Source organism: Sprattus sprattus (assembly GCF_963457725.1).
Source record: "Sprattus sprattus genome assembly, chromosome: 16".
Lineage (NCBI taxonomy): Eukaryota > Metazoa > Chordata > Actinopteri > Clupeiformes > Clupeidae > Sprattus > Sprattus sprattus.
Window position 1 is genome coordinate 31,161,535 of NC_137914.1, and position 72,089 is coordinate 31,233,623.

Below are 72,089 nucleotides of genomic sequence, written 5' to 3' on the forward strand. Positions count from 1 at the left end.
CGTATGATTGGCACCAAATGTATTCTGCAGCAGGAACATAACCCCAAACATACAGCCAATGTCATTAACAACTATCTTCAGCTTAAAGAAGAACAGAAAGTCCTGCAAGTGATGGTATGACCCCCACAGAGCCCTGATCTCTACATCATCGAGTCTGTCTGGGTTTACATGAAGAGACAGAAGAATTTTAGGAAGCCTACATCCACAGAAGATCTGTGGTTAGTTCTCCAAGATGTTTGGAACAATTTACCAGCCTAGTTCCTTCAAAAACTGTGCGCAAGTGTATCTGGAAGAATTGATGCTATTTTGAAGGCAAAGGGTGGTCACACCAAATATTGATTTAATTCAGAATTTTCTTCTGTTCCTTCACTGCATTTTGTTAATTTATGAAGAATTGATGAAAATAAACTGTTAACACTTCCATTTTTGAAAGCATTCTTAGTTTACAGCATTTTTTCACACCTGCCTAAAACTTTTGCACAGTACTGTATATATACAATATTTATATATACTATATATATAAACTCAGTGCCACTTGAAAGTATGTGAACCCCTTGAGCACTTAAGAGTTTTCTGTTGTTAAACGATGATTTTTCCTTTTTTTTTCATCACCAATTTTCCATAGATGAAATGTCAGGTTTATGTTTATCATTTGCATGTACTTGTTTAGAGGAAATTGTTTGAGTAGCCCAAAAACTTCATGAAACATGGAATTAGTGTATTTTCAAAAGTAAGTGAACCCCCAGGTGCATTGGTAAAGTCAAGCAGGTAACAGATTCGGTGAAACATATTTGAGTGCTTAATTAGTCAATTAAGCAAACCAATCAACTGAGACATCCTTAGGAAAAGGGTTGGGCAACACAGATTAAAAGAAAGAGGAAACCAACCAAACTACTGTAGTGCCCAGGTGTACCCACACAGATCAACAATGCCAAAGGAAACTAGATATCCGAGAACATCAGGAAGAAGGTACTGACAGCCCATCAGTCTTGGGAAAGCTACAAGACCATCTCCAAAAGATTCCAGCTCCATCCATCCATCCAAGACAAATAATTTAGAAATGGAGGGCATTCAACATGACCGCATCTCTGCCTAGAAGTGGACGCCCATCAAGACTGATGAAGCACCAGAAGAAGAATAAATCAGGTTAAAGTCAACCCACACATCACCTCTAAAGAGTTTCGGATCTCTCTGGCAGCATCTGGGGTAAATGGACATGGGTCTACAAGACGACAAAATTCATAACCTCTAGGTCTTTCTCTATCTTCAACAGATTTTTGAGGAGTTTTTGATTTTCTTCTTGATTGTGCGGAATACCATTTAAGGTTTCTTCCAGATTAACAGGGAGTTTTTTCTTGCCCCTGTCGCCATTGTGCTTGCTCAAAGGGGTCAAGGCACAAAATTCAGTACAATGAAATGCATAACTCACTTATTCCAAGGTAAAAAGATTATTTATTTCACATATAGCTCACAGATATACCTACATTGTTATTTGAACATCTCACAAAGCAGGGGCGATTTTAGGATCTGGTCTTTAGGGGGGCCCAGCCCCCAGTGCTCACAGAGGCACATTATTTCTCGCTATATGAGGTGAACTAGTTCATTTATACATTTTCGAGCTGCAGTATTAGATTTGCTTTGAGTAGTGTTTCCCCCTGCAACAGTCAATTTTAAACTCTTCATTTCAAAAGACTGGCTTGAGATGGGTAACAGAGAGACTGAGACAAATATTGAAGATAACTCAACATTTACTATGGGAGTAAAGAGATAAAACAAAAACAAATGCTAGAAAATAAATAAAATGGTCACTAAAATGATTAATCATTGAGCCAAAAAACACGAACACCACACACTTGGTTGAAAATAAATAAATAAATAATAATAGAAAAATAAATAAATAAAATAAACAAATAAGGTCTCTTTCTGTGTGGATTAAAAATAGAAGGGCCCTAAACAGAAGAAGGACAGGGGGTCTCTAGTGGGCAGGAGGACAAACTGAAAGTTTTTAATACCTGACAAAGGCGGAATAAAGATCTGTCCACTCACATCCCATTCACTTCACACAAAAACATACAGTAATAAGAACTAAGTGAGTATCTAAGCAACCTACTTCGGAAGAACCATCGATCAGATTTTCCCAAAGTTCCATTAACATCTCAAAATGTCCGGTTTAACGTCGGGGAATTGCACTCGGCCGCACTCTTGACCCCGTATTCTAGGTTTCAACCTGGCTAAATGCACTCAGTGGCTCCCACATTTGCCAGCTATTTACTTCTACTGGACTACCAACATAGGATTAAAATTGTCAGTGAACCACAGCGCCATGATGCCCAAATTAGCCGGGTCGACACACTGTTGTGTCTGTTCAGTTCAATTCAATTGAATCCAATTGCTAATGCCTTGCAACACACTCGGTGCGAACATTTTCAGGTGATACGTTTCTCAGTGAAGTGAAGACGCTTGCATAATCTGGTGTCGGTGTATATTTTCTTACAACACACACGTCTACTGAAGAAGAAACACTTAGGGCTCAGATACACATACGCGTTTTTGTAAAAACGCGACGCTAGGAAATGCATTGATTCCTATGGTACGGGGCGCTTTGCGTGAAAGCGCGCCGTACCATAGGAATCAATGTATTTCCTAGCGTCGCGTTTTTAACAAAACGCGTATGTGTATCTGAGCCCTTAGGCTACCTTCTTATCTCTTGTAGGTGCTCGCCGCTCCAGAAATGTGATGTTTATGGGCGCAACTAGCTAACTACCAGATCAAACTGTCGAGCAGTAGAATGTGCAAACCAATAAGAAGAGATGTAGTTGATAAGTGGACGAGTCATAAGCCTCGTTTGAAGCAGCGTTGCCAGACATACAAGGTTGCCAGATTGGCCAGTGCAACCAAAGTATTGCGCGATGGCAGAGCAAGATTTTCGCATAATATAATATTTTTAAAATGTGCTGAGCCAGGTGGGGCCAAGCTATCTCACGGTGGGGCCATGGCCCCACTAAAAATAGCCTAAACTCGCCCCTGTCACAAAGAATGATGAGGTAAAAAGCTGGATGGAGATGTCTCTTCACTTATTGTTGTTTATTTTTGTTCTCATGTAGAATCTGGCAGTATGTCCATTTTTGCATGGGTTATCATTCAACACCATCCTCAAGCCCACAATCTCTGTTACCTTCTAACCTTCTAGAATATTCCAGGTATGAGCCGGTTGGGCACGGCATCTGTGTAACGCTTCCAGTCATCACCATACTTGCAGCTGCAGCGGTGCTCATCTTGCACACAGCGGTGGACCAGCAGAATGGTCATGTACACCAAATAGAAGTATGGCAACAGGTGTGTCTCTCCACAAGCAGCACAATAGGCCAGGCAACCTATCAGGTCACCAGTGTAGTTGAAGTGACGTGCCAGGCCCCAAAAGCCTGACGTTAGCAGCTTGCTTTTATGGGTTTTGCCATCAGAGGAGTGGTACTGGCACTCGATGAATGTGGGTTTTTGACCCCAGATGAGGCAGTTTCCTTCATTACGCCAGAAGAAGTCCTTCTGGTGGTTGGTAGCACGGAAGATGTAGTAACCCGCAAGTCTCAGGATGAGAACACCTGTAGCTTGAGGTATGGTGAGCTGGATGGGGTTGTAGACCAGATATAGTCCCTGTCAAAAAAACAATGTGGGTCAACTATTGTAATCGCCAAGTGCACAAACATTCTCAAGCAGTTCCAGGGTAGAACATCCATATATTCATATCCAAATATAAATTATGACTAACTAAAAAAAGTGAATAACACTAACATTGCTTGAAGATGGTCCTGCTGAGTGAAACACCACACAATTATGAGCAGAGAATGACATTGGTGTCATAAAATTGGTTGATTGGATAACATAAGAGATTGCCTGTCTCAATGAAAGATTTTAAGCCACATTTCAAGAAAAGATTTCGTGTGTAAAATGTAATTGCGAGGAGAAACCTACAGAAGCCATTTTTATATCTCTACTCTTCATCTGTACTGTTCCAGTATGGAATCAGATCAATGCCATAAATATTTTGTAATCTGTAATATAGATTTTGTATCTGTAATATAGATTTTGTATCTGTGAAACCATCTACACTTTCAAAACCTATCTACAGATACGGATTTCAAATACGAAATGTATCTACACTTTCAAAAACTATCTTCACTTTCAAAATCTATTTACAGATACGGATTTCAAATACGAAATGTATCTACACTTTCAAAAACTATCTACACTTTCAAAATCTATCCGGATTTCAGTTACGAATTACAAAATCTTTTTGGCACTGTTTTTACGTGCCAAAACAGCGCCAATCAGCGCTTTTGGCAGATTTTCTAAAGCGCCAATCAACACATTGTATCCTGTACTGACTAGCCAATCAGCGCTTTGTCGGGACCTAGCACGCTCATTATTCAATAGTTCTAACCTGAATCTGCCACCGCTCTGCCTAGGGAGAGATCTGAGGTGTCCCCCCATGGTTTGAATACAATTGGGTGTACGAATGCCGTGGGGGAAGTTAAACAAGCATGCCTTATGTCTGGCCCAAAGGGGCAGTGGTTATGACACTCATGTGGGAATGCGGTGCTTGGTGACATACTTTTAATGTGCTTGACATGAGCTCTGCATGCAAGCAACGTGTTGTTTTCCTCGGCACAAAACTCGTAACTCTCCGCAGGCTCTGTCCACTGCCTTCTACCACGTAAGAGCTGATGAACACCTGTACTATTTAGTTTATCTTAGGCTCTGGCGATTCAGAGATCGCCTGGCTGCAGAACGCATTGTAACTAAGAAATTGGTGTCAGCCACATCTAACAAATAGAATCTAATGAAAGTGTGGCGAGAACTCCAGCTTGCTGCCTCATATCTCTTCCACTGAGACGCTATAAAACTCGCTTCCACAAAAAATATACAATAAAGCGTTTTCAAGGACTTCAAAAAATGGTTACAAATAGGCTACCCCAAAGTGCCATGAAAAGAAAATGACATTGCAAGTTGGTTTTGAAATCAGGCTGGTCATTATCCAGTTGTTGTGGATGCATATGCACTTAAAGGTATACCCCCACCACCACTTTGCATGTGTCTGGAGAACAAGACAATAGCAGTCTGTCTGCTAAATGTTCTAATCGTGATAATGTGAATATGAATACTGTTCATGGTTAACTTAATTAAATGTGAATAGGAGATCGGTCACGAAAATGCTAACGTTAGCTTTCGTTAGCTACCAAGGCAGATCATAATATCTTCCATACAACGACAAGGATCTTTGAAACAGGTGGAACGAAGTGTGGAGTGAAAACCACTGACTGTGATTGTGCGTTTTACAATAACCTTATTAACAACTCCAAATATAGGACTTCTTACTTGCGCCATTTCTCTGTCTCTGATCCATGACTGCTGCATACACCGTTTCACTAAACTCTCCCAGGCAGGCCAGCAGTTGCCAGAAAGCTAGCGCTGATTGGCTAGTCAGTACAGGATACAATGTGTTGATTGGCGCTTTAGAAAATCTGCCAAAAGCACTGATTGGCTCTTTTTTGGCACGTAAAAACAGTGCCAAAAAGATTTTGTAATTCGTAACTGAAATCCGTATCTGCAGATAGATTTTGAAAGTGTAGATAGTTTTTGAAAGTGTACATACATTTCGTTTTTGAAATCCGTATCTGTAAATAGATTTTGAAAGTGAAGATAGTTTTTGAAAGTGTAGATACATTTCGTATTTGAAATCCGTATCTGTATAGGTTTTGAAAGTGTAGATGGTTTCACAGATACAAAAATTTATATTACAGATACAAAATCTATATTACAGATTACAAAATATTTATGGCATTGATCTGATTCCATATTCCAGGGCATACATATTAGGTGTTGAAATGAGAAGGTGTAACTTTTGTACTCAAAGAAGTGATCAAAACCCTTCTTTGATATTGGACTGAGTGCATTATTTTACATATCCATGCACGTTTCAGACAACTTGTTATACAAACAAAAACAAAAATACATGAAAAATACAAACATGACCACTATATACTGTATATATATATATGGTCATGTTTGTATTTTTCTAATATATATATATATATATATCTATATTTGTAGGTGGAATACCGCATATTAAATGAGTCATATCATACACCTCTGCACTATCTTGTGTGAATCTCTGATAAGTTTTTATGAAGACTGTATTAGTTGTATGGAAAACAGCTGCTTTCTGTTTTAGACATCCATTCCCCCCCATTTATACCCCTTAGAATGAGAGGTTGCTTTGGCCACCGTGCAACCACCTCTGTTCTGATTGGCTTATATCTTCAAACAAGATATCTGGCACCCAGTGCCTCAATGATGAGACTCATCCAGTTCATTTGCATTCCAATGAATAGAAATCACCTGTGGAGATGCTTTAGCAATTGATTTTAAGATACTTCACTGTTAAAGCCATTTTTTCCCGGATGTTTCCAATCATTTCATGTGTGCCTTCTTGTCTTGTCTTTGTCAATCTATTGTGTAATGCCTAATAGTCCTTCATAAATAAATCTGTTTCCCAAACCTGTAGGGTGTAAAGGAAGGGCAGCCACACACAGTCTCCCCAGCCAAGGTACCAGCCAAAGTGGTCATGGCATATGTCAATGGTCTTCAAGTACCACGCTTCATTCCAGAAGAAGTCTAGCACGTACTTGGCCTAAAAGGAAGGAAGGGCAGAAAGGAAATTCTGAGGGTTTATTTAGATACGTTTAAGTTTACGTCTCTTCCAATTTATGTGTAGACAGATGTGCATATTTGTGCATATTCAGTTAAATTAAAATACATTTAATTTATTCATAATACATTAACTAACATTGTTTCTAGGCACTTCACAAAGCTTGAGGCATGAACCAGTAGCAACCATAGTAATGACAAATACCTATTTAACTGGAGGAAGCCTTTAGCAAAAAACAGCTGAAATTGTAAATTTCTTTCGTCTTGTGTGTTGTTTGACAAGAATGTATGCACATTATCATTTTTGTGAGCTGGATCAGCAAGTTATATGCAGATTCCAGTGTTTCCCCTAGGTTTACAGCTTAGGGGGGGAGGGGGACGGCGGCAGGGGCGCGATGCGCCGCAGTGGCGGACACAAACACTTAAATGAATTATGATGTTCATGTGTTTCTTTTAATGACAGCAGTCAATATAACATCTTACAGTAACAGTATGCAACAATTATACTTCAGGATTAGGGGTTAGGATAAGCAGTTTTACTTCAAAAATAAGTATAATTTTACATGTTTTATGGTAAAGGTAACCTTAAATGACTTATTTTGTGATCTGGCGCTATATTTATTAAAAAAAAAAAAATCACAATTATCTTGAGCTTCCGGGGGGGCGGGCGGGGCCGTTGGGGGGGGGCGGGGCGCCACCCTAATATCATTGTAGGGGAAACACTGGATTCATATAATGTCTCCATAGGCTGGATCAACAAGTTATATGCAGATTCATATTATGTCTCCATAGGCAGCTTGTCTGTCCTGCCTGTCTCCTTAATAATTGATCTTGGGCTGGAAAAGATTGGTGGCCACAGATGTAGATGCTGGAGGAGATCTTACCCGGAGCACAGTGACAAGGATCATTGAGTTGGTGACATAACCATAGAACTTACCTGGAGGACATTGACAAGGATCATTGAGTTGGTGACATAGCCATAGAACTTACCTGAAGCACATTGACAAGGATCATGGAGTTGGTGACATAACCATACAGCTCCATTTGCTTGGAGGCATAAGATAGGTTGATGAGAGTCCAAGCAATGATCCCAGGTCGGCCATTAAAGAAGAGCTTGAAGTCAAACCACTGCCCAATTCGAGGGTTAAACTCAATTCCCATCATGTAGTCATAGAATACAGGTGCATCTCAATATATTAGAATATCATCAAAAAGTTGATTTATTTCAGTAATTCTATTCAAAAAGTGAAACTCATTTTTTTAAATAGGTTCATTACACACAGACTGATATATTTTAAGTGATTATTTCTTTTACATTTGATGATTATTATAACCGACAGCTAATGAAAACCCCAAATTCAGTATCTCAGAAAATTAGAATATTACTGAAGACCAATAGAAAAAAGGATTTTTAACACAGAAATGTTGGACTAGTGAAAAGTATGAACATGTACAGCACTCAATACTTGGTCTGGGCTCCCTTTGCATGAATTACTGAAGCAGTGCGGCGTCGCATGAAGGCAATCAGTCTGTGGCACTACTGAGGTGTTATGGAAGACCATGTTGCTCTTATAGTGGCCTTCAGCTCTTCTGCGTTGTTGGGTCTATTGTCTTACATCTTCCTTTTCACAATACCTTATAGAATCTATGGGTTTTAGGTCAGGCGAGTTTGCTGGCCAATCAATCACAGGGATACCATGGTCCTTAAACCAGGTACTGGGACCTTTGGAAGTGGGTGCAGGCGCCAAGTCCTGATGGAAAATGAAATCCGCACCTCCATAGGATGGTCAGCAGAGGGAAGCATGAAGTGCTCTAAAACAGACGGCTGTGCTGACCTTGGACCTGAGAAAACACAATGGACTAACACCAGCAAATGACATGGCACCCCAAACCATCATTCACTGTGGAAACTTTACACTGGACCTCAAGCAACTTGGATCCTGTGCCTCTCCTCTCTTCCTCCAGACTCTGGGACCTTGATTTCCAAATGAAATGCAAAATGTACTTTCATCTGAAAAGAGAACTTTGGACCACTGACCAACTGTGCAGTCCTTTTTGTCCATAGCCCAGGTGAGACGCCTCTGACGTCTCCGGCAGTGGCGGCTGGTGATTCATTTTTTTGGTGGGGCTATTTGAGCGGGGGGTCTGGGGGTTCTCCCCCAGAAATTTTTGAATTTCGTAGATGTGATTTCCTGCATTCTGGTGCATTTTCGGGTGACCAGCCGGAGATCCCAAATCATTCACAATGATACATTTGTTGTTCGCTATTTCATGTAGGCCAATAAATTAAAAACGAGACGTGAGCTGTTGATGCAGAGAAGTGCTGCTCAGTTTTAAAACAGCCCCTTGCCTATACCAATAAAATAACTCAAACCAGTCAATACCAATGGTCTAAAGACAATATTAATATATCTGCCATGTAGAAATCAACTGTTTCACAGGTAATGATAATGAACAAGTTACATGTTTATTATGGTCCATGTCCAGATAGAAAGTGCCAACACATAACGATAAATTATACTAGGGAACAACAGTTTTTTGTTACTACAACTACTACAACAATTTCGTTTTTTTAAAGACATGTATACTGCAGCTGTATGAGTATGAGAAGAAAGATTATTTTAACTGGTATGAAACAGTAACAGCTCACAACTTAGAAACAACAAATTGCACTCTTGACCGCACATGTTTTTAACTGTCTAAGGTCTATATCCCTCGTCCGGGATATTTTTATTTTTTTGTCAAAAACTGTTTTAAGCTCCGCAAGTTTTCGTCTTAGAGACATAAAAAGAACAACCACGGAAACATTGAACCCTTTTCTTTTATAATATATACAGTTCAAAATTTTAAAATAAATAAGCACTTTGTCAGGGGAATAGAACTGATGTGTTGCACTTTCTAGTATCTGAGTGGGGTTTCTGCTGCTAAGGACCCACCCATTAGCAAATGACAGCTATTCATATGATAAGGGGATGGTGATTCAGTGATCTCCATTGGTTCATGGTGTGGCAAGATTCACTCCGGGGGTTTTGGGTCACAAAGACATTCTAGGGCCATTAGGATATTGCCTTTGTCTTTGCGAGAGGTGTCACAGGTTTGTTCACACCAACTCATCAATATGCATTTGTAGGGGCACAGATTTAGGAATGGCACAGGACACTCTGAAATTATAAATATGTGGTAGTGAAACAAGACATCCTTTCTGAATGCTAAACTAACATGTGTTTAGCCAACACCTATGTTTACAAGGCTCAGAAATAAAAAGTCTTCTGAATAAATCTTTACAATGTGTTTTTGTACAAAGTCTGAGCACCTCTGAAACAAGGTTTTTCCAAGGGTATGTTTACATTTGATTTAAATTAAACTTTTTTTTTACTACATTCCTTTTACTTACATGATATTATTGCTGAGGTCTTCTAGAATAGAATCATATATTCCATTTGTGCATCAATGTTTTGAGTTAAGCAAAATGTACAAAAACATCAAGGCATGTCAGACAACTTAGAAAAGTCTAAAAGGCCTTGGACCTTAGAGTGTTAAACGCGTTCTGACCAATGCTTCAGTTCTGTATTTCCTGTCTGTGTCCACGAACTGTCTATCACACGCACTTGTTTTAAACAGCAGGCAAAGAAAACAAAAGATGGCATTGACATACCCACAGCTAGCCATGCCTTTCGATCGAACCAATCTCGGGAAAAGCTTCTGGTGTATGTTTTCCCCTTTTCTCGCGTCTGTTGGGTTATTTTCACTTCTGGCTTGTCTGGTCCGAGTTGTTTAACAATTAGCTTTTCCGCAAAAGTTCTTCTTCCAAAGGGATGCAGATGTAAGGATTTGACTGAATTTGGGGCTAGCTGAGCTCCAACAACTACATCCGACGTCGCCTAACACTTCTCTGCTAGAATGGAAAATACCTGTTAACAAGCAGTGGTGCATCTTGGTAGGGGCTCTAGCCTTCAGCGCCCGTAACCCATAAAATTCCTCGACGATGATTGGCGGATGTGTATTCTTTTTTGCCTAGCAACAGGGGAGCCATTGGCTTAAATACAGCACACACGGGCTGATCGACCAGGAGCCCCGGCAAGACATCCTATTGGCTACTACACCAAAAATGATAAACGTTCACGTTTTAAACTTGGAACTTGAAAGTGAATGTAATGTAAATATAATTTTGGAGAGTTCTAAACCCATTCTAAAGCAAAATCATCAATATCATTGTATTAACACAGGTTATTTTTTCAAAATGAGAAATTATTTAAAAAAGAAAAGAAAAGAAAAACAGGCAGTCAGGTCAGCGGGGGGGCGGAGCCCCAGCGCACCCTATGGGCGAGCCGCCACTGGTCTCCGGTTCAAGAGTGGCTTGACACAGGAATGTGACAGTTGAAGCCCATGTCCTGGATACGTCTGTGTGTGTAGGCTCTTGAAGCACTGACTCCAGCTGCAGTCCACTCCTTGTGAATCTCCCTTGAATGGGCTTTGTTTCACAATCCTCTCAAGGCTGCGGTTATCCCTGTTGCTTGTGCACCTTTTTCTACCACATTTTTTCCTTCCATTCCACTTCCCATTTTTGTGCTTGGATACAGCACTCTGTGAACAGCCAGCTTCTTTAGCAATGACCTTTTGTGACTTACCCTCCTTGTGCAGGGTGTCAATGATCGTCTTCTGGACAACTGTCAAGTCAGCAGTCTTCCCCATGATTGTGTAGCCTACTCAACTAGACTGAGAGACCATTTAAAGACTCAGGAAGTCTTTGCCGGTGTTTTGAGTTAATTAGATGATTAGAGTGTGAAACCATGAGTCTTCAATATTGAACTTTTTCACAATATTCTAATTTTCTGAGATACTGAATTTTGGGTTTTCATTAGCTGTCAGTTATAATAATCAAAATTAAAAGAAACAAACACTTGAAATAGATCAGTCTGTGTGTACACAATCTATATAATATATGAGTTTCACTTTTTGAATAGAATTACTGAAATAAATCAACTTTTTGATGATATTCTAATTTATTGAGATGCACCTGTATGTTTCCAGAAAATTTGCTGCAGAAAAGAAAGGCATTTTGTCAAATCCATATAATCCAAAAATATACACAGCAAATGTACAGGGTCCATGCATTCCTGTTTAATGTAGTACAGATGTGGACCATTTAGACTCAATTCTAGTTGATCAAGTTGTGTTTTTCTGACAGACCAGTATTCACATGTTCAAATTGATGGCCAATATGTGATGACCCACTCACAGAAATGCATCGGATACTTTGAATGCTGGCTACTGACTCTGCCACTGACAGTCTTTTATGTATTATCTGATGATCTTTATATATGTATTCTTGAGTGTGTATATACTGCATGCATGCTGACTGACATCCCTATGATTTGATCTTCTTGCTTCTGATTCTACTTTGTCAAATTTGGTCTTTCAGTGGACTGAAAAAACAAAGCAATGATATGGGGCACTAGCATTAGAATTTCTACGGTATATGAGGTTCCTTGTTAAATAGCTCTCCAGATTACCATGGAAATAATGTTCTACTGCAGTGGAAAATGTCTCCTGTTCAAAACCTATGCAGCCGGTCCACTCTATGTCATTCCCTGAATAACAATGATGTTCATTCTTATATCTCTTCGGTCCAGTCCCGGAATTTTATTAATACCGTTTATCCAGGTTATTACTTGGAAATGTGTTATTTAGTTATTTATACCATTAGTTTGACCGTGTGAGTACGACCAATAGCATAGCAGGTAATTTAGCAAACTAAAAACTTCAGTAAGTTGCCATTACTCTTGTATGTGTTATTTTAGGTTACTATATAGCTCTTGTTACTACATATCTGTTGTGCTCATTTCATATGGCTCATGTTACTGCGCTTGAGGAGTCAAGGAAAAACTGTTGTCTATGTTACAGAAAATTATTATAGTTGTAGTCAAACAAACTAACTTTTGAATTGAGACGAATTGAGGCTGTTGACATCATCTTAAATTTGTTAAAGTATGTAAGGGTACCATACCCCTCCCAAAAATATTCATCCACATCTAGTCAACTATCTAACTTCTTGTTCAGAACATCTCTGAGGCTTAACTGATTGAGGCATACGTATGAATGGATAAGTCAGTGGACATTTCATCTGCAGACCACCATCCAAATAAATTGTATGAGAACTGGTTTTGGAACGGCAAAGCCCTGCAGAATTCCAGAATTCCTTCCTCACCAGTCCTCTGGATTCGTTGGGAACAGGTGTGCTTTGATGAACACAAAGGTGGACACACAGTAACCCAGAATGTTGGTGCACCACAGCAATGGAATCCAGTTGTCAATGATTATAGTTGGGGAGAACCAGTGGAAGTAATGGGCATTGGCTACCCATAGCACATGGGTGATGATCCAGGACTGAAGCCCATTTATCTGGTATTTATTAACGAGACCTGAGAGGACAATAACAATACAACTGAGCATTTCAATAATAAATACATTTTCTGCTAAATACCATTATATAAACATGCTTTTATTACTACTCTGTATTTTAAGCATGCTCATTTCAAAATAGCCCATGTTAATGGAATCTAATCAGATATTTGTTCAAAAATGACATTGTCTGTACCTGCAGGGGTTCGTGCCCCATCCTGAACCCCTCCGACATAGCCAGGCAAAAACTTGTGAGTAACATCTGGGAAACACATGTATAGCACAACCTGTTGGGGAAATAATCTGAGTGATGATAATGATCACCTGTAAAAAAAGGCTTGGTTTAGATAGCCCTCTGAAAACACTGTAATGTGATGACTGCATTACTAAAGCACAACAAACAGCAGGCAAACGCTCATGAAATAGTTGGTTGTGTGTGTGTGACTTTAGTAGTGAGAGAAGTGCTGCTAGATTTTAAGGATATAGAACATGGCAAATATTGAACGTGAAGCTAAACAAGACACCACTGGCATAGATTGCCCCACTATCACACCTATATAACACATTTACTGAGCTCACTTGTGCCTTGTTGAAAGTGGTTAAAGGTGCTACATGCATTTTAGCTATCAACAGAATGTAATGACATAAAGGTTTTGACGTAATACCAAAAATGCCTATGTACTGTGTTGCTGAGAAGTCTACTAAAGTTAGAATGCTAACCAGTTGGCCCAGCCTCTCTTATAATAGCACTTTGTACCCCAAGAGTTGATAGTGAGTCACTGTAGTGAACACAGCAAGTTTGTTTATCCTGTGAGGAGCAGCAAGCCCACTGTATAGTATCAACGGTCAGCCCATCCGCTAACTCAAAAGCTTGAGTGCTTAAATGAAGACCTACAGGCATCTATTTGCCTCTGTTAAGTTCATGTCAAACAGACCCGTCGCTATGGGCGGGCCTTGGGGGGCCGGGCCCGCCCTGGGACTCGGTTGGGCCCGCCCTTGACGAACGAGCCTGTCAGTCACCTAATACAAGTTAAAAATGAAAATGAAAAGAATAGCAGACTATAACGATTGACCGTTCGCGAAACTCGTTCCTAGAAAGGCCCTCGTTCAATCCTAACTTAGAGAGAGAGTAGGGTCGAACAACTTTGAGGTCTGCGCTGCGCAGTATAGTTAAACATTGTGCCTAGTGGACTTCTAGATCTGACACAAGGTAGGCTACCCTGAGAGATACCATGGAGGCGTCATTTCCCCCCCGCATTTTCAAAGTCCAAAACACAGGAAGAAAGGTGCCGGCTGTGGATTAAACAGTGTGGGAGACCCCATTCAGTTAAGATAGTTATCATACCTAGCGATAGCGTATTTCGCTAGACAGCTAGTTAGCTGCAAACACACATGTGTAAATTAAGCATCTTGCAGTAAGCTAGCTAGCGAAATTCGCTATCGCTAGGTATGATACGCTATCAAGGTATGCACCAGGCATAACCTGGCGATTTGATACAAAAGCCATAGCATTACATCAGGATCAACATTGTGTCAACAGTGACTGTGAAATACTAGCAGCAACATGCACACACATCCCTTGAAATATAACGTTACTAGCAGGTATCCCCACTGCTACGTTACGTTACTGTTCTCTAGATTGTTACCATCCATCCTAAAATTTGTGTCACTGTATTATAAGTTGGCTTGGTTGGCTACCTGCTCAGCTGGCTTATTTATTAGCTTGTGATATTCTAAATAATACAGTATGTCACCTTTTTGTACCGGAGTTGGATTATAGGTGAAAAGTTTACCTGTACTACTACTAATAATACCATAGGCCAGGGGTGGCGAACCTGAAGTGCGGCTCGGCTCCAGCTCGAGTGCTCTCACTGACTTTTCTCTTGGTGTACAGAATTTTCATTTTGTGAAAAAATAAACATCTAAAATGCATATTTTGCACGCAATATACTTGGAAATACAGACAAAAAGCTGTCCGATTTGAATGGGGGTATTTATTCATGTTTATTTTGTTATCACGCGATCTTGAGAGATGTCTTCAAGGAACGTTAATGTTCCAAACATGAAACATTCTAATGTGTGCACCCAGTCTCAGAGAGTCACTAGCAGTAGCTACTGAAAGAATGCCATGGATCCAGCAAAGCGTAAAGCTAAATGCAGTCTGTTGCAGAGAATGAGTCCTCACATAAATATGTGGATGCAAAGGGTAGTAACTAAGCTAAGCTTTCTCTCCCAGGTCAGGGTCCTGCTTCACACTCATCCAAAACAAAATCTCAGCAGATGTCTTCAATACGTTTATTTTTGTGCCATATTTTAAATCTAAATGTGTTAATTTCTCCTCCTAAAACCCACTAGAGGACACTATTTGAAGGGTTATTTTCCCAAAAATCTTATGGGGGAGCATGCCCCCAGACCCCCCTAGTTTTGCTGGGTCAAAAAATAAAAATAAAAAAAAAGGGCCCCCCCCCCGATGCAACGTAATGCCCCCCCGCAAATCAGTTCCTGGCGACGGGCCTGATGTCAAATAAATATAAATCAATGTTGATGTAGACTGCAAATGGAGAGGAGGTAGGGGTGGGCCAGCATAGTGATACACCGCCCCAATCTGACAGTAATAGTGATCGGTTGTCCGTGGTAAACACGTCATCCTGTGCAACAACATGTTGAGAGGTTTGAGGCTGGTTAAGGTTAGCATTCTAAGGTTTAAGACACACTTCACATCCAAACCTAGGCTCAACTGATGTAACCCATGCAGATCTAGAATTTATGAACTGCTATTTATTTATAGTTTTCAACGTCACATCCTTTGCCCACCTGAAGGGCAAAACAAGGCTTTCTTCCGCTCCCTGCCACTTATTTTGACCTGGTTTGTTCAGCCAAAATGCTGGATAGTTGTTCAATTGGATGCACAGTGGACTAGGACGCAAGGGCACACTTCAATACATTCATGCAATCGTTCTGAAACGGTTTGTTTTCCTGGACCGAAATAACCAACTCGAATGACCTTGATGAGTTATGCTAGCGGAACTGAAACAGTTATGTTAGCAGTTATCTAAACTATAGCTCAATCATAAGTTATGTAGTTCAAGGGAAGGTTTATTTTCAGTCAAAAGACTTAACAGCAGATTTTTGCAAAGGAGAGATCTGCAGGAATGATAAACATTATGAACGTTAATGTGTTTGACATAAACACTATTGTGTCATTAAAGGTGCCTAATCTGATGACCCGTTGTCCCCTGACTGGGTTCCATCCGTCTTCTTCCACACACCACCCACCAAAAATAGGAAAGAGAGAAAGACATTGTAGGAATATTTTTGTATGAAATGAATTAAACCGTTGGAATTTGAAATAAGAGGGCGTAACGCCAGTTGACCCAAGGGAAAATAATGTGTGGGGTATTAGATTCAGTATCAACTTCTGATTTGTGTGGGGTCAGGTGAGAGGTCAAACCTAATTGGCTGTGCGGGTCAACCAAACAGGGCATAGGTAGGAGTCGTTAAGTCACCTTTAAATAGTTGGCACGAGTGTATTTGGCAGATCCATCCCGTAAATCGGTTTGAACAACACGTTCTGGATTTGAGTTTCTGATTGAGAAAGTTGCAAAAGACTTGGAAAAAGACGCAACCACATGGAGTGGTATGAGCAGCACAGCAGAACAAGAGGGTGGACTAGAAAAAGAAGCAAGATGCAGTGAATGTCTTAGAGTTGTCATCTGTGCCATACGCTAAGGATGAACAACAGTGTGGCAACAAACCATTTGGGGAAAAGATGGCAAGATTACAAAGAAAATGTAATGACCTCAGGGAGCTCATGGAAAACCATAGGCAGAAGGACAGAGGGGCATTATTAAATCAGGAACATTTGATGAAAAGGCAATGATGATGAAAAGAAAAATGAAACTTCATTGCTTGGTTGTATCTTTGAGATCTGAATTCCAGCTGCCAGCACAACAGATTTAGAAGTACCATTGAAATTTTGCATGAAAAGCTTGTGTTTTGTACCTAGCAGCTTGCAATGCGCTTTATGAAGGACATGTGTTCCCTGAAGCCCATTACCAGATCACCTATGCCATCATGGGACCTGCCTACAGTTATCCATAGACCATGGAGGCCGTCTCACTTATAAGTGTCAGGGCATTTCCCACTGTATTGTGGAGGCCATCACCCTTATAAGAGTCAGGGCATTTCCCACTGTATTGTGGAGGCCATCTCCCTGGCTTATAACAGTCAGGGTCTGCCTTTGCTTGAGGGTGTGCCTGCTCATTCCAGTAGGGGGATCCTGGGCATTGTTACAGGGTGCAACAGTGGAGGAGGTTTGCTCTGCTCTGCTCTGCTCTGCTCTGCGCTATAGGCATCCTCCCACACCTGTGTACGCTTCTACCGCTTGGATGTGTTGGCCCCATCAGTGGCTTCCTCTGTCCTCTCTACTGGATCAGCTGGGTGTTAATATTCTGTTCAGCCTCAGCTGTGTGGGCCGTGATTACAGATCCCATACTTTCTCAATTGTACCAAGTGAATCAACTGAAAAGGAACGTAAGGTTCCCTGAAGGAGAGCAACGATCACTAGTTTGCCCCACATAGCAGTTTGTGCTCTGTGATGAGTGCTGGGTTGAGCTGAGGAGTAGACAGTGGTGACTTATCTTATGTGGGCAGATGTGTGCTCTACATACGATAAGTTACATCCCCACCCATCATCTGCCTTTTGGGAGGAAATAGAGGTGCTTTCAGCCAGGTACGTGAGGGTGTGATATCCCATACTACCTCTGTTGTACCTCATTCCATTTTCTCTGGGAACAGTGGTTATGTACATAACCTTCTGTTTTAGGGCACTAATGACTTTGTGCAGGCATGATATTAGCCCAGCTTGTCACTTAAAAAAGCATTTCATTGAAATGAGCCCAAAAACCCACAATTAAACATCTAAATATCTAAACACTAATCCCTTATATTTTGTTCAACCTCCATAACCCTCCTCTAGTTAACTTTGCAATAACAGAGTTGGGGAGTATCGGAATACAAGTTATAGAGATTCATATTTATCGCCGTGGGTTCTGGACAGTTTTACAAGGGACAAGCTGTAGTGCTTCTTCTGTTGTTTCAACAAATGTATTTGTTTGGAACATCATTGCAATTTCTTAGAACAGTTTGAAAATACCGTAACACTAGAATGTAAAATGCCCAAACATGCATAACATGTTATAGGCTGCATATTCAATTTAATAATCTGTAAAATGTTTCAGCCAGGGGCCGAGATCCCATTTCATTATAGGGGGGGACAATCCATTTCAGAGAGTAATTCCGGGGGGACATGAATTCTCTTATCACATTTACAAACAGAATTTCGAAGTGATTTTTGAATGATCTAAACGGCATTAAATGCACTAACACGAAATATCTACTCACAGACAAATAATATCCAAAGTTCAAGAGAACTTGATGCTCAAAATAAGTTCTATAACAACTCAAGGACGCCTCGACAGGGAATCGAACTTGCAACTTTCTGATTACAATATGACTTCTCTACCTCTTGTACCACTATCGCCCCATGTCCTGAATACCAGCATTGTTCATGAACCGCAGAAAAAATTATTAAGCATATACAACATTAAGGACATATGAAAATGAAGGATGGGTTCCATATTCAGGCATTACCAACTGAGCCAAGAGAGGTTACACTTTCTATAGAAAGCCTATTCCACCCCTGTCTACTGCATAAATAAGTGTGAGGAAAAGCATTATTAATGGATAGTGATCAGGTCAGGTGTGCTTTCAGTCAAACCAATGGACTCATCTTACCATACTATGAATTTATGACGTAAAGGATAATGTATAGTCTGGCGGTCTGTGAGAAGGTGAATTCTCCCCCTCCTCACTGTGGCAAAAAGGGATGGTGCCCTTTAAGACTTTTCGACTCCACCCCCATAATGGTTGTGGCTGGGCTCACCTGAAGCCAATGGTGGACCTAATTAAGCCAAAGCGGCTGTGCCCTATTTAACAGGTGCCTCATTTTCATGAGGGGAGGACTGGCTGAGAGAGACATATGGACAGAGGCACCAAAGAGAACTTGTTGAGGCAAGAAGGTAAAACACTTCCCTGATGTGAGGAGAAGTGTTTTGAGTCTAGATGTGTGGAAACCGTTTGCCTTGTTTTGTGTGCCTAGTTCTGTGTGCCTTGTCTTTGTGCCTTGTCTTTGTGCCTTGTCTGTGTGCCTTGTTTGTGTGCCTTGTTTTTGTGCCTTGTCTTTGTGCCTTGTGTTGTACCTTGTGTGTGGTATGTATGTATGTATGCATGTATGTACAGTGCCACTTGAAAGTATGTGAACCCTTGAGCACTTAAGAGTTTTCTGTTGTTTTACCATGATTTTTCATTTTTTTCATCACCAATTTTCCATAGATGAAATGTCAGGTTTATGTTTATCATTTGCATGTACTTGTTTAGAGGGAATTGTTTTGAGTAGCCAAAAAACTACAAACATAATTACAGCATGGAATTAGGCCCAATCTCAATACTTCCCCTTACCCCTTATCTTCCCCCTTACCCTTGAAATTGCGCGTTCATGTGAGAGCTAGTGGTGTCTCAATACCCAATTTGATCAAGATTAAGGGGTAAGATTGAGGGGTGTATGGCCCTCGTTTTTAAGATGATCGGAGAGCTACCTTGCTCCTCCAAGGGCTATCCCAGAGCACACAGCGAAACCAGCTCGCGAATTTTCCAAAAAACATGGCTGTTTGAAGCGAGGAATATTTTACATGAATAAAGCTATCTACACAACTTTTTATATGTTTATAATGACTCGGTTTGATCTGAAATGTGCTACACGAACGATGCATAGTATTGTAGGTCTTAACTGAAGCTTTCAAACGGTAGTTTTAGGTTACAATTAGCGCGTATACCACCACTCCATTGGCTTATATGGTAGCTTGCCAGCTAGATGCTACATACACTACATATAAGTATTTTTGGCTTATAGTTCATTTAAAAATGACGACAGTCTTGTTTCCTGCTCTACACAGTTGTATACATATATATTTGCAACCATGGTCTTCATTGAAACTTTTTTTAAATCGCTAGTTTCAAAGCTCATACAGTCACACATGACGTACCCGAAACCGAGTGGCGTCTCATTTCATAGGGGAAAGTTTTCAGCCCTTGGCCCTTACACTTGCAAGTGCTAGGGTTAAGACAAAGACAAAGCAAAAGGGGCAAGGGGAAGAATCGAGATTCGGCCTTAGTGTATTTTCAAAAGTAAGTTTTTTCTTAGACTACTGTATATGTATTATAATTTGTTCTTAATTTTTCTGTTCCTCTATGTTCCTGACGCAATGCAACCAATTCATTTTTTTTTCTTCAATTAACCACTCAACAAAGAGTCACTGGGTATTATTATGTCCCTGCTTAAGACTCATGTCAATAGGCTACCATAGCAGTTTAGTTTTAGTAAACACTCATGTAAGAATGGAAAACTGTGTCCTACTGCTACTGGGATTTTATTGACAGCATATTATAACGTTTGCCGAATTATGACCTTACTGATCTTTTCTGTGGATAATATTTAGTGGATTCTTTTTGTACTGACTTTATGTTTTGACCTTGTGATCAGCATCACTGATATTCAGGGTTTGCTTCAGTATCTTACGCCCCTCGTCCTTATCCGACAATGAATGGCAGGAAATAAAATCGGAGTACGGACATCTAATGCCCGTTGAGGATGTAGATTAGAGCATGGATCGGGCCGAATTTTTCTGTCCGAGCACGGCCCGGTCCGGCAGAATAGTAACCGAGCCCGGACCGAGTCCGAAAGCCAGTAAAATATGTTTTTTTCGAATCGAACCAAGCCCGACGGAATCAATTTCTCAACTGTTCATATAGCCTACTAATGCCAGATTTACGTACGTTTTTTTATGAATAGCCTGGCCTTACTCCTGCAGTGGAGTTACCTGAAGGCCTATCCAGTGGTGTGCCTACATTAACTGTAGCTGAAGTGAGGCACTGCTTCAAAAAGATCAACCCTCGCAAGGCACCGGGCCATGATGGCATATCAGGTAGGGCCCTCAGGGGTTGCGCTGACCAGCTAGCAGGTGTCTTCAGCGACATCTTTAACCTCTCCCTCAGCATGTCTGTACTTCCCACCTGCTTCAAAAGGACCACCATCATCCCTGTGCCCAAGAACACCAAGGCCATCTGCATGAATGACTATCGCCCTGTAGCACTGACCTCTGTCATAATGAAGTGCTTCGAGCGGCTAGTTAAATCCTTAATCTGCTCCTCACTGTCCCCCTCCCTGGACCCTATGCAGTTTGCATACCAGTCCAATAGGTCTACTGACGATGCCATCGCCCTGACTATGCACACCGCCCTCGCCCACCTGGACAAAGGGAATACATACGTAAGAATGCTTTTCATTGACTATAGTTCCGCATTCAACACCATCATCCCATCCAGACTCATCGCCAAGCTCATAGACCTGGGACTAAGCACCTCCCTATGCAGGTGGATCTTTGACTTTCTGACGGGGAGGCCACAGGTGGTGAGAATCGGTGACCGCACCTCATCCACAGTAATCACCAACACAGGCACCCCCCAGGGCTGTGTGCTCAGCCCCCTCCTGTTCTCCTTGTTCACGCATGACTGTGCGGCTACGCACAGTTCAACTCTCATCGTGAAGTTTGCTGACGACTAGGGATGGGCATTCGATTAAATTGTCTTAATCGATCGTCGGGAGAATTAACGATCGATTTTCGATTAATCATTAAAAAAAATTGTATCAAAAATGCACTATTTATAGGCTATATTAAAATGCAGTGAAAAAAGATCAAACACAGCGTGTTCCTCAATGAGATCTTTATTTCAAGATTGACAACTCTTGTGGCAGTTAAACCGGATCCGTTTAATGGATACACTTGAAAAATATGCGCTGCTTTACTCTTAAGCAGCGGCGCCGACAGAAGCCGGTGCTCATAAACACAACTCGGTTAGCCTACCTAACAATGAATTAGGCCAATTAATAAAGCCCCATTAAAACAACCAGTAACAGTATCATCGACAAGCCATTCAATTCACCGGTAAAGAGAATATTAATAGTTAAGCCCTAAACCTACAAGTCCAGGTGCTTAGAATAACAGCTGATAGTAAACGTCAACTTTTAAGATGATTCTTGACCAGTGCCAATTTTAAGCTATGTCATTCCCCGGTTTTCTAACCAGAAACAATAACCCTGGAAGGTATTGAAAACTAGTAACTAACTGTTAAAGCACACGTTTTTAAAACAACCAGTTAGCTACCTTGGCTACCTTTTGGAATCCTTCAAGCCAAGTTCGCCAGCAATCCTAGGTTAGGTAGGGATGCTAACTTAGCCACGGTAAGCTAAGTGATGGAGGCGGTGGGTTCCAAATGTTTAATACTTACGTAGTTGTGTACTGTCACTAACCATGGTCGGATGTGCGTTGTTCAAGTGGTACACCATTTGAGTTGTGGCCGAGTTGTACTTATACACAGCTTCGCAGTGTTGTCAATGAACTAAGTCATTTTTTTTTTTTTTATCAAAATGGTCCCATGCTACACGCCGTGACCTCTTCATGTTTACTTTTGAAAGACACGGAAACTTGCAGGTAACTGAGCAGGCCCGTGGCGTTTTTTCAAACATTGCCCTTGTTTGGTAAAATTTTAATTGCTGCCACATAGCGAAATCCATTGCATTCCAAGACTCACACTACGCAACAGAACGTGCATTTTATCGATGAAAAAATAATGTCATCGACGAAATTCTTAATGATCAATTAATCGATCGTCGATTAATTATGCCCATCCCTACTGACGACACAACCATTGTGGGCCTCATCACTGACAACGATGAGGCAGCCTACAGAGAGGAGGTTGATACCCTGACAACATGGTGTCAGGTTAATAACCTCTCTCTTAACAACATAAAACAAAAGAGATGATTGTGGATTATAGGAGACGGCAGGAGGAAGAGCATGCGCCCCTATACATCAATAGATCTGTAGTGGAAAAGGTCAGTTGCTTCAGGTTCCTTGGGGTAAACATCAGCGATGATCTCACCTGGTCTGTTCACGCGAACAAGGTGGTGAAAGCGGCCCGGAAACGCCTTTTCTTTCTCAGGAGACTGAAGAAGTTTGGTATGGAATCAGTCATCCTCACTAACTTTTATAGGTGTACTATAGAGAGCATCCTGACTGGTTGCATCACAGTGTGGTACGGGAGCTGCACAGCCAAGGACCGTAAGGCCCTACGCAGTGTGGTCAGGTCTGCAGAGTTTATCATAGGCAGGGAGCTCCCAGCTCTTCCATACACGATGCATCAGGAAAGCTGGCAGGATCCTTAAAGACTGCTACCATCCATCCTATAAACTTTTTTCCCCTTTGCCATCTGGTAGGCGTTACCGAAGTATTCGATCTCGCACCCGTAGATTGGAGAGCAGTTTCTTTCCCAGGGCCATCAGGGGCCGTATTCACAAAGAATCTTAGGGCTAAAAGTAGCTCATAAGTGGCGAATTTAGGAGAAACTCCTAAAAATAATGGGCGTGTCAGTCTTAAATTTAGGACTCCTATTTTTTTTTACTAAGAGCAATTCACAAAATATTTTATCCCTAAAAGTAGCACCTAAGTCTAGGACAGCTTAAAACTCCTCATGAGGACTCCTAAGTCACTAAGACCTATTCACAAAAAGTCTTAAAATGGCTGAAGCCAGACGTAACGTGTTGGAGACAATGAACGACTCTGAATTGTTGAGAAGATATCGTTTAAACCGTGAAGGCATCAACATTTTACTAGAATTAGTGCGGGATGCAATCACGTCTCCAACTATCCGAAACAACCCAATCAGTCCGGAAGTTAAATGTTTGATAACATTAAGATTTTTGGCTACGGGGAAAATGCAACTTTGCAACGCAGACGACTTCAGAATATCGCAATCAAGCCGATTCATTCATCAAACAATCACCGCACTCTGTAGACCACACATTGTACAACAGTTTATCCGGTTCCCTTTGGACAATCGCCTACTTCAAAGGATCAAGGTCAATTTCATGGCGTTTGCAGGAATGCCCGGTGTCGTGGGTGCCATCGATGGAACACACATTAAAATAATTGCTCCATCCAGAGATGAGGACGTCTTTGTAAACCGCAAAAAGGTACATTCAATTAATACACAGATAGTGTTTGATCCAAATTTCACAATCATGGATATTGTTGCGAAGTGGCCTGGATCTACTCACGATTCGCGCATTTTAATGGAGAGCGCGGTCTGCGCCAGCTTTTTGAGCGGCACCATGTACCTGCTGGATGCCACTTGTAGGCTGACAGTGGCCATCCATGCAAGACATGGCTTTTGACACCCTTCCTCAATCCACAACCGGGAGCACAGTTGAACTACAACATGCAAGTATACGCATGAGGCCTATTTTGGTGACACAATACCTGTAGCCGCGACGGCTCTTTTAAAGTCCACTCCGCAATCTCCATCCTACATTGTGACTGGAGCGCATACCACCGCTTCTCTAAGTCATCGACAGAGCGACACACGGCAGGGAATGAAGCATTTATGTTAACACATAAGTCCTCCCATGCCTCACGCATAGTTTGCAGGGTGCTTTAATTATTACTTCTTTGATTTCATGCAATTTCCGTGTTTTTTTCGGCAATTTCTCTTTCTCTTAACGTGCAAAGCGTCATTCTCGTTGGATGCACAAACTTGTCATCATGCGTGTGCATTCTGCTAAGTGCACTATCCATAACTATTTAATATGACTTCATTTGAAGCCTAGGTTATTCTCTTATTTTCTGTTGATTTAGTGGGATCGTTAGGGGGATGTTAGGACTGAGTTTTGAATGAGAGCGCCTGTCAGCAACCAATCACCGTACGCACCGCTTCTAAACTCGTGCATGAGAATGGACGTCATCCATAGCAACGGAGTTTTTATCTTAAGCTTAGGAGTTGGTATTATCCTTAGTATGAGTAGGTCTCAGAGCCGTTGTGAATCACTTTTAAGAAATTACTCCTACGTAAAAGGTTTTAGCGCGAGTTAGGAGCACTCCTAGTGGTAAGATAAAAGGCTTTGTGAATACGGCCCCAGGCTTTTAAATGGACAGTGATAGAGTTTGATACACATTTGAATTGTCTTTAGGTTAGTATAGGTATATTAGGTTAGTTTAGGTTACTATATGTGTATTATATGTTTAGCAGATGGTATTGTATATTTATATTTATTTTGTATATTTATTAAATGTGGAATTTATGTTCAGAGTACTTATATGTTATGTTATGTTATTTTATGTTATGCTATGGTAGGTTGTTGTACGGTGTCTTGTCCCAAGAATTTCAATGCCCAGTCTGACTCTGTTTTTCTGTGTATATGACAAATAAATACTTGAACTTGAACTTGAACTTATTAAACTGGGGCATCAACAGTTAAATGCTCTCTCACACAAAAAAGCGCTGTTAAACGCACAATGGTTCACAATAAGGCCAATAAGCATATTTAAATTAAATGATTCACATTGCAAGAACGTTTAGTAAAATGGTGCGGCTCCTTTAAGAGGAGCACGTACAGGGAGGGAGAATGGTGACGCATAGTTTGGATGCAGCGACAAAGATTTATGTGCTGTAACAGTGTTAACCAGTATGTGATTAACGTGAGTTTTAATAAAGCATAGCGTGTGTAATGTGTAGCTATTTCATTCAGTTTTGTAACTTTTCCTGCTGTCTGTAAAGGGAAGGGAGGTAAAGGAAAGGGAATTAACCCCGAAGTTAAAAACTAACTAATCTACTTCGGCCATGGAGCATTTTACTCCCCTGCAATCCCCAACTACGGTCAGACAGACAGCAGGAAAGGTTAACAAACGGAATGAAATAGATACTCTTTACACACGCTATGCTTTAATAAAACTCACGTTTTATGATACACCAACGGAGGCACAACAGACAAGTCTTACCATTGAAGATCTTTTTGCACGCTGACGTTCGTTATGAAACTATCTACATCCAACCATTGAGAGTTGCATCAATCATATTTGATTAAAACTTCACACTTCTTACATTGGACATATCCAACAGCCTAATGAGAATCTGCATCGTCTATTAAGCAGAAATATCTCCATACAGTAGATTTCCCTTTGTTTAGTATAATTTTAAACTCTCCAGATGACTGGAGACTTGTGCGAGTGTTAATGTGCCTATGAACCAAACCATATTTTAAAAAAGGGGGTTATTGCTCGGAAAAAAGAATAATTTTAAAAAATTTGGCTTGATTTTTTCGCTTTGTTTTAACTCTGATGCATTAGTATGAACATAAGATATGCCTATACATAATAATTTAGTCATAGAAAGGGAAGCTTACATAATAGGCTACTGGGGTTTTTGTGGGCCCCCCCTGGGCTGTGGGCCCCTAGAATTGTCCCCACCTTTCACCCCTTTACAACGGCCCTGTATGTACTTAGCTAAAGGTTAGTCTCTGTGCCTAGGATTGGGGCCTGGCTTGGGCCGAACAGGTGCCTGTGATTTGGGCCTAAGTAGGACAGGCAGGTGCCCAGGGTCCAGAGTACTGAAGTGCCTGTGAGTACGGCCGTTATGTTTGTTTTTGATTGTTTTATTTCATGGGCACATGTGTTGGGGTGCTATAGAGCCCTTGTTAATAAATATATATATATTTGTACCGAAACACCACCATCTCCTGCACTTCTTTCCCCACTACACCACCAAGTCCAGTCACCACAATCCCAAATAACATGGGGTGTCCGGTCGGTCCCTCACACGGTCATTATCGAAAAACAAATCCTGAGGGGTCTCACTGCACGAAAAGCAAGATTATCGGGCCCGTATACGCTGTGATACAGCCGCGAATGATCACCATTCCTGGCTGATCGCGGACATTCCCCCGAAATATCTGTCTGCCGCATACTGACGGAATTTCCCGGGAAGGAACCTGCGAGGGGAGGGGGCCGATGTGTTTAACATTCTCACCTCCCGCTGACAGAGGGGCGAAATGCTCTTATTAGCATATTGACTGTCAGCAGTCTAGCCACACACACCCTGCTGCAGCCATTGGTTGAAAACGACAAGGAATTGTTGTTTTCAATCCAGGTCAATTCAATTAACATAACAAAACCTAGGCCTGGTCAAGGGAAGGGGTGGGGGGGCTTTCACACCAATGTGGGCTTCTACGGCAATACACAGGGTCGAATACTGTCGTAAATCCCACATTTCATGCAGTGTCTTGTTTCGTCCTGAAGGGATTTATTTTTTCGATAATGACCGCCAGACTATAGATTATGCCACTTATTTTACGGTTACTTGCCAAAAGGATAGAAGATACCTCCAAAATACCTATTTTTAAAGACTTTGTTGCCGTTTCATGATTTCCACATTTTTTTCTTAAATAGTACACAAATAGAACTTTTCAGAAGTTTCAGGTGTTGCATAGCAAGCCATTACTTGCTGAAATCAAGATACAATGACTTTCCATTAAATAAAATGACGTACTTCTTGCGGAATGATGAAGGAATGATGAAGATGTGAATTAGAAGCACAAAACCTGTTGCCAATAACAGCGGGAACTTTTTGCGCAGCTGTGAATATTAAGAAATTACAGATCTGTGAAAGTTGGGGTGGCCCATTCATATCCACGGAACTTTTTGGAACATTCTGAAGAGCCATATAATTAAGCAATATAGCACAAGTGGGAGTGGGGTAGGTAAGGGATAATCCCACGGGTGGTGTTTCGGCAGTAGCCATAGAGGCCGGAGGCCGAGTGGCGTATGCAACAACATACGTGGGATTATCCCTTACCTACCCAACTCCCAATCGTGCTATATTGCTTTTATAAAACAATTCTACAGTCAACAAATTAACATTTCAACACAAAGTTATTGATTAAAAATGGTTTATTGCCCCAATTGTTTTATAATAATGAGTAATACAACATGTGAGGGAGGAGAAGAAGAAGAGAGAAGATTAATTAAAGAGTAGCTGATGATAAATGCTGCTTTGTGTGCTCACTAAAACACAACAAAATATCAAAGAAACTGACACGTAAAGACACTTTTATTTATGAATGTCCAAAACAGAAAACAAACTTGTCAGGTTATTTTTTACATATTTCAAAACAATCACAATAAGACAACAATATAAACAAAACTCGTTATAAACGAAATCAGAATTAAATATTTTTTTAATCCTTCAAAGATATTAATAACATTTAAATGTATATACACAGAAAACAAACTTGCCTGTGGAGAAAACAGTACTGCCAAAGAACCATCCAAACAGAAACACACACATACGCAGACACACACTAAGTGGGTTTGGGTGATTAATAGTAGACACATGATGACCCTCCAAGAAACCATTCCACTGACTAACTAAACCAAACCTTTTGCCCTTACACTCTGCTGCCGCGCAAGCTATTTCTGTTTTCCTCTCCATCTTATCTTTTCTGTAGCATAGACAACAGCTTTTCTGTTACTCAAGAACACTAACACGACCCATATGAACTGACTCCATAAGGTATCATGACCCATATGAACTGACTCCAGTACACTAACATAACCCATATGAACTGATCTCCAGTACGGTATCATGACCCATATGAACTGACTCCAGTACACTAACATGACCCATATGAACTGACTCCAGTACAGTACAGGCATGAAAACGGGTAAGGGGTGAAAAAGGTGAGGAGGATATTACCCCTCTGGGGGGGTCCGGGGGCGTGCCCCCCCTGTAAGTAAAATTTAAATATGCCATATTTTAAAGCGTCAATCTGATGCAGTTTGAGATGCTTTTTTTCCAACCTGGGGAGAGCTGGAGAAATTTAGCTTCAGCCATGAGTCAAAAAATATTTTGGCCTCCTTACTTAGTATTATGCAAGCCATTTCATGCCAGCCTGTCACTGGGTCTATCATTTACAGTATATGAGGCACAATGTGGTAAGGGCACCACAAATGGCTTAATGCATAGCCCCCACGAGAGATGCCGTAACTTAACTTGTCTACTCTTCCATCATGATTGACAGCCAATACAATGTTATGTAATTCAGATTTCAATAAATTTTATTGGCGAGGCCCTTCGCGTTAATATTGCCATGCACTCGCATCATCCAGTTATTCAACATAATAAATCAGCGGCGAAAAAAACAATACAATCATATATTCTTTAGAAGTACTAAATGATGCAAAATGTAAGGATCTCTTTTCATTTATGGAATTCTTGTCAAGAAAATATGATTCTATTGTTTTTTTCGCCGCTGATTTATTATGTTGAATAACTGGATGTATATATTTAAATATATGTTAAGCTCCTATTAAAGTATCCATCTATCTACTTCCAGTGGCACTTGCTCTTGACTGCTTTGCCTCATAGCTTGGCGACTTGGCCTTTTTGAGCAGAGCATCACTGAAGCCTTCCATGTGACAAGAGTCCCCTTTGCAGCCATGCTCACCTTTCTTGTCACCAAAGTGCTTATCATGTCAGTGCTCAGGGTTGCACTGTATTGGGTCTTGTTTATGGTAACGAGACTGAAAATGGTCATCTGACGTCATGATTGGTTTTATACCTGCAAGGCTTGCAAGTTGACTGGCTGAAATAGTAGGAATTATTTGCTACGTTAACAGTCTGTAGTCAAACACCTTTGCAATGGTCACTTTGCCCCAACAGAGCGATTCAAAGTTAGAACAGGGAGTCTCCGTGGCGTTTGAGTTAATGTAGCTAAATTATCTTACTCCATCAGTTATTCACACCGTAGCCGTCTCGTAACCAGGCTAATCACATCATTGCTAACTTTTTCATACTTGTATCTGAAGGTTATGCCCCTTGAAATGAATCTTCCCGTTAAGTTACCGAACACATGTTTTAACGTTTTATATGCTAACATTACGGTCACACAACAAAAATGCGTCCAGCAGGGATTCCAAAATTGTCCGGGATTTTGCCTCGTTGGATATTATTGTTTCTCTGGGTCTTTCACAAATGAGTTATTACGTCTTTACACGTTTTGGAAAGGGTATCACTTACGTTCCACCTTCTTGCGCGAACTCTGTCATTGGTCAAACTTTCCCAGTGTTGACAGATATAATTCATTATCCTCCAAATACGATCATTTTGAGCCTTTGATATGATACGCAATTTACAATCTGGCAACACTGAGCACCTTGCCGCCGCCAGCACTAGTTCAGTACAAATGTACATGTCATCTGAATATGAAAAATATGTCCAACCCCCCCCCACAAAAACAAAACTCATCGAATCTACACGATTCACGTAGGTCACCTATTTTGTTTTCAAAACGGCGAATTTCGCTGAAAGGTGAGTGATTCTCATGCCTGACAGTATCATGACCCATATGAACTGAGTCCAGTACACTAACATGACCCATATGAACTGACTCCAGTACACTAACTTGACTCATATAAAATGACTCCAGTACCCTAACATGACCCATATAAACTGACTCCAGAACAGTCACATGACCCATATGAACTTACTCCAGTACACTAACATGACTCATATGAACTGACTCCAGTACACTAACATGACCCATATGAACTGACTCCAGTACAGTCACACGACCCATATGAACTGACTCCATAAGGTATCATGACCCATATGAACTGACTCCAGTACAGTCACATGACCCATATGAACTGACTCCAATACAGTATCATGACCCATATGAACTGACTCCAGTACACTAACATGACTCATATGAACTGACTCCATAAGGTATCATGACCCATATGAAATGACTCCATAACAGTTACACGACCCAAATGAAATGATGACAATGAAGGATAAGGTGTTTGAGCTACTCAAGACTGCATAAACTGCATCTACAGAAATCCCTGAGAACTTTGCCAATCCTTAAAAAACAGACAACAACAGACAATGGCAATGTCAACAAAGTGGAAAGTTCCACCCATATGTTTTTTGAAGAACACTATATGCGTTTATCATTTGATTTGACCAATCAACATCACCCATGTTTTTAATGTAATCATTAATTATGGTAGGAACAACCACTCTGTCCCAGACCTCACCTTACTAATATTTGAACATCTGTATAATTATTAACATTGTGGAAAAAGACTACTAAAACATCTGCCTCTGTCCTACACCACCTCATGTCCCCACGTCCTTCCACTAGACCACCAAAACTGTTATTGTTATAACAACACTGTAAAATGTTACCAGAGTTTTACAATATTTTACTGATATATTTCACAATAAATCATCGTAATGTTACTTTACAGGCTTTACCTGTAATAATCACAATGTCATGTTGTAATGTAGACTTTACTGTGAAATCAATGTAGACACAGTAAGTTACTGTGAAAAAAACGATACCGGGATTTCACAGCATTGTATAGGGTTATTTTACAGTAAAATACTCTATTCAAATCATCCTTTGAGATAACCCAATACATTACTGTATAATAACGTTCGTTGTCTGGGTTAGTAAATGAACGATCTTTTGGATCAAGATCAGGTCACTTAATGAACCACTTTTTTAAGAAATTCCAAAAGCTGCTTTCTCCGTGAAGCTTTGCCTCACAGAGAAGAAACTTATCTTTGTAAAATTCTAATTGTGAGTTTCCATTTAACCTTAATGATCTCCACATGTCAATTTTAGTCATAGTGTGTTAGTTATTTTACGGAGAATACTCGAATTAGCGTGAAAGTTAAAGGAAGCTAACGTTAGCCTCCAGCTGCAGCAACCAGCATTTCATTTTAAACCATTTTTCCCCGCGAAGATTTTCCTCACAGACAAGTAATGTATAGTTGTTTTGGATGTGTAGTTGTTTTGGAAAGCTCAAATGATGTGTTCTCATTTAATGCTGTCCACATGTCCAGGTATAGAGTGTGTAATTCGGCTGAGAATACACAAATAAGCGTGACAGTTATAGTAAGCTAACGTTAGCCTCCAGCTAAGTCATTTTAAAGCCATTTTCCCTGCCAAGATTTTCCTCACAGACAAATAATGTATAGTTGTTTTGGAAAGCTCAAATGATGTGTTCTCAATAAATATTCTCCATGTGTCCAGGTATAGAGTGTGTTATTCGACTGAGAATACACAAATTAGCGTGAAAGTTAAAGTAAACGTTAGCCTCCAGATGCAGCAACTAGGCTATGTCATTTCAAAGGAGCTAATTTTAGCCTCCTGATTTGCGTTGCTTATATCAATCTTGCTTGGCTTTCAATACTAACTTATTTGGTGCATGTGCATGTGCCTTGGATAAACAATGCCATATTAAATCTGTACAACTGAAAGTTGTCTTTGCTTATTGTTTACAGGTGCTTCTTGGGCATCAACCCAGAGCAAGGCTCGAAGAAGAGGCGTGGAGGGACAAATGCAAATGTCAGCACACTCCAGAGAAAGCTTGTCGACTTCGAGTGGTCATTGTACATTTGTAATTGTTTTTGCATTTTTTTTTGTAATTGCATTTAATTTTGTTTATATTGTATATGTTCCGAAGTTTTGTTTATATTTTATATGGTCTGAAGACAGACAGAGTTATTTAGGAGAGTCTACGTTCTGGAGTGTTGTGTGTAATTTGAGTGTTTTAAACTCTTTTCATTGTGTATTAGGATATTGATTAATGAATTTGACGTGTTTTTAACTTTTGCTATTTGTATTTGGGTTTTGAGTTCTAGGGTTAGGGTATTGAGTAATGAATTTGACATGTTTCAAACCTTCAGTAATTGTTATGTAATTGGGTATTGATTTTTTGCGTGTTTTTAAACCTTTTTTATTGCAATGTATTTAGGTATTGAATAATAAATATGACGTGTTTTAAACCTTCATGAATTTGTATGTATTTGGGTATTGAGTAATGAATTTAAAAAGTTAAAATTAGTATTGTCTTTGTTCTTGCTTTGACTTTTAATTTAGCAAATCCAAAGCACATTTGTGTGATAAAATCACAGTTAACAAGTCAAATGTGCAGTACTTAAATTGTAAATGTACAGTATAATGTACTAGTTGCAACTTAAGTTTTACAGTAAAAATACTGTAAATTATATACAGCAAGACGATGTAATTCCACAGCTACATACTGCCAAATCACAGTAATCCAATGGCATTAAACTGTGAAATTACAATATACTGCTGTAGTTGCATTGCATTTTACTGTGAAATTTTTACAGTGCATTACTGTAAAACATGTGCAGTAAATTACTGTGAAATATTTACAATAAATAACTGTAAAATTACCGTGAAATGAATGCAATTATTAGCCAGTAGTTTACTGTAAAATCACGGTGAAATATTTTACAGTGTATAATACAATTAGTGGGCGCAAGTCAGTCACACCTCGACTTTCTTGCAAAAAACGCACATTCATAATAGTATAATTACAGGCCTATAATTCCTGCACGTTTTTTGTTTTTCTGAATTGTGTGAAATGGCTTATACAAATAGGTAATACTGAACGATTATGTGTCACCAAGGTCGAGGTGAATTGGTTTAGTCTTAACTTCTGTACTGACGGTGTTGGGGGATGGAGAATGTGTTGATTGTCGAGTGAAAAATAAGCACAGAGATGGATAGGAAAATGCAAAAATCCGTCAGGTGCCAAATTTCGAAAAAAAAAAGAAAAGAAGAAGAGGAGAAACGAGCAAAACATAAAGGTATGCCACTATGCTCTCTCTGTTTGATGACGGTATCCATGAAGTGATGAAAGGCTAATGTTAAGTGGTGGTAGGCTATAACTCTTATATTTGTTAGCCTGCCATTCTGCTCCCTATGATTATACAACAATAAATCGGTTTTAACTCAACAAACACGAGATCTAATTTCGCGATAAGACTGTGCTTTGCAACAAAACTGTTACAGGTTCAGTTTTAGGTTCATCATTGACGTTGGACCGTGTAATTAGCCAACGGAATGTTCATATCTTCTGTAGGCAGTTTCAAAGACGGAACATTTGCCATTTGCCTTCGTGACAAAGTATAGTTTTCCAGGAATAAGTTGAAGTGTGGCATGCATAGAATTTTAGGCAGTAACCAAGCAGCTAATTGTTCCTCCCTGAAATAAGTTAATATAGCGTTTAATGACAGATATTTAGCATGTAGGCAGTAAGGGCATGTTTATTCCCATTGATTATTTAAACTTCTCTGTAAAGGATTTGTGCAATTGTGCAAATTTTATCTTTCATTTGTTTAGTTATAAATATAGCCTATATATATATAAAATAAAAATCGGGGGGGGGGGGGGCGCTCGGAGGGGGCCTCGCCCGGGGCGTATTAACCTGTAGAACCGCCACTGCGTACGTACACAAACAAACACACAAATATGCTTACCCGGCTGAGGATGATGGGAGATCAATCTCCTCTTCCTCCTTCTCGTCCAGCCTATCCAATAAGTCCACTCTTTCCTGGTCCTCAGAGTAATGCTGGAATCTCATCAGCAGTGCGCTGCCTTCTCCCCCTGAATGACCACAGCAGCTATGCAGACTGGCTCTTCTCTGCAAGTCTGCATCCATCTCAAATAATTATAATAAAAAAAACTGTGAATACGTATATTATTATACATCATATTCACATCATGTTAATTGTCATCACTAAACAGACTAAGACCGCGTTCACACTAGACTTCTTTTTTAGAAAAAAAGCGCCGCCTTTAGCGCCTTTTGAGCTGCTTTTGAGCTCTTCATATCATGTGACGTCACTGTCTTTTAAGCACCGCCATATTTGTGCCTGATGTCAGACAAATTACGGTCACAACCTATGGTCACAACTCACAGAAAGTTCAAAACACTAGGGGGTATGTTGTGCTGTTGATTGCGACAACCTAAATATACAATTGCTAAAGATTTAGGGAATGACTGACCTGTTAGGTGAAATGCAGCATGTTGATACAGTCGTAGTAATGGCTCTGTATTATCACAGCTATAGCTACTATCTTGAGCAAGCTACAGTGCTAGCAGTAATAGCTAGTGAGCTGTTTACGGTCACAACCCACAGACAGTTCAAAATGCCCGGGATATGTTGTCCTGTTGGATGCGACAACAGTCATCAAAGAAAGCCTAGATATACAATTGATACAATCGTGAATAGTTGCTGTGTCTTAGCACTCTACTGAGCAAGCTAGAGTGCTAATATCTAGCGAGCTATTTAGCCCTTCACACAGGGATTTGGCTATAACCCGTTAGCCAATATTGACACTCTTGCCTGCTCAGAAGAGTTTCTGTACGCTTGAAATCTCCAGTTTATGGGGATGGTTTATGTACAAGATAAATGTCAATGTCGGGAAAAGAAAGTTGGGGCCGATGCTTTGCAAAAACACAGAGGAATTGTTAATCGCTAACGGCTAGTAGCATGCTAACATTAGATAGGTAGCTCAGACACCTCGCAAATCCTCTTAAACGTATTTTTCAGTCACAATAATGTGGTTTTTATATTGTACAGTGTCTATTTCTCGGTAACTTTCCACAAATCTAAGCAAAAAAAAGTAAAAATAAAAACTTCTAGGTTCAAATACGATGATCCACGGAGTTTGACCGGCCATTTTCTTTTAACTAAGGTAGTAGGTTACTAGGGAAGGTACGCGACTACCTACTCTCCTCGTCCTGATTGGTCAGCTCAACTCAAAAAGGCGTCGGAGGTTGCACTTTTTTAGAAGTTTTTAAAAGGCGGCCGCTTTTTGAAAAGGGTTGCATGTAAAAAAGGCGCCGCCTCTCGAAAAAAGCCGTTGTGAAATCCAGCATAACCTTACAGTTTGTCCTCATAACATTCTATGATAACATTCCATATTACTGTGCAGCGAATGGCAAGGCAAGGTAATTTTATTCATATAGCGCATTTCATACACATGTGGAGCAACATCATCTGGGACACTGAAGCGTCAAAATCAGGATACCCCTGTCGCTGCACCAGCAAAGATGAGCCCGTTTGAAAACTATTTCAACAATTGCACTATTAATGGCGATATACAAATGAATGTGATTGTGAATATATAAGCACCCCTTTTTTGTCGGTAGCGCAAGTGTTCCATCTGGCTGTAGCGTTGCTTCAAGGGTTGCGTGGCAACGATTTATTTAGGAACTATATTTTGTAGTGGCGGAAGAATGACGGTTTATCATTAAACTATTGTTTCTTAAATTGAATTGAGTTTATTTAATGAAACCATATCAAATATTTGTAGTAACAGTTTTAGAAAAGCAATAAGCCCCGGAAGTCCGTGGTCCGCTTCGCGTCGTGCCTAACAACTCCCCTTACCTGTTCTAAAATCAGCGCAAACCACGGCCTCTTGGGGCTTATTGCTTATCAACACTTATAGAATGCTGAAGTCACTAAGATTCCACCATTTGTTTCAATGGTACATTTTTACTTGTTTATCATAAATATTATTAAGTATTAAGTCTAGAATTTTTTTAAGTCATAGCTGTTGTGCTATTTACAAGCTACACAATAAAGTCTGAAAGACTTTCTATGCTAAGCGGTTCTTGAGAATAAGAATAAGAAGCCAAAGAATATCAATCTAATGCTTTGCAAGCACTATAATAATTTATAGAAGAGTAATGACAATTTACTGAAGATTATAGCTTGCTAAGTTACCCGCTATCTGCTGAAGTGAAATTGATATGTAGTCATACTACTGGTATCAATAACAAACTAGATATTCAAGTTAAAAGCTGGTTGAAACGGTACTAATAAATAATAAAATACGTTTTACCTCAGTTGATGCATTGGTTTTCCTCTTCATACTACGGCAGGTGATGTTTCCCTGTCTTCCTCCTTCCAAGTAGTGAGCAGAGTGACTTGTCTTGTCAAATCTGTTTTTTTGTCTTCAAATTGTCAAAAATGTACTTGTGCCACAAACCTCTTAAACAATGTGATATTTACAGTGAAGTTTTCACTGATGAAATTGGTGGTTGGACAACAGAGATATAAGATTGAACATCATCAGTACTTTGGTACCTAAATTAGAATGGGCCAGCTGCATCTATCTATAAATCCAGAAATCTCTGTGTGTCTATCTGTCTGTCTGTCTGTCAGTCAGTCAGTCTGTCTAGGGCGTATCTCCCTGACGTTAGTTACGTTAGTTATGAGATTTCGCATGTAGCTTACGCATGTCCTGTGCATCCTTAATTTTGAAGTTTTCTGAATTCATAGTTCGCGGCATATTTGTATTTTATCGTTTGCCGTAGGCACTATGGGTAGTGAGGCACTATGGGTAGTGTAGTAATTCAGATAAAGAGGGGAGGACCCGCGCGACGTGAATGATGTCATAGTCATAGAACAGTGGTCGTCATAGATGTTACCCGTCATAGATGTTATTTTAAGTAGTATATTGTAGTTTGATGTATTTGTATAAGAGTTACCTTTCTATTCAACGTTGCTGGTTAGCCTAGACCAGTGACCATGCGTTCATGCATCTACTGACACAATGAGAGAGGTTTTCCGATGTACCTGTTGTAATTCGTGTGTACTTTGTTTTCTCATTATTGCAATATTATTAACCTCAGTCTGCATTTACCCTGGCTGGGAGAGACTGTCATTCCGAAGATACTGTGTGTGATCGCCTTTGCTCTGTGTTCATTAAACCTGCCAGAGTGTATGAATAAACGGCTGGGTGCCAATCAAAATCACAACGCAAGAGTGGAGTTCTACACCGCTACAAATGGTAGCTTATATTGATAAGCCTCGGAGGCTTTCAGATTGTCTGTGGAAACGGGCATTGTCAACAAGACTTTCAGGACGCAATGAATATTTGGATAGAAATTTGCCGAACTTTCCAGGGCCTGACAAAGCTCACTGCGCTTTGGCTGCAACTCATTGAGCTGTTTCCACAGCTCCAGCTCTGTGTCTGCATCGTCAACGTTGGGCATTAGTTGTCCGTACTCCGATTTAATTTCTAGCCAAACATTGTCTGATAAGGACGACATTTTATCTGGTAGCAAATATTGGCCTTTCAATCGCGGCAGTGGTAAACAGACACGGTCTCTCACTTCTGATGTGAGATGGTCTATAAATGGAATAAAAAGATTCAGCCTCCAGTACTCTGCTGGGGTTGAAGCAGGTGTGTTTGACCGCTTCGTCTGCATTGCCACAATGCGAGGCAGAGAAGGATCGATATCCAGCTTGGCTGCCAAGGCACTGCCCTTCTCCCATAACCTATCAAACCCGGTCTCTCTCCTTCCTTCCAGCAGCCTTACCAAGGCGGTTGCATTGGTTGCAGCAGTTGGCAAGTCACAGTCAGGGCTTTGCAAACTGTTGCTGAGAGGCGTGAGGTACTGAAGCAACCCCTGAATAACCGTGATGCTGATTATTAAGTCAAATGACTCCATTGATTTGGACAGGGAGTTCGCAGTACCGCAACTCTTTGCATCCCCCTCTGTCTGCAGTTTCCCCATCGTAATAAATATGCGTTCGTAATTTTTCATTACGGTGGAAATGCATGCATCGTGCTGGGACCAGCGTGTGTCAGAGAATTTTTGTAGGCGTTGGTTTGTGCTTTCGTCATTCAAGAATATCTGTAGCCGTTTAGGGGAAGCTGATATGAAACTGACGATATCTTGGACTGTGGTCAGTGAATTCCTTACCAACGGGATTCGGGTGGAGTGCACTATGGCCAGGTTCAGCGCGTGATTTCGGCAATGCACATAGGTAGCAGCAGGATGGAGTTGTCGGATGCGAGCCTGCACCCCTTTCACTTTGCCACTGACATTGCCTGCGCCGTCGTAGCCCTGTCCCACCAGGTTCTCTGGGTCTAAATTTAATTTCTCAAGTTGGTCAAGCAAGAGTTTGGTCAGTGTCTCTCCCGTAGTGTCAGCAGTGGAGATGAAGCACAAGAAGTCCTCTCTCACTGAGAACTGCCCTGCCTCACAATGAACATAACGGACTGACAAGGACACCTGCTCAGAATTACTGATATCTGCCGATTCGTCTAAAAGGACCAGCCAGCTAAAGGACAGAAAACCATTTTGCGTTTTGGCATTTCAGGATAATTTCATTTTGGATCTGTTTCCCACACAAATCAATGATTTCGTTCTGGACCTGGTGGCCACAATAATTTGCGTTAGCAGGGGCTAGCTGTAAATATTGTTGTAAGGTGGCATCCCCCTTTGCATGGTACTTTAAAAACGCATTGAAATTACTCCGCACATCGGTGTGACCTCGCAGAGCCACGTTTTGCTGGCCACACGTATGTATCAAATCGATAATAGCTTTAATGCCATGCCTATTTCGTTCGCTTGAGTCTTGGAGAGAGCGATCAAGAACTGCACTAATGGAAAGCTTTTTCCCTGTACAGACTTGCACAAATTCAGAGGCACGTAATTGAGCAGTCTGGTGTGCTTGTGTTGACAAATGTTTAGCCACAATTTTTTTAACATTGCTCCAATCCCGAAGTGGCTTTGCCCTAAGAATGATATCCCCGGAAGAGAAAAGCATACATGCCACACATAGCAGGCTATCCTGACACACGCTATAGCGCAAGGTTGGGTAGTTAACATCATTGAAAAACTCCTCTGGCACTCTTCTCTGTTTTCCGAAAATCATAGTGGAAGGAGCTACCCATCCTCTGTGAGGTTTAAAACGATTTTGTAATAGATGGAGCTTAACAGAGTCTGAAGCAGTTTTAAGGGCATTTGCCTCAAATTTGCCTATGTCCGATAAGTTCGAAGCTAGCGATAATGTTGGTGGGCGATCTATCTGGAAATCACTCACACCAGAGCTAGCTGCCAGCTCTACTGGCTGAGGGGTGGGTGAACAGGGGGTGTCTTCTGTAGGTGTAGAGAGAAGCCAGGGAGAAGGTGAACTGATTGTGGAGATTAAATCAGGGGAATCAATAGGTTGAGGGATTTCAGTGACCCCTGCTGCATCAACTGCCTCATGCGAGGGGTCTCTACGGCAGCTAGCACTGATCGGGGGAGTGGAGTTTGCCTGGTCGCCAGCCACCTCGGATGGTTTTTTAGGTGGCTGCTGGAAAGCAGAGGACGGCGGAGCGTCATTGCTTTTGGGCTTTTTTTGCAGGGTCTGAAATAAACTCAGCTGTTTAAGGCTTCGCTTCATTTTTGAAGTTGTTAGCTATTCTGAATTTCTGAGTAGAACTGTGGGTAGTTTGCTGCTTTCTCTCTTGAGTCTAGCTGTTGAAGAAAAAATTTGGAGGGAACTGAATAACGCAGCAGGCGCAGATCACCCCTAACCAATCAGTTTTCTCGGTCTCGCACACCCCGCAAAAGACTGTTTTCGCACTGTTTGTCCCTCACCCAAGCGTGCGAGCTCTTTCTCTCTTTTCTCATTTTTCTTCTCGTGCAGCAGAAGGAACGCACAGTGCGTACAGCCGTACGGCTGCAGGCGCCACTGCCAACAGCTACACCTACGTCTGCTAACACTACAGAATGCATAATTCCTACGGGCACTGCACTAGTAGGGTTAAATGCAAGTGAGTTGGCATGACATTAGTGTATCTGTTGTGCATCTCTTTCCATATGACAAGATATATGGTATAGGTGGCACATTGAGAGCTGTGAAAACAGAACAATATGAAAAAGGAAACATCATGTGAACATGTACCTGTAAAATCACCCAAATGGAGTAGATTTGAGCTGCTGTCCACGAGAAAGAGGGTGTTCGAGCCCAGAGAGAGAGCAGATTGCTGAACACATCAGAGTCACAGCTGAACACATCAATCAGGCATTGGCTGATGGAGCACTGATATTGATCACACGTCACCATGAAGAAGAACACAATGAACGGAGCGAAGCACAGAAGCAGGATCACAGCAACGAGGGAAAACAAGTCCACTTTCCTGTAGAACGAAATGGAAGGGCAGACAGAAATGTATTAGAGCAGTCATGCTAGCAGAGAAATAATGCACTACATACTGTAACTTCTGAAGTTCTTTGAAGTTGGAGTTATAGCCTATAGTCTAAGCAATACCTCTAATGCAAATGGTTCTCTAGTGCTTGAGCACTACACTCTCACACACACACACACACACACACACACACACACTCTCTCTCTCATACACACACACACACACACACACACACACACACATTCACACACTACACTCTCTCTCACACAAACACCTCTCATCTGTGTGTCAGCCTCTTTCTCTCACTCCTTCTTCCTTCAGTACACAGTTGCACACACACACACACACACACACACTACACTCTCTCTCACACACACACACTGACACACAACACACACACACACACACACACACACACACACACACACACATACACACACGCGCACGTATCTCCTCCCTCACCCTAGCATACACTCCACTTTTGCACTCATTCAATCCTACTATAAAACCTCACTATGTGTGCATTGATTATGCCATTGCTGCTCATTATTGAATTATATCTGATCAGTATTGGTTTAATCATTTTCAACCGGTGTCATTTTTCAACCTGGGCCCCTATTTACTGTAAGATCTTTTTGGGTTCAAACTTTTACTAAAGACAATTTACTAAATGGGTCCACATATATTCGGTCCAGAAATCGGTCGGAAATCGGAAATCGATTTTTACAGTTTTTGTAATTTAAGTTTCAGCATGTCTGTTTCTTTACAGTTATTAAGGTAAACAGACAAATATCTCTCTCCGTAGGGATTATTTCCATGTATCAGACACTTATAATTATATAATGAGCCTGTGTGAAAAGGTGCACTCCCTCCCCCTTCTCACTGTGGTCCACGAGGGGAGAAAGGCTGGACTCCCCCACCATATTGGTTGGGGCCAAGTTCCCCTGCACCTGTGGATGCTGGCCAATTGATTGTTTTCAGTCACTTGACTACAATAGGTAGCTGGCGGTCAAAAAGAACAGCGAAACTGGCCACAAATAGTGGACAACTTCGAGCAGTGCCGCCTACTCAACTACGATTGCCATCAACCACATACCATACCACTATAGCCAGACAGAGATATTTAGAAAAAAATTAATTGGAGGAACTTGTGATCCATTTACTGCACCCGCTGACATTTGTATTTCTTTAACCTCGACAAAGTCTCTGCCTGAGCTCAAGTGTGGAGATATTTACATCTATCTCATAGAAAATCTGTCCCAATGTAGCGGAGTAAATAATTCCACTTGCCATTTAGAGATAACTTTTCATTTGGCTAGCAAGACAGGTTTTGTTTTATGTAACCTGAGCGCCATCTTTTGGTGCAATTCTGTAGACTTGGGAGGCACTTTCTTACCGACTAGCCCCAGTCTTGAGTAGCCTGTAACAAGGTAAGTCGCATATGCTGAGCTCCACTTTAGTTAGATTAATGTGTTTAAATATTTGTGGTAGTAACTGTAATTGTATTTGTGATAATTTAGTATGGATGCATTTAAACCTAAACGGGAGGTCTCTCATTTTATATTAGAGACCATTTTGTTTTGTTTCTTTAGTTTTAGCTGCAAAATGTTAGCTAACCACGTTGCGTTAGCTTGCTGGTGTGGTTGTAGTGGCTAAAGCTTCTATCCTTCATTTTTGGTTTTATAGTGTGGAGCTGAATGTGAAACTGTGAGACACTGTGAGACACACTGAATCTGTTCTTCAGGTACAGTTTACAACTTTCGCCTTATTGTGTATTTTATGTATATGCCCAGTCTTGAGTAGCCTGTAACAAGTGTGGAGCTGAATGTGAAACTGTGAGACACTGTGAGACACACTGATTCTGTTCTTCAGAATAAACGTCTGGATAGCCAAAAAGACAGACAACGCTTGGAGGAGTACTTTATGACCGATACAAATGGTGCCGTGAACCGTTCTTCTCTACACAAGGTTGCTGCTTCACGAGGGAGTTCTGCCATTCTGCCCTGTGGACACCAACACGACGACGGTGTGCAGTGAGTTGCTTTGAGCTGCGCATGTCAGACTGGGAGATAAAAATAGAATTTTGTATATGGTTTATTTTTCGTGAAATTACCGTGCATATTGAGGAGTTGCATTTTAAGTTTGTTAATATGAAAAGGGCAGTTTTTGTGTTTTCCACTTCCATGAGTCTTAAGTGAGAATTTGAAGTTTGAGAATTTTGAAATATTTTTTTTTCTCATACATATATGTACCATTGTTACTGTGCTGTTGTCGCTATTCTCCCATTTTTTTCTTTACACTTTTGAAGTTTTGTGTAATATTAGCAATTGTATTACATTGACAATGGAGAATTGAAACTTTTCTGGTATTGGTAGGGGTAGGGGATTATGGCTTAGCCCACCGCTACGGGCTGTAGGCGGTCATAGGAGGGGGGAAAATATGACATCTACCCCGTATCATGCGGGAGTGGATCATACTGGCTGTGATGGCGCCTATGCCACTGCAGACATTCGAACAGGTGACCAGCCTGCTTTTCCTGTGGGCCAGGATGTTGAACATGTTTCAGTGCGTATTCTTGGTGATTTAGTTAAGCAGATTGGAACCAGCATTGGAGAGAACATTGTCTCTTGTCTTAAATCTATTCCAACTGGTGAGGTGAGTGTGGCTCATTCTAGCATTGCTGATCTCTCTAAAGTTAACCTGACTTTCAGTCACCATAGCTATGATCCACATCCATTCAGAGGTGATAAAACAGATAAGCTTTCCATTTCAGAGTGGGAAGAGGCTGTTAAAGTGTATCTGAAAAAGAGGGATGTGCAGTTGTATGATCAGGCAGACGAGGTTTTAAGCAAGCTACAAAGTAGAGCACGAGATGTAGTGAAAGTAGGGCTACGTAGTAAGCCTAGTCTGGACTTAAAGTCAGGTCCGCAGCCCATTTTCGACATACTTAAACAACACTTTAGCGACTCAGTGACTTCTTTTATGCCTTTGGCTGACTTTTACGACACAAAACCCTTTCCTTCTGAGAGTGCTGTAGATTACTGGATTCGGCTCAACAAAGCCGTTGACACTGCTGCTGAGAGACTGAAGAGACAAGGCAAGACTCTCGATAACCCTTCTGGTGAAGTGGCGGTCATGTTTGTCACTCACTGTCCCGACCCTCAGTTGTCTTTGGCCTTTAGCAGTAGGCCACTTGAAGAGTGGACTGCCACAGATGTTCAGGTGAGACTAGATGAGCACCACCTAAAGAAGCGTCTGCAGCAGCGGCAATGTGCTATGCGCCGAACCAACAGCTTGCCTTCCACTCAGGCCGAAGAGGTCCTGTACAGCCATGTTCAGACTGCAGTAAGTCCACCTGCCCCTGCTCGTCAGCCTGCTGTGGCTGGTATGCCGCCGACAAGTGAGGGACGCTCTCACACGTTATCACTCTTCTAGAGCGCTTGCTTCAGCGTGAGTCTTCTCCACTTTTCAGGCAGCCTAGGTCTGGCAGTCAATCCAGGGCTCGGGGCCCATGTGCCGTTTGTGGTCGTGATGATCATGACAGTGCGTCCCACTGCCGTAATGAACGCCTTTGCTTCCGCTGCCATGGTGCTGGACACAGAGCTGTCACTTGTTCAGCCCCCCTGCTTCTGTCTCACCTGCTGCCCCCGCTAGTGTCCCTACTCAGCAGGAAAACTAGCTGGCCCGCACGAGGAGGGGACTAGTGAAGGGCCAGTTGCCATATCCCCACATGATGATGTTGACATCGAGTCTGTGTATTCTCAGTTTTGTGCTTCAGCAAGCAATGATTCAGCTTTGATATTTCAAAACACACAGAGACTGACCGCAACAGATAGCCTTTTCTACACCAATGTATTTATTCATGACACAGTGGAGCTACGTGCTATGTTGGATAGCGGCTCAATGGCTTGTTCTTTAAATTCACGCTTACTTCCAGTGCTGGAGAAGGCCAGTATTATTTCTCTTGATTCTATCTCTCCGACTTCGGCCGTTCTGATTGGCTGTGGAGGGCTGAAGACTTACCCTGTGGGTGTCTGCGAGCTTCAGATGAAAGTCTTTGATTGTCACATTTCAGTCCCCACACTCATCGTGGATGGCCAAAATGATGATTTGATCTTGGGAAGTAACGTGATAAAGCACCTCATTCGCGTGATGAAGTCGCCCGAAGATTTCTGGGGAAAAGAATCTGTTTCACGTCAGTCATCTGAGGAGGAAGAAACGCTGCAGCAGTTGTTCGCCACTGTGGAAAAATGGAGAGGTGGTGAGATGCCTAGTAAAGTGGGCACTGTTAAATTGAAACACGCTGTGACTTTAGAACCCATGAAGGAACATTTAGTGTGGGGCCGTCTCCCCAGCCATGCATGTCTCTCCATTGGCAGCACGGTAGTTGTAGAGCCAAGTGAGTCAAGAACAGTGCCACGGACAGTCATGGTGGGACGTATTGTGACAACACTGTGGGGTGACGGATGGGTTCCAGTGAGAGTTATTAACCCCTCCCATAAGCCTGTGACGCTGAGGCGCAACTGTAAGATTGCTGACGTTTCTCCCTGTGCAGCACTTGAGGACTTTGACGATGACTGCCTGTATTTGACTGACCAGACTGACATTGTGAAATGTAATGTAACCAGGACTGTTCAACTGACTGACACCGGTAGTGAGAAGAGTTTGACTGTTGATTCTGAACGTTCTATGCCCATACCTACTAGAACAGTTCTTCATGACTTAGGTCTGCAGGACATTGACATTGACTCGACTCACCTGTCTCCATTCTGGAAAGCAAAGCTTGTTGATCTGCTAGCCAAGTATGAAGCCATCTTCTCCCGCCACAGCTTGGACTGCGGTAAGGCTAAAGGATTTGTTCATCGTATCCGTTTGAGTGATAGCAGACCCTTTAGGCTGCCATATCGTCGTCTTTCTCCCTCCCACTATGACAAGCTCCGGACAGCTTTGAATGAAATGGAGGAGCGCGACCTCATCCGAAAATCTATGAGTGAGTATGCATCGCCACTTGTCTTAGTTTGGAAGAAGAATGGAGACCTGCGGCTTTGCACGGATTTTCGCTGGCTGAATGCCCGCACCATCAAGGACGCGCATCCCTTGCCTCACCAGGCTGACTCTTTGGCTGCTCTTGGAGGAAATGCATTATTTTCTACCATGGATTTGACGTCTGGCTTCTACAATGTAGAAGTTCATGACGAGGACAAGAAGTTCACAGCATTCACCTCACCATTTGGCCTGTATGAATACAACAGATTGCCTCAGGGACTGTGTAACAGCCCCGCCACATTCATGAGGATGATGATGGCCATCTTTGGAGATCAAAACTTCTTAAGCCTCCTTTGCTATTTGGATGACATCCTTGTGTTTGCTCCTAATGAACAGCTAGCGTTACAAAGACTGGAGATGGTATTCGAGAGATTGAAGGTGCACAATCTGAAGTTAGCTCCTAAAAAGTGCCACCTCATGCGATCTTCTGTAAAGTTCTTGGGCCACTTCGTAGAAAAAGATGGCATCTCCACTGATCTGGAGAAGGTCAGAGTCATTGTTGACCTGTGCGTAGGGGATTTAATGGACGGGAGCAACAACATCCCATCTCCCTCCAAGATCAGATCTTTCCTTGGTATGGTTGGGTTTTACCAGCAGTTTTTTGAGGGCTACTCCAGCATCAGCAAGCCCCTCTTTGCCCTGACATCTGGAACGAAGAGGCCACGGTACACTAAGGGGAAAAGGAAGCCACCTGTGACCAGGAAACTCACTTCTGCCGACTGGACGCCAGACTGCAGTGAAGCGTTCAGGAGGCTGAAACAAGCTCTGTTGGATAATGCCGCCCTGGCTCATCCAGGCTTCAGCAGGCCTTTCCTGCTCTCCGTCGATGCCTCCTCTAATGGCCTTGGTGCTGTGCTTTCTCAACTGTCTGAGGGTGATGATAGAGCACGTCCAATTGAGTTCGCCAGCAAATCTCTCAACTATGCCCAGTCGCGCTATCCAGCACACAGGTTGGAGTTACTGGCGCTCAAATGGGCCGTTTGTGATAAATTCAGCCACTGGTTGAGAGGCCACGCATTCACTGTGTGGACTGACAATAACCCGCTGACCTACATTCTTACTAACGTATACATTCAGACCAAGGGGCCAACTTTGAAAGCAGTCTGATCGCTGAGATGTTAATCGTTGCTGGTGTCCGAAAATCACATACCACTCCATACCACCCAATGGGCAATGGAGTTGTTGAGAGGTTTAATCGCACCCTTGGGAGCATGATAAGAGCCCTTCCTCCCAAGGCCAAGCACAGGTGGCCCCAGCTGCTAAGATCTCTTACCTTCTCCTATAATGCCACAGTGCATGAACCCACAAGGTATGCTCCGTTTCAGCTAATGTTTGGCCGAACCCCCCGACTGCCAGTTGACCTAATGTTTGGATCTGCCCTTTTAGATGATCAAGTGGTGGATTATGATGTCTATGTGCAGCGTCTCAGGCATGACTTGGCAGAAGCCATAAAAGTTGCTCAGAACTCTGCCACAAAGCAGCAGCAGAGGCAAGCTGATCTATACAATAAAAGGTTCAAGGGTGCAGCTGTAGAGATTGGGGACAGAGTTCTCTTAGCAAATAAGGGTGAACGCGGAAAAAGAAAATTGGCCGATCGATGGGAGAGTAATCTATTCACTGTTGTGGAGAAACATGATAACACACACACCTTCAAGATCAGAAACTGTTCCACAGGCCAAGAGAAAGTGGTCCACAGGAATTTGATAATGCCTGTCAACTTCCTGCCTATACATACTGAATCTGATGATGGCGGTTCTTGTGTCAGTGATTTGACCACTGGAGCTACAGGTGACTCTTTGCTGGAGGATGAGATGAGGTCTGCTGCGTTGCCTGACTGTGAACCAGAGGACAGAACTGTCTCGTGGGTCTCTCAACTCCCAGCTACATCTGAAGGTCAGCTGACTGCTTCACTTGCTGATGAACAAGGCCAGACTCATGATTTACCTCTTGACCTGGGAGAGATTGTTGACAGTTCAGCTCATGCAGCAGCCTGTGACTTGCCTGTTGACTCACCAGACCACACAGTTTCATCTGACTTGACCTCTGACGTTGACTGTCCTGCAGACCAGACTGACTTAGGACTTACCCCTGTGTCAGCACCTGACTTGCAGTCTTCCGTTGTAGGTCCCCTGACTGTAGGTAGAGTGCAATATCCTCAGCCCAACACTACTAGTGATTTAATACTAGGTGTAAGAACTAGGTATGGGAGGGTTGTTAGACCTGTAGTGAGACTTAGGGATGCACCAATCCACTTTTTTCACCTCCGATACCGATACCGATATCTGAGGTTTAGTATCGGCCGATACCGATCCGATACCGATATAAAAAAACAGGGCGTGATCCTACATATGTGAGTGTCTGCAATTAGAATGGGGACTAATTAGCACTGCACTGAATTACTTTAACATTTTATTGCTACACGATAACAATTACACAACTAATATTACTCGAAACATATAATTGTACAAGGCAACATGAATCTCATTCATAGCTCATCCAGTCGAAATCTTAACAGGATGAACCCATCTTTATTAGAGCGAATCAACATCAGGACATAACTAAATCTCCGCTTAGCATGCTAATCGCTACTAATAGCAACGTGCACTCATAATACACTACCTATATACATAAACATAAAAAAAAACATTTTTTTTTTTTTTTTTTTTTTTTTATTGTCATCGATACCCAATCTAGAAATGTCTTCAATATCGGTACCGATACAAATATCGGATCGGTGCATCCCTAGTGAGACTTATTCGGAACATGCACCAGAAAGTTTTTGCTGGGATTTAATGTTTTTGCATTTTGTCATTTTGTGAACTTGAAGTGGCATTTTTTTTTTTTTTTCATGGAAACTATCTTTGTGAAGTATAGGAACCTGTGTGATGCATTAGATAGTGTGTGTCCAGGTGGGTTATGACTGTACTGTGTACATTATGAGGTATCAAGTAGATTTACATGTATATTGGCATGTTTTCCTACGAGTGTTGGAAGGATTTGCAAACCTTTCACATTCTAATTCTTCAGGAATAGTCATTGACTGGAATACTTGGTATCTGTGATCTGAACAGTACTGGATTTTTTTTCATTTTTTTTTCTTATCTTCTATGTAATTGAATGTAGTTGTTGGTACCTGATAATTTTTTCCTTCATGGTGTTCTCACAGCTTATCTTTAAGGGTCTTGACTTACCTTAATTCTGTTTGTTTGAATGGGCAAGTGGAGATCAGTAGGGGGGAATGTAGCGGAGTTAATAATTCCACTTGCCATTTAGAGATAACTTTTCATTTGGCTAGCAAGACAGGTTTTGTTTTATGTAACATGAGCGCCATCTATTGGTGCAATTCTGTAGACTTGGGGGGCACTTTCTTACCGACTATCCCCAGTCTTGAGTAGCCTGTAACAAGGTAAGTCGCATATGCTGAGCTCCACTTTAGTTAGATTAATGTGTTTAAATATTTGTGATAGTAACTGTAATTGTATTTGTGATAATTTAGTATGGATGCATTTAAACCTAAACGGGAGGTCTCTCATTTTATATTAGAGACCATTTTGTTTTGTTTCTTTAGTTTTAGCTGCAAAATGTTAGCTAACCACGTTGCGTTAGCTTGCTGGTGTGGTTTTGGGGCTAAAGCTTCTATCCTTCATTTTTGGTTTCATAGTGTGGAGCTGAATGTGAAACTGTGAGACACACTGATTCTGTTCTTCAGGTACAGTTTACAACTTTCACCTTATTGTGTATTTTATGTATATGCCCAGTCTTGAGTAATATGTAACAAGTGTGGAGCTGAATGTGAAACTGTGAGACACTGTGAGACACACTGATTCTGTTCTTCAGAATAAACGGCTGGATAGCCAAAAAGACACACAACGCTTGGAGGAGTACTTTATGACCGCTACACCTACACATCTCAAAAACTGAAAGCCTACAAAAGCACAGATAGTTAATTCATTTTCAGAAGTGGATGGATTCACAAGGCTGTCGTCTGGAAGGTGAAAACATGTCACATCTTCATAATCAGAGCAAAGATGAGTGCCATTTAATAGCTTGCTACCAGCTAGCGAGCTATCTGCTGTAAGCTAGCAGCCTTTAGCCTACCCAACGCTGTTTTTTATCATTTTTCACAATTTCCTGGTTTAAACAAGTACGAACACCTTGACTGGCAAATGACAACTTAAATTATCTTCCCATATATTTTCTACTGGTATTGTAGTATTACCAGTTGGATGACAAGATACACTAGCGTAGACTACTTGCTTAGGTATCATACTACTTGTCGCAATCTCAGAGCAGAAACCGGGTAATCCAATTTGAATTGTGTTGATGTTTTGTTTCTTGGCTTTATTACTTGATCTATTCCCGTTTTAGGTAGTTATTTTGATAAATGAGGCGACCAGAACAGGGTCACTGCTTTTATTGCCAGCTCCAAAAGTAAGGCTACTTTACTGTGTGTCCGAGAAACGTTAACCCAAAAGACGTCTACAATCAGTTGGCAGCAACGTGGGCGGGTTTTAAATGCAATAAAAACTAAATCCGGGCTTGATTTGAACACCCGACCGATCAACAACTGTCTAGCGTACTGATGCGTGTTGATGGACAGAACGTAAAATCAACCACGTCACCAAAGAGCGCTCAGTTCGAATTCGTGTTCAACAAACATGGCTGCCGCTGGAGAGCTAAGAAGGGTAGATTCTGCCATTGAGCATGTTTTAGAAGACCTCGACAGGCCCTTCATTCTGAAAGATGACCAGAGAAACGCAATCAAGGCGTTTGTAGGTGGAAAAGATGTTTTTGCCGTCCTTCCTACAGGATACGGGAAAGTTTAATATATCAGCTGGCCCCGATGGTCGCTAAGAAGTTGGGACACAAGGAAAATCCAGTCGTCATTGTGGTTTCTCCTAGCCTGGATACCAGCCTGAACTCCGCCCACAACATTTTTGGTCTGGGAGATTCAGTCTGGAGTCGAGCTAGTTGGGAGGGTTTAAACGGCCCCGAAAAGTGATCTGACCAATCAAATTGTAAGGGCGGGCTTTATACGTTGATGGACAGAACGTAAAATCAACCACGTCACCAAAGAGCGCTCAGTTCGAATTCGTGTTCAACAAACATGGCTGCCGCTGGAGAGCTAAGAAGGGTAGATTCTGCCATTGAGCATGTTTTAGAAGACCTCGACAGGCCCTTCATTCTGAAAGATGAACAGAGAAACGCAATCAAGGCGTTTGTAGGTGGAAAAGATGTTTTTGCCGTCCTTCCTACAGGATACGGGAAAAGTTTTAATATATCAGCTGGCCCCGATGGTCGCTAAGAAGTTGGGACACAAGGAAAATCCAGTCGTCATTGTGGTTTCTCCATTAGTCGCACTGATGGAGGACCAAGTAAAAGAGGCGACCGCAATGGGAATCACGGCGATGCAACTCGGCGTGCACAACGAGGTGGAAATAATCAGCGGTCGTTGCCAGCTCCTCTTCGGAAGCCCGGAATCCTGGCTGCTGAACAACAAGTGGAGAGACATGTTAGGCTCCGAAGTTTTTCAAGCTAACATTATAGGTATCGTCGTGGATGAAGTTCATCTAACTTACAAATGGTAAGAGATGGTCTTGACTGTCTGACTTAGTAAATAACTCACAATGTCGTGATATGAATCAAATGTAGTAAACATAGTACCATGGATGTCGATGTTCGTTAACTCAGACACAGAGTACAATCATAACGTTAGTGTCATTGTAGCGAGATAACTTCCAGTTCAAACCTTCTAATGTACTCTTTTATTTCCATCAGGGGTCAGGCTGAAAAAGGGCAGACGCCATTTCGCGAGAGCTTCGCCAAGTTGGGAGAACTAAGATCCCTAGTTAAAGCTGGTAAGTTCAAAACAATAAACTTCTTCCATGTTCAGTCTTCGATGTTTTCTACACTAAGTGTTAATTCACCACAATTATTGAAATCAGTTGCATAGTTACAGGAACGTAGGAACAGTGCACTTCTAACTGGTTGCCCATTCAGTTGCAAATTGACCATTCATTGGGGTGTTGCTTTGTATGTACCCTCACACCATACCCATACTGATAGTCCCTTATAAGTGATGTATTCTTAATATATGTCAGTACGGTCATTACAAAGTTATAAATTATACTACTCAACATTTCTCATTTTACTCTTACTCATTGTTTGCTTATTGTACTGCCATATATTCCAGGTACACCTGTGCTCGCAATGACTGCTTCTGCTGATCGGCAATCCAGAGCCAGGGTTATGAAACAGCTTCAGATGGACAATCCAACCATTTTGGCTCTGAGCCCAAACAGAACAAACATAAGACTGGGTGTGATCAAAGTACCTGCCCATACACTGGACTGCCTAGACTGGATTGTGAAGGATCTGAAAGAAAAAGGTACCTCCATATTGCCAGTAATCATCTACTGCAAAACTGTTAAGGCAGTTGGCAGAGTGTTCTGCCATTTGAAGGGGGAACTCGGTGTAGATTCCTGGGTTGACAGAGACCCTGAGAAAAAGAATGAAAACCTGCTGATAGGCATGTTCCACAGCCAGACACTCCCTGAGAATAAAAACAGAGTGCTGTCCTCTCTGAGTGGACAAGGTAGCTGCAGAGTTGTCGTGGCAACAACAGCTCTTGGGATGGGCTTAAATTTTCCCAATGTATCACACATTGTGATGTATGGGTTGCCAGATGACGTGGAAGCCATGGTTCAGCAGGTCGAGAGGGCAGGAAGAGGTGGGTCGCAGGCACATGCAATTGTTTATGCTGTCCGACAGCATACAAAGCTTGACCCAGCAGTTAAGACAGTACTGGAGACTGGAGTCACTAGTTGTCTGCGGAAAGCTTTGTACTGCCATTTCGAGGAACACACCACATCTCTTGATCCAGGTCATCTGTGCTGCACCCACTGCCATTCTGTTTGTTCTTGTGAACCTGAAGGTTGTGGGGAGCCAATCCCCATATATGAACACTGTCAAGGGGAGGTACCATCACCTGACAAACGCAGAATGGTCACACATGAGGACAGACTTTTGATCCGGGACCTGTTACAGACCTACAGGAGAAGTTTAGTTTGGGACCATACAAACATACTTTACACAGTCGACACAGCATGCACTGGGTTTGGTGATGAACTCATTGATGCTGTTTTAGAACAATGTACACAGATATTTGACTTGGAATTCATTATCCATAATCTACCGATATTCAAACTGGAACATTGTTACGTGTCCCTCCATTTGGCTACCTCTGGTGGCTGCTTTCTGTTCCCCTTTCTGTTCTTTTTACCTATTCTGTGTCCAGGTGGTAGTCCTGAGTGGGAGGCGGGGCCTCCACCTTAAAAACCCCTACAGCATGCCAGCAAGGGAGACTTCCTTCTCGAGGCTGTTTGGATGCGTCGTGCCTTACGCCCGTGTTCCAGTTCACCCCCTGCGTCCCTTTGTCTCGTTGTCGCTGCCACGCTACCCCGTTTTGTTCGGCATAATTGTTTGCCAGCCATTTGTACAATAAATTTCCCCTAGACTTTCGATCCCTGTGTCCTCTCTTTTATGTTATGGTTCCCAGCCGTAACATAATTGGGGGCTCGTCCGGGATCGAAAGTCTAGGGGAAATTTATTGTACAAATGGCTGGCAAACAATTATGCCGAACAAAGGTAGATATTCGCTGTTTTTTGTTTTTCTTTATGTTTGGCGGTAGCCCTATCCAGCACGTCCGGGTTTGATAATTGACCGACCATAGTCTTTTGTTGAATGAACGGGCCTGCACGCTGGGTATCGGAACCGTTGAAGACTAGACACCCAGGTATTTAGGGCTGTTTTCTTTTCCTTTCTCCTTATAAAAGTTAGCAAGGATCTCCTGGGTGTTACATTTTCTGATTGCCATTTTGATTGTACTACAAGTCGTTTTTTTTCGCGTAGTTCTAGTAACTCGATTTAACTTGCACATTGAAGTTGTGGGCGATATTTCATTCTTTTTGTTTGCCAGTCCAACTGGTGTTTTCGACCCATTCTTCGTTTATGCCAGTAGCTGGTGTTTCGTGCTCAGTAAGGTTTTTTGGGGTGAACTCGTGGTCATCTTTTTGTGACTATTTCAATTTTGGAGCTGATGTGTTTCGTAGCCTTTCCATCAGTGCTTCAATTTCATTTTTTTTGAAAAGTAGGTATAGTGTTTTGGTTATATAGCATTTGACATCTTAAAATGTCGCTAGTAGAAGACTTCATTACGGCACCATCCGTTCAAATTCTCTTCCAATGTAAGAAACATCAATTGCTCGATTTGGCAGAGAAGTATGAGGTACATCTTTCAAACGCCGAAAAGCGTGTGAGGGATACCACCCTAGTTGCTTTGATTAAAGCTCTGATCGCGCAGGAAACATTACCGGCATCTGCGGCTGACGAGAAGCCTCCGCCGAGTCCTGTCAGGGAGCTTGAACTCCAAATTCGTTTGCAAGAGCTAACCTTACGTGAGAAGGAGCTTGAGAATGAGCGTGAGAAGTTGCGTGTTTCAGCTCGGAGCGAGGAACTTAGGAATTCCTTAGAGTTAAAGCGGTTAGAACATGAAGGTAGGAGGCTTGGTCATAATGGTCAAGTGGTGCTGCGTGATGATTTTCAAGTAGTTAAAAATATTAGGATGGTGCCTGACTTCACCGGTGAGGAGGTGGAGAAATACTTTCCTCACTTTGAACGAGTCGCGATTACTTTAGACTGGCCGAGGCAATATTGGACGCTCCTACTGCAGTGTGTCTTAAAAGGTAGAGCTCAAGAGGTTTACTCTGTCCTTCCTCTCGACGATAGTGCAGACTACGACAAGGTCAAAACTGCAATCTTGAATGCCTACCAGCTAGTGCCAGAGGCATATAGGCAAAATTTCCGTAGTTATAGGAAGACAGACAAACACTCTTACGTAGAATTTGCGGCAGAGAAAGTTGCGTTATTTAATCGATGGTGTCAGGCAGAGGCTGTTACTACCATAGAAAAGGTAAAGGAGTTGATGCTGGTCGAAGATTTTCGCAACTGTTTGCCAGAGAATGTGTGCACGTACATTGCCGAGCAGAAAGCGGAGACAATTTCCCAAGCTGCCTGTCTCGCTGATCAATACGCACTGACCCATCGTGTCTTTAAAGATCGAAACCGTGCCCTAGAAGCCGAAGATGCTCGTGAAGCTGACCCTTTAGGGACCATAGTCCCATGTTTGTAGCATCCTATGTAGTTTGATGTTCTCTGAGCCTGCCTGGACAGTGAAAAATGACCATATGTACTTTAAGCTTACCGTGCCAAAAGTTGTGTTAGACAACATTAGCTTAGAGGGCATAATTTGATGTCTCTTTTCTCCTTTTTTTAAAAAAAAATGTTTCGATATGAAGGAGAATGGTACAATCAATCAGTGTTGTGCAAATTGACATCATTTTGGTTTGAAAAGTGTGGGTGTATATCAAGCCTTGTTGCATGTGCAACTAAACTTTGTTAGTGTTGATCATTTTATTTAGTTTGGCCTGTGCTGTGCTCCTCCCCATGAGCCAGTGCGCGTTGAACTTGAGATCTGTGTTTATTTTGAAATGCTAAAGAGTTCTTGATTATGTAGTTGATGGTACAGTAATGGCGACAGGTCACCATCTTAAGGGGGGGAGTGTTACGTGTCCCTCCATTTGGCTACCTCTGGTGGCTGCTTTCTGTTCCCCTTTCTGTTCTTTTTACCTATTCTGTGTCCAGGTGGTAGTCCTGAGTGGGAGGCGGGGCCTCCACCTTAAAAACCCCTACAGCATGCCAGCAAGGGAGACTTCCTTCTCGAGGCTGTTTGGATGCGTCGTGCCTTACGCCCGTGTTCCAGTTCACCCCTTGCGTCCCTTTGTCTCGTTGTCGCTGCCACGCTACCCCGTTTTGTTCGGCATAATTGTTTGCCAGCCATTTGTACAATAAATTTCCCCTAGACTTTCGATCCCTGTGTCCTCTCTTTTATGTTATGGTTCCCAGCCGTAACAAACATGCAAAAGAAATACTAAGAATTATGCATGAGGTTTTTGATGACCTCGAACAGAGTCAAAAAGAATTGTTTGATGACAGTGTTGTTCAGGATGACCGTGTTCAGGTTGACATGTACTACACTGGTTACTTTGATGAAGAGGATGAGAATGAGGAGATACAATCATCACCAAGTAGCTTGGAATCAGGCTTGTCAATGTTGAAGATCTCAGACTAGCTTCAAATTCAGCCTGAAACTTCTAGCTTCAGGGTCCTGTTGTGCAAAAGCCTGTTTTACCTGTTATATTTATACCTTTGAATAAAATTGACATTGTTTAAACTTTTCTACTGTGTTTTTGCATTTTAAAAAAGAAACAATAAGACAGATGTCAATAAAGATTTTTAATACCTCCACATAATAGGTATTTAATACCTCCATCATTGCTAATGTTTGAACATACACTTTGAACATATTAAGAAAACACACAAAAATAAGGGTTTCAAGAATGTGGACAATAAGACACTTATTAAAAAAGATTTAAAAAACAATTATTTACAATGCCACAGTATTTACAAATGTGATGCCATCACCATTTACATTTTTACATACGTCACTAATCAAATGGGAACATTCCTCCACTCCATCAGTTTGGACTTCATCCAAGTCCATAATTCCAGGTAATTTAGCTTTCCCAATAGGTTTTTTTGGAAATTTGGGAAAGCTGTAAATTGTCTGCCTGGGTGATGTTGAAAAAGGTGAGTCTCTCTGAAAACTTCGACCAGTGTTAAAATGTCCTCCTGTTCTCGGGCTACATGATGCATGCCAGTCGGCCTTGTCCGCTCCAGTTCTGAGTCCGTTTTGTCCATTAGCTCCTTGAGGGTGCCAATGGACTGACTGATCCTGGCTGCTGACCGTTCAGACAGGTTTGATCCCAAGCCTCTCATGAAGGATTTAAGAAAATTGTTAAGGTGCTCCAGATGGAGGTCGAGAGGAATATTTTTCCCCTTTCCCCCTCGACCATTCCAAAATCGGTTCCATATGACACTGTGTGCCATACGTGGGGACAGAGTGAGATTTACCTGCAGTGTAAGAAGAAAGGTGCTGTAGGCATAATGGCTGTGTCCATATGCTTTATAAAAAAGCAGGGCAACTTTATACAGTCTCATTATCCTATCACCATCACCTTCTCTTACACCGTCCTGCATGTTAAGCAGGAAGAATCCAAAGCCAAGTCTAGCTTCTGTGTGTTTTTTTTTTATGGTCTTCGTTTGCTGGACTTGTATGTTGTGGAGTAGGGTCCAATGGAGCAACAAGATTGTGTATCTTGTACTCATAGGTTACCCTTGCCTTGCTGTAGACATACATATTGCCACACCCGTCCGCACGACACTGAAACTGCTGCTTCTGCTGTGGCTGTGTCGAAGCCTGCCTCTGGCTCGCAGCTTCTGTAATGCCCGTCATCATTACGAAGGTGTCCACAACCTGTCCCACCTTCTCATGCAGCCAGTCTCTCCTCAGTTGTGGCAATCCCTCGCTGACATCCACTGGGACAAACCCATCTGGAATTTCTGTAAGCACACAGAATAAAATGTTTAACTTCTCACCACCATCACCACAGTAGTGTAAATGCAGATTTTAAGTAAAATAATATTGGTACTAACTTTTATCAAAGTGAATTACAATTTCAACAATTAGTAACATATACCTGTTTTTTTGTGATAAATGCTAGTTCTCAACTATGAATGTGTGCTTTACCTGTGACATCCTGCAACCCAAAGTGTTCCATTGCAGCAGCCAGGAAGAGTGCAGTTGTGTCCTTACGCACAAATTCCTTGTACGCATTATAAGCTGCATGGGGACCTTGTTTCGCATTGCTGCACCTATGTAACAGAAATATGTAGTTTAGCAAATGGCTGTCATAGATTTCTTAGTGTTATTCTGTCCATCTCTCAGACATTTACATTTATTCATTTAGTGGACGCCTTCATCCAAAGTCATTTATTAGGTCAATTATATAACAAGGGTAATGATATAGGGCATTGAACCCACAACAGTTTTGCTGAACAGGTCCTTAACCTCTACACTGCCACTAATTCGCTCACACACACACACACACACACACACACACACACACACACACACACACACACACACACACACACACACACACACACACACACACACACACACACACACACACACACACACACACACACACGCACACACACTTCCTGCATGCACACATGTTAATGTGTTAAGAGTCTTTCACACAGGGACAGTAAGAGTATTGTTCGTCCAGTGTGCTCTTAAGCACTGCTGAAACTAACAACAACTATCTTGACAAAGGCTCAACTGCCCACATATAGAAAACCATAACATGCATTACCATGCATAAGTTGAAATACTACCTCGGAGAACAGCAGGGCTGCGTTCATGATAGCAGGACTGTGTTCCCCATCCCATAACAACCCAATTCATGAACTATCCAGTTAATTCATGTTAACTGGATTTTTGTGAAACAACTGTGGAAAAGCATGGTCAACAAAATGTTATTATAATCATTGCAATTAACTCTTTGGTGACTGCCCAAAAATTGACAATTTTTAGTGACTTTTTGTAAATCTTGGATATCTCTGCAAATATTGCACATAACACCATATATTATGATTCATTTTAAAGGGTGATGAATCTAGAATCAATGTAGAATAGATTTAAAAAAAAAATGCTCTCAATTTAAATTATTAACTAATAATTTATGCTAATTTATGCAGCGATATTTCTGAAATAAAACACAAAATGTAGGTGTAATCTGCTGTGGTTGCCATCATGTTTAAATTACTGCAATTGTGCAAACGCTACATTTTAGTATATATTGCAAGGAATCTTCCTGCCAAGTTTGGGGTCAATTTGACAAAATCTTCATCTCCTTTCATGCATCTATAGGTCGCTGAAAAAACCGGAAAAACATAATTATTTAGAAAAAAACATATTTTTTTCCCCCCAAAAAAAATATTTTCTGTATCTTGTTTAAACACCAATGTATTTGCCTAAATAGATATAAAACATGTCACTATAGAACATTTGAACATTATGAACAACAGTTATTTGATCAGGTTACTTCAATAAACAAACATGGCATGGAAGATCAAGAGTGACCTATTTGTGGTAGCCCATACTGTGCCAAACTTGAAAACTACAAAGCTATTACGAGAAATAACAACACAAATGCAAGTATAGAAATATATTATCATTTATTTTGGTTGATCAAGATACAAAACAAAAGAACTATGAGACAGAAGTGATAGCATTGTATAAAATAATTTGTATCGCGATCTAAATGCGGGACATATGACGTGGACCCAAAACACTGGAAACACATCGGTTATTTTCAAGAAAACGTCTAATAACTTCCAATAACCCCTTCCAAATAATAATATAATGTTCAAACGTTTAGTGTTACCAAAAATTATGTATATTGATGGCGCAAAAAAGCGGAAATTGTAATGTAAGGATAAACAGCGTGTCGTTCAGGAGTCAACATAGACGCATCTCACCTCAATTCTTGATCAGATCACAATCATTCATTAACAGATTGTCAAGTTCTTACTCTTCTCCACTGCTCATCCTACCAGTTGAACTATCTGCATCGTTATCCTCTTCATTGTCCGTTTGTAAACAAAGCTGAACCGCTTGATCGAGCGTATACACTTTGCTTGAAAACGCCATGTTTGAAATGAAGCGCCATCAATTATTTTTTCCAGTAAAACGTCTCTAAACCAATGGTATTGGAGATTGGGTACTCAAATAAAATACATCCTTGTGATTGGACAACTGTAAACAACATTTTCAGTACCATGGGAACGAAGATTGAGTGAAATAGAACAAGAATGTAACCAGATACGTGACCAGTCATGAGTGACCGAAATTTGAATGGACCGTCACCAAAGAGTTAACAACAGTTTTGTTTAGAATGCAAACATAGCTTAAAAACTGTAATGATTGTACAGTATGCAATCATGGTGTTGCAGATAGCAGACGTGTACCTCAACTTCGTCATGTTGGCAAGAAGTGTGCCATGGTCTTTTGAGGATGCACCATCATAGAAAATCCGATGATAGATCTTTATCAATATTGAAGACTTGTGATTAGCAAAGGATTAATATAACTTTACACACAAGCATTTGAAGTTATCTATCTAAAAAAAAAAAATCTAAAGTAGTGGTGTGATTTTGTTACTAATCAACATTCTTCTATAGTTTCTAACTCACTTCAAAGAGGTTTCTGATGGCATGCCAGTCCTCAAACTTAAAGATGAGACCTTCCAGTCGGTCTTCCTTTGTAGCACCATCTGAGAAGGCCCACTGTATGTTTCTGCAGTTCCCCTCAGTCAGCCGGTCACCTCCTACTAAAACACTTGACAACCCGTCCGGTCGCTTGGGCACATACCTAAATGGATAACACACAAATGGTGGAATTATACGTTTTATTAAAGCCCTTCTTCTGCCGAAGACTGGCAGTGGAGCCTGATTATATACTTACTCTTTCTGAAGGTAGTGAAGTGTGTCCACCAAATCAGACGTTTTGTTTTAATTTTTGAAGAGGAGTCCCAGAGGGTACTTTGAGAATAAAGAAAAAAGATGACATTGCAGTAATGTTTGAGTTGAAAGTATGTGTATTGAGTGTGTTTTTTTTGCAGATTTAGCTCATAACTTACATCTGTGGAGCGCATAGCCATGTCATCTGTATACTGATGTGGTATGTGGTGAACCACTAATGACTTGAATGGTTTAAAAACAGCCAGGTACTGCGTAAGGATACGGCTCCCAAGAACAATGAACTCACGCCGCATGTAATCCTGGGTTTCTAGTCCGGGGAGTGAGTTGCCAAGGTAGTATTGACGGATGTCATGGTCTGGTTTGGCATCGTCAAGGTGATATGTTTGGATCCTATCTTTGACTGCAATATGGTGAATCCAGTGTATGGATTTGTTGCTGTGTTGGCTGGACTGATGATGTACACGCATGAAAAAGTCCAAATTGTCAAATATAATAGAATATGTTGGTGGAGGAGTGGGGTGTGTGATTGGAAAAGTGGACGAGCTCAAGCCCAGCTCTGCTGCTTCAGAGTTACTTAAACTGCTGAAAGGCAGTACGCTTTGAGCCATTTCATCTGCTGGAAAAGAAAAAAAGTAAAGACAATGGGCCTCATTCTCGACAGCAGTTGGGAAGACTTTCCGAAGGATTTCAGAAGGAACTCCACTTCGGAAACATTTATGAAAACATTTGCATTCTCGTTATTTTTTTCTTCTGTGCTTTCTTCTGAACTTCAGACAACTTTCAGAACTCGAAATAGCAGTCGTAACTCTACCGGAATCTTCTCAAATGGGATTCCACGGGCCATCTTGTGGTTATTTGAGGAATCGCGTTGAGGAATGACATTTGAAAAAACTCCGTATTACAGTAAAAGGGTTAACGGGCGAATTTGTGAGAACCCGTTGGTGATTGCGTTCACGTCAACTCTACAGACATCCTCGGATTAAAATAATTATGATAATAATAAATACGAGAATATTTGTATCATTAACAATTACGTTTCACATTTATATTCATAATTATATGAGGTAGTGTTTATTGTTACACTAGGTCTATATGGCTCGTAGCTTGACTGTTCTCTCCCTTGTAAGTCACTTTGGACAAAGGCCGCGTCTGCTAAGAGACTGATTGTGAATGACATGAACACTGCAAATGTAAGTGAATAAATAAATAAATAAATAAACACTAAGCTCAATCTCTAAGAACTAAGGCATGCATTTATTGCAATTTATACTACTACTGGTGGCCAGTCTTCACCCCTATGGTGGCCATTTCGAAGGACAGGACGGACTACAATTTATACTCGTACTTGGGACCGGTCTTCACACCTATGGTGCCTATTTTTCGATTAAAAAAAAAAGAAAGTGACTACTTAAATGTGTTTTACGGACTTCGGACGTTCAACGTTATACAATATCTCCACCTTATTAATGAACACCTGTTACGAGGTGGATTCGGGAGATTGCGACAGCACACGTTTCTAAAATTGCGTCTCCTAATAAGGAGCTGGCAGGGCGTGTATGTATGCAAATCCACTTTCACGAGAACGCGCATCAATCTAAGAAGCTAATCGGAAGGAACCCAGCTGAGAAGATTTCGGCTGCTTATGAACACATTTTCAAGCGTGCGGGAATGCAGCGGAAGCGTTTCTCTTACGTTGTTTTTGCGAAGTCGTGTAAGAAACATTTCTGAAGAATTACAGAAAAAGGTTGAGAACGAGGCCCAATGAATTGATTATTATTTATCAAAAGATAGACACATAACATTCAAGATGACACAGCATGTGTTGTGTAAGTTGTGTTTCTATATTTCATTAATTTGTCACCTTACCTGACATGAGAAGCTCATCCATGTGTTCACCAACTGGGATTTGTGGCCCCCTCGGATCACTTGTTCTTTGGTCTTCGCTGGTGTCCACTCTCTGACTAACAAAGTTCCCTTCCACCTCAGAGTTCAGAAAATCTTCATTCTGTACCTTTAACATTTTTAGAGAGCCCCCACATAGGAGCGCCAACTCCTTCTGCTTCTCTATAGAATTGCGGTGAGTAGTTGTTATTGCCATTTTGTTCAGCCTTTCAAACACAGCTTTTTTTGCCCCGCCATAATGCAAAATACTACCTAGGTAGTATGCAAAGGCTGACAGGCGTGGTTGTCTCCCTCTCAAGGCAATGGAAGCTGCTGCACAAGTTGCAGCTTGAGAGTGGTTGCTGACAGTTGTTAGAACTGAGAAGAGGAATGGTGAAAAACCTTTAAGGTCTGCCTCTAAGCTTGCAAATGAAAAGGCTTTCAGATCATCTGAAGATGACTTCCACAGGATGAAACCGTTGGTCGGATTAGAAATGCGTTTGCATTCGTTGGTTATTAGCTCCAGGATGTGCACCTTGATTTCCTCAGCTAGATGTTTATGTTTCAACATTAACTTTGCAGCTGTCGTCCATTTCTTCTTATTAATGCTGTTCACTATTGAGGCTTCTTCTGGACAACATACCTTGGTAACAGTCTGTGAAGGGTAATGGGTGACAACCTGAAATATAAGATAATGTATCAGTGTGGATAACTACAGTATAGCCTTTTAAGTATAATGTGCATTGGCAATACATAGGAATATACAGACTGTTAAATATGGTGACCCCAGTTGCAATTGCAGAGCAAGGTCAGTGGAATACTGCCCAACACCAACAGAGGTGCAGAGCAGAGAAGTGGGGGTTGGGACACACTTTTGACCACTATACAAGTAAGCAGAGCTGGTCACAGCAGGGTACTCTGTGCCTTGTGAGAGAAACACTGCCCAGCCCCCACACAAGTGCAGTACACCGAGGTGGGGGTTGGGTAACATGCTAGTCCATTACAAAATGAAGTTCTGACATCTTGATAAAGTGAAAGAGACCACACACACACTATCAGGTGCAAGTTCATCCTGGTAACATTTGCTAATACTACACCTGGCCTGACTCAAATTCACACTAGACTACCATATCGACAAATATGACTAAGAAGTTTTAATCATAGGTAAATTACACTGAAATGAGGAGTGTGGGATTGCACACTTGTTTATCACATTGGACTATAAACACGACTCACTTTACACACATGAAAAAATTGGCAATCGAGGTTATAGCCAGTCATATCATAAGAAGTAGAAATGTATCAACAACAAGCTTACCTCTGTGAGGCTTTTTCGCGTTTTTGTACCGGCTGGTGTTAACAGATTGGGGCAGAACTTCTTCAGAGCCCTGGGCGTCTTGGAGGGAGTTGGCTCCCGGTCTCTTTTCTCTGGTGCCTCAGATGAACACACTTCTTCAGCCTGGGCTCCTTCGTCGTCTGTCCACTTCTTAAACACGGACATGTCGCGTTCCAAACGTGTTATTAAGTTTGAACATGGCCGACACATGCGATACGATTTGTTTGATGTGTTTTGGAGTTGAAAGCCTAAACGGAGAACTTGTTCGTAAGTGCATGTACTTTTACTTTTTTTCTCAAAAATGCTGACTGTGTTGCCAATTTGTCCGTGTATCCTTAAATTCTTTTTACAAAACATAAATAAATTGTTTATGTCCATCTTCTTTTCCTACTTCTTCGAACGTGCGCTCAGTTGAGTTAGTTTGAGAATAGCTGTGCGTCGCACAACATACATCACATACTACGTTACTCTGATTGGTTTTAGGTCTATCCAATTGAGCGAAGAGGCATTTTCCTTCCTGGTTCCGCCCTATAATCACAGCCCAATGGTTCGATCTCAGACTCATATTCTGACTAGAATTATGAGTATGACATCGTCAGGCTAGCATTACGTCATATGTAAAAGGTCAAAGGTCATTCCCATATGACTAGAAGGTAGAGCATTACTTGATATGTATGAGTTCATTCCCATATGTCTAGAAGGTAGAGCATTACTTGATATGTAAAAGGTCATTCCCATATGACTAGAAGGTGCTACAATTTGTCCACACTCCATGCAGCCTGTTTTTCCACCAATTTTCAAACTCTGCAGGTTTCTGTCCCAGAAACATAATAATAACACCCCCAGAAACAATGAAAGGACTCCTTTTTAAATATGTACACTACCGTTCAAAAGTTTGGGGACACTTAGAAATGTCCTTGTTTTTGAAAGAAAAGCGTTGTTTTTTACCAAAAAGATAAGATTTAATTAATCAGAAATACACTCTATACATTGTTAATGTGGTAAATGACTATTCAAGGTGGAAACGTCTGTTTTTTAATGAAATATCTACATAGGTGTATAGAGGCCCATCTCCAGCAACTATCCCTGCAGTTTTCTAACGGTACCTTGTGTTTTCTAATAGCCTTAGAAGACTAATGGATGATTAGAAAACTCTTGAAAACCCTTGTGCAATTATCTTAGCACAGCTGAAAACCGTTTTGCTGATTTGATTTTCTGGAGCATCACATTTGTGGGTTCGATCATACTCTTAAAATGGCTAGAAAAAAAGAATTTTCATGTGAAACTCGCCAGTCTATTCTTGTTCTAAGAGGGGAAGGCTATTCCATGCGAGAAATTGCAAAGAAACTCAAGATTTCTTTCAACGGTGTGTACTACTCCCTTCAGAGAAGAGCACAAACTGGCTCTAACAAGAGTAAAAAAGAAGTGGGAGGCCCAGGTGCACAACTCAGCAAGAGGACAAGTACATTAGAGTCTCTAGCTTGAGAAATAGACGCCTCACAGGTCCTCAACTGGCAGCTTCTTTAAATGGAACCCGCAAAACGCCAGTGTCAACATCTACAGTAAAGAGGCGATTCTGGGATGCTGGCCTTCTAGGCAGAGTGGCAAAGAAAAAGACATATCTGAGACTGGCCAATAAAAAGAAAAGATTGGTATGGGCAAAAGAACAGGCATTGGACAGAGGAAGACTGGAAAAGAGTGCTATGGACAGACGAATCGAAGTGTGAGGTGTTTGGACCACACAGAAGAACATTTGTGAGACGCAGAACAGGTGAAAAGATGATGGAGGAGTGCCTGACACAATCTGTCAAGCATGGTGGAGGTAATGTAATGGTCTGGGGCTGCTTTGGTGCTGGTAAAGTGGGAGATTTGTACCAAGTAAAGGGGACTTTAAACAAAGAGGGCTATCACTCCATTTTGCAACGCCATGCCATACCCTGTGGACAGCGCTTGATTGGAGCCAATTTCCTCCTACAACCGGACAATGACCCAAAGCACACCTCCAAATTATGCAAAAACTATTTGGGGAAGAAGCAGGCAGCTGGTTTGCTGACTGTAATGGAGTGGCCAGCGCAGTCACCAGACCTCAACCCTATTGAGCTGTTGTGGGAGCAGCTTGACCGTATGGTACGGAAGAAGTGCCCATCAAGCCAATCCAACTTGTGGGAGGTGCTTCAGGAAGCCTGGGGTGAAATTTCCACAGATTACCTCAACAAATGAACAGCTAGAATGCCAAAGGTCTGCAATGCTGTAATTGCTGCAAAAGGAGCATTCTTTGATGAAAGCAAAGTTTGAAGAACAACATTTTTTTTTCAAATAAAAATCATTATTTCTAACCTTGTCAATGTCTTGACCATATTTTCTATTCATTTTGCAACTCATTTGATAAATAAAAGTGTGAGTTTTCATGGAAAACACGAAATTGTCTGGCTGTCCCCAAACTTTTGAACAGTAGTGTATATGACCTAAATATACTTTTAGAGCTTTGTGAGGAGAATATAAATGACAACAGGCACATTTCAGTTTCTGAATCAAAAACCTACTTTGCATGAGCCACTCATTACCAAAGACAGCTACTCTTAGGAAACCAGGATGGTAAATCGGAGGTCATTGAGTCATTATGGGACGAGAACACTCATAATTACGCCCAATGTGACACCTATGAACACAAGACCACGTTTGGGCTGTTTACACAGACTACAGAGTTACAAGAAGATGGTACATTGACTCTTACAGGAGATCTCTGCTGCTGATGTCCTGATTGTAGCCTAACTTTTTATCTGATGAAAGTTTGAGGACAGCAAGAAAGAAGTGATTGATGTGAAGTGATTTGATAACTCACAAATGTTGTGGTGGCTAGTTTTGCTATGCTGGGATGTGCTGTGCTATGCTTTGCTGTTAAGCTGATTAACCCATAGATAGGTTAGGTAGCTTATCAAAGCTCTGCAACTGATGTGATTGGTATAGAAAGAACACACACAAAATGAGGGTAAATCTCTAACCATATAATCAATCCATCTAATTTATCTATGATTTAAATCCCGGGACTTAAATCACACTCGGCCATAACATTCCAGGTCCAAAAGCTGAGCCTTACTTGGGCTGACTGAAGTTTAAACTCCATAGAGGTTTTAAGTATCACACAGAGGGCATCAGATTCTGATACAAAATGACATGGTATTTAAAAGATGTCGCCAGTCACAAGCCAATTGCCACTTATTCCACCTCCAACACAGAACAAACCTCTCCTGCATGCTTGGCCATGACCTTGGCATTATTATGGCAGACGTAATGCTGATCTATGTGGACATACATTCCTCTCTTGTAGCCTAATTACTTCAATAAATGCGGCTAAACTGTCAACCACAACACACTAAAGTCCCATGGAAGCACCATGACAATCTTGTGTCCATTGTCTTTTCTATGTATTGTAATTCAAAGATCTGAAATGTTCTGATAGAATGCAGGCATGCACACACTTTACACTGTATTTATGAAATGACACTCAAGACCACCTCAAGACGATACTGTGGTCAAAATTACTTACAGACAACTGGAGTGGTACTGCAGATTTATTAACGATATCGGGAGCATTGTTACAAGCAATCCATGTTCATGAAATGTCCCACAACAATGCCCACACATCTCTGGTCAAACCCATCTCTTATACCTAAAACCCCTCCCTCGTACTCTTACACTGTGGCCACCTTGTCCTCCACTATAGATAAGACTATTGACATAGGATCCCCTTACCCCAAGCATTGAGTAACTCTCTTAGCTCATCAAACCTTACCCAACAGGTCAGACAGAATACATGGCCACACTAAGTTACCAATTCAATTTATGTTATCCTATGGAATCCTATACTAACCTACTTAATTAAATGTGAAACATATATTTTTTATCCCACAATACACAGGTACCTCTGATATAATAAATTTGTTATAATACATAAAGTAGGCTGTTAAGTATGATTACTTGCATGTGGTTTGGCAACAATGGGAAGCCCCCGACCAATAGCACAAGGACATCTTTTCCTGTGTTCCTGTGTTTTTCTGAAATCACTACTTTTTTGAGGCACTGTCTGGCAGTAATAGATTTACACAAGTAGCGTTTTGACAAGTTGGCCAAAAAGCTGTATTTTGGTCTTGTCTGAGCATAATACCTTCTTCTCCCACATCTTCATCAGCTTTTATGCTTTATGCGGATATTCTGAAACAATGGCTTTGTAGGGGCCAGTTGTATGGAGAATAAGATTCTGGACTCCAACACCTGTGCTCCGTTTCCAACCCCTGACCTTTGGAGATTTGCCAGAGTGATGGTGATGGGAGTCTTCCCCACAGCCTTCATTATGGGGGACAGCATTGTCTACAAAGTGTCTAGGTGGAGTGTAGGTTTCATCTTATAGGCTATACACTGGTGCTCAATAGGACATTCTAACACTTGGACATTCTCTTGAGTTTTTTCCTCACTTAAACATTTGAATCACCTTGTCTCTTTAGTCTTCATTACAGTGCATGAAATGCCCTGTATTGTTATTCCTAGGCTTCTTATACTTCTTCTTATCATTCTCTTTACCGACTTCTGCGATTAATTCAGCTCGAACCGCTTAACTTAGAAACTTCATTCAAACTTTGTCGCGTAGGTCTTGTAAAGGACACTTATGCTATGTATTTTTCACTTTTCTAAACTTTATACTTTTTAAGATATTAAAGAAAAACGAATATAAATATCTCCCATTGACTTACATTGGGCCATTATGACATCATAAAAAGGTCTTTAAACTGGCTTGCACCTGTGCTTCACTGACACCTGCGCCAAATCCAAGGAACCTCTTCTCTTTGTCCCTCTCAATTTAACTGTAACTAGAAACATTAAGACACCTTCAATTCTCTACTTTTTTCTCTCTTCATCTCTACATCTTTCTCTCTATCCCTCTCAGTCTACTTTCTCTCACACTCAATCTCTCTTCTTCACTCCATTTTGATCTCCTTCTTCCACTCTTCTTGCCTTTCTTTTTTCCTTCTTCCACTCTTCTGTTCTTCTTCCACTTTTCTTTCCTTTCTTCACTCTTCTTTCCTTTCTTCTTTCCTTCTTCCACTCTTCTTGCCTTCTTTCACTCTTCTTTCTTTTCTTCTTTCCTTCTTCCACTCTTCATTCCTTCTTTCGCTTTTCTTTCCTTTCTTCTTTCATTATTTCACTCTTCTTTCTTTCCTTCTTCCTCTCTTCTTTCCTTTCTTCACTCTTCTTTCTTTTCTTCTTTCCTTCTTCCAATCTTCTCTCCTTTCTTCTTTCCTTCTTCCACTCTTCTTTCCTTTCTTATTTCCTTCTTTCACTCTTCTTTCTTTTCTTCTTCCTTTCTTAACTTTTGCATTTCATGCACTGGTATTTACTTCAGGAAATGTATTTTCTAGTTTCCTCTGTTATTTCACAACCTGGCTGATGACCCTTACACAGAGTGACTCTTATCTCCAGAAGGAGATCTCTTCTTTAACTACACAGAGGTAGTTCCTAATTATGAATGTTATATCAATTGTGAACTATTTGCCATCTGTCTAAATCAGGCATTCAAAAGCAGAGGGATTTTAATACTTGATAAGTGTGGGCTCTTTTAGTTATACATTTTTATTGATGAGTTATTGATTTAGCTGTTTATAATTATAATACAATTTTGAAATTGAAATAAAGCATCTGCACGGCTCTGAATTTATATATCCATGCTTCAGTCCTTTACCTGATGAGGTGAAATATTGAAGTAAGATTGCTGTGTTCATAGGTTACTCCCTTCTGGATCACTTTCACCGCGTAGGCCTAGCGTTCAATATGGAACTTATTTATGGCTGCTGGACAGCAAACTATATAGAATGGCTAACATAATAGACGAATCTGCTGCACATACCCATGCCAGAGGAAAAGATACCTGCTACAAGCAGGACAGAAACAGACTAGATGACCGGATAACACCAAAACCATCTGAACACCTGTATGAGGCCCTATATATGTAGCCTCCAAAAATCCTTGTCAAGTAACGTGTCGCCTACTTTTCTTCGGAAAACAAAGGGCACCGACATTAATTGTGTACACCTATAAGCCTGAAAAACAGGCTATCAACACCGACGATACAATTAGCAACAGCTTTCTGACACCACTGCATTGCAAGATTTCACTCGATCTTGAGAACCCAAACAAAAGTCAAGACATCAATGCAAGTCATATACTAACAAAATAACGTTTGAAATCATACTCACTCTTGGAGTGTACACTGCACGCTTGATAGTTCCCTCTCTAGTCAGATGTGTTTGTACCTAAATATTCCCTGTGTACACTGTTGATGGAGCTCCGCCCACTAGTATGTAACACGGCATTATCCAGTCACATTCAAGTGATCGCTGTTACATATTTTCGCTTAGACTGTGGATTGGTCAGTGCTGAGCTAGAGCCATCAACGCCCAATAAGGCGAGCCACACAGGGAACTGCACATCGAGGTCTTCCAAAGGGCACGAAAGTTGCGCATTTTTCAGAACAGGCAGGGACTCCTCCATGCAGAAAAGATACATTTGTTTTGGGAAGCCCTTTTGAAAAAATGTCAGGATTCCAAATGAGCCGAATTTAAAAATTTTATGATAATAAAATGGCCTTTTTGTTAGATGCTTTCCAAAGCGTCTTGCAATACATTGGGTACACTATACGCATAGGCTGAAAAGATCTGTTTGAGTGGTCCCTATTTACAGAAAAATGCGGTTTTACCATTACAGTGACCTGTGGCATTCCACAGGGTTTGGTGCACAGCGTGTTTTTTATGAGGTTAATGCATAATTGAACCTTAATCCTTATAGGCAAGTCTCGCCACTCGGCAGCCACCTTGGCAACGCCTCCAGGGAAAACAAGACCATACTCTTATCTAAATGAATAAATAGAGACTGTCAAACAGACAATAAAAGCACATCACGTAATCGCTTTTAAAGCAACATAAACGGTGTGAACGTTGTTACCCCAACCGTTTCACTTTATTCTTCGTGTTGACTTGCTCATTCACTCATGCACCAAATTTCGCAGCCTCTTTAGTCGTCTTGGTCTCCTGTCTGTATATTGTCTGAGCTATGATGTCACCAGCCAATTGGGCACTGTTGTGTACCCTGCCACCCTAACTACGCTTTTATGAATAAAACTCCCAAGCCAGCCAACAAAACATAACTAATCACAACTAAACACATACAAAATACCCCAAATCAATAAAACTAGGCTACAGATAGCGTATGTGGATCAGTTTATCAAACTGATGGATGAGGACACATTGCTCCTCACCACCATTACTCATCTACACTTATTGACAGCCAAGGTCTACCCACTCACTCTCTCTCTTTCTTCCTAGTCTAGACTATCTTTACTATGGGTTGCTGCTGTAGTTTCTCCACCCGATCTACCTGTAGAAACCCTCAGCCAGCATACACCCATCACCACTGCACTGCCTTGCACTTAGCCTACTCTACCCCATACGCTATTACAGCATTTATATGCTAAATATTTTATTAAATGACTTAACATACACATTAAACTATCATGAGAAAATAATGGGAAATAAATGGAGCAAGGGCTTAGTCTGATATCAATATAGTGAATGAAGGGGCAGAAGTCCCCCCACCCTTGCCCTTCTCCTGCTTTTGATTACCACTGCAAGTGTGCCAGAAGAGTGTCACTAGTAGTCTCTAGTGGATGATTTTGGTAAGTCAAGGAAGTCAACAGGAGTGAAGGATTCCAGGAATACAACTGATTGTGGAGGTGTCACAGAGGAATAATGTGCACACAGCAAAAAGCAGCTCACAGTTCATACACCCGGTGCTTAGGTGACATTTTGAATAGGAGCCACATCACATAAACACCTGGCATTGCCTACAAATTGCCCATTATTGGAGAAAATAAAGACCCCTTTAAAGTTCATCATACAGGGATTACAAGACTTGCAAGATTTACAAGACTGATATCGCAGGCAGTAGCTGTGTCTGTTTTATTTTTGCTTCAGCAACCAGGGGCGATTTTAGGATCTGGTCTTTAGGGGGGCCCAGCCCCCAGTGCTCACAGAGGCACATTATTTCTCGCTATATGAGGTGAACTAGTTCATTTATACATTTTCGAGCTGCAGTATTAGATTTGCTTTGAGTAGTGTTTCCCCCTGCAACAGTCAATTTTAAACTCTTCATTTCAAAAGACTGGCTTGAGATGGGTAACAGAGAGACTGAGACAAATATTGAAGATAACTCAACATTTACTATGGGAGTAAAGAGATAAAACAAAAACAAATGCTAGAAAATAAATAAAATGGTCACTAAAATGATTAATCATTGAGCCAAAAAACACGAACACCACACACTTGGTTGAAAATAAATAAATAAATAATAATAGAAAAATAAATAAATAAAATAAACAAATAAGGTCTCTT

General features: G+C 41.3%; 1 protein-coding gene across 1 annotated transcript; it reads right to left on the reverse strand.

Moving 5' to 3' along the window:
* Positions 1-3,186: 3,186 nt before the first annotated feature.
* LOC308377310 (7-dehydrocholesterol reductase-like) lies at positions 3,187-42,234 on the reverse strand (the record flags this gene model as incomplete). The annotated part of the gene is made up of 8 exons (XM_080853893.1): positions 3,187-3,651; positions 6,557-6,688; positions 7,696-7,878; positions 11,723-11,744; positions 12,914-13,127; positions 13,304-13,394; positions 40,636-40,870; positions 42,224-42,234. The coding sequence occupies 8 exons, from the start codon at positions 42,232-42,234 to the stop codon at positions 3,187-3,189; spliced, it is 1,353 nt and encodes a 450-aa protein (XP_080710019.1).
* Positions 42,235-72,089: the final 29,855 nt, after the last annotated feature.